Below are 71585 nucleotides of genomic sequence, written 5' to 3' on the forward strand. Positions count from 1 at the left end.
TTGAGCGACACCGCCGCAGCTCCATCACCTTGCCCGGCTGGTCGCCCAGCACCAGGCGTCTCCTCGCTAGCCATTGCTACAGGAGGACAGGTGGCGGTAACAGGTAAGGCACCTGTTCACCCCCAAAGGCGGTAATGGGATACAGGAAAGTCGGTGAAAGAAAAAAAATCTATGGTATCCTCTTTCCAGTTATGTCGACAGTCTGGAGGTAAACAAGGAAAATATTTCCCTCCCCATTCAAAACAGTTCCCAAAATAAGCCTTCGAGTCAACAAAGTATGTTTTGTAGTCCGCGAAAAGCACAGGAGCATGAGGGTTTGATTTCTAGCCGATGACACCGCGACATTGGAGTTGTCACTGCGTTTCCATGCAGAACTCCTCTCCCCCGGTCAGAAACTTGAGGAGGCGAATGAAATAATGCATCAAAAACCGTTCACAAAAATGGACCGGCTTAATAAGATTTGGTTCTAAAGGCAAGTCGCAGAGACCTTGCCCTTCTTCCCCTCTGTCAAAATATAAGAGGCACCTGCGACTTTCATTTCTTCACTAATCCAGCCAGGCTACAGCAGTAGAACTTGCTATTGTCACAGCAGGCTTGACAGGTAGAGTGCTGTCATGAGCAAGAACTCCTAAACGTGGCTCAAGTACCGCAACAGCGCCAGTGGTGCTCGACAAGGGACAGCAGTCATCCACTCGGTCCTTCCCTAAAAACTGCTAGACTTGTTCAAATTTCAGTGTTAACCCACTTACAGCGCTTTCTCTTCCTGATTTACCCCCAGTACAGCTCTTCCCCGCCATGACAGTATTATACCAGTATTCTGCCAGCGGCACAAATGATGACGTCATGTTCGTATGGTAACGAGGAAACCTTTAAAATAAAAGCCAGCATTTCAAAACATTACAATTCAAAATATATTACATTTGAATCAATGGCCACTTTTACTGTGCCAACAAGAAAAGGCAATAGGTAATTTATGAAGAAAAAAAAAGAAAAATATATATAAGACCTACATACACATACAGTAGAGGTAACTTTTATACACGTCTCAGCTAATGTGGGGTGGAAAATACTCAGTAGGGTCTCTAATAACCAAATATGTGTCATTTTTGAAGGGGACTGTGTCACACGGTCTGCTGTTGGCTGAGTATTAACTGAGTATTTGACACACCAAACTTTATCTGAGGCAGGTAGAAAAGTAATCTTTACAAGCCAATATGTATCCCATGTAGAGTCTATAACAGTGTGCTGCATTGGTGGCTATGGAGGGGGTGGAGTGAAAAGCCAGCAGCCGGCTGTGCGACACAGTCCACCGCCAAAGCTAATTATATTTGGTTAGTAGAGATGAAACTGAGTATTTCCCACCACAGTTTATATGAGACAGGTAGTCTCTTCAACCCAAAAGGTACTCGTTGCCTAGCACAAGAGACCAATTTAAGTTTTGCAGACTCTATTGAATAATTCCAATAACATATGTTTGTATTTTATTAAACGTGTATTTCTTTAAATTCAGCCTACACAATAGCTTTCAACATTCCAGTATTTGTTTAAACTTTCTAAATAAATGCATAAATAATACAAGAAAATCAATACATTGGTTGCAATGCTGTGAAAAACAGTTGTACCGCCATAGATTGCAAAAAAATGGATATTCTCAAAGTTTAGCATGTATTAACCGGGGACTCTTATTTACGGGGGGAAAAATCCGCGATCGTGCTGCCAGCATAATATCCTGCTGCTAAGAGAACAGTAATGAGTGGAGCATGCGCAGTAGGCATCGAGTGACTTCGACAGGGTGTCTCAGGCGTTGATATACCTCAATGGTCTCAGGTGTAGCCCAGGTGGATGGCGCTGTGGACTTGTTCATGTTAGGGACAGAGGGGAGGCTCATAATGCAGGAAACGAGCAGGGCTTCACAAACATTGGGTTCCAAAGGAATAGAGTCGAATGTACAATTTCGCCTCATATTGCAGCCGGTTGGACGTCTGAAGGCAAGATGAAGATACTTGCTCGAGTCAGGAGTCATGTACCGCTGTGCACTCAAAGACATACCAGAGATTTTGCATTAAACAAATTGCATATAAAAACTCTTAAGGATTAGGCTGTAATAATGGTTGTCAATGTAATGTTTATTTTCTCCTATAGGCAGACTTTAGGCATTATCTACCCACATTATGCAACCATGTTTACAGTTGTGTAGAAGGGGAAACATTTGTAAACATGTTTATATTATTGCTAAAAAAAATAAAAGTAGACAAAATAATGTCCTGCTGTAAAAAAAATATATAAGTCATATTCACATGAGATATGCAAATTGTGATGCTTCTCTCTACAGTCCATGCAGTGGAACATTGACAGCTGTAATGCAACCGGAGGTGATAGAAACCAGACATTAAAACGATGTGACAGCGATGCTTCTCCTGCCTCTTCCAGTCACTGACCCATGTTGCAAGAAAGGCATTGCACTGTACTTGTGCACGTGACATTAAAACTTGAAACTTGTTTAAGGCGTTTATGAGACCAAATAGATACATTGTCAGATAGGTTTCTATTTCATTTAGCCTACGTATATTGAATAGCCTATGTATGATTGAAATGTAAGCAAAGATCAAATGCAATGTATTTGAACAAAGATCGTTATTGCATCATAAAGATGTGTGTCTCCTCTCATCTCCTAGGAGGCTCTGATACAGGATGACTTCAGTTGCTCAGTGGAATGTGGGATGCCTCCCAGTCCTAGGCTGCATCCTAAATGGCACAGTATTCCCTATTTAGTGCACTACTTTTTACCAGGGCCCATAAGGCTCTCGTCAAAAGGAGTGCACTGTGTGGGGAATAATGTGCCATTTTAGGACACAGTTCTAGTGCTGTTGCCAAGGAGTCAGGCAGCGCCACAATTGTTTTGACCTCACAAGCAGTCCCTCTCCCTGGGGACACTGGGACACAAGGCAGTCACTTGAGTTCCAGCATTAGACAGATGATGCATCCCAAATGGCACCCTGTTCCTTTTAATGTGCGCTACATTTGACCAGAGCCCTATGGGGAATAGGGGCTCTGATCAAAAGAAGTGCACTGTAAAGGGAATAGGGTTACATTTGGGACGTAGCCAAAGTCAAGGTTGGTCTCAGTAGCAGTGACCTGAAATACAAGTGCTTACTACAGTGCAATGCTTTAATTTACATGCAGGCTACGTTGAGTGGGTTCAAGTCAAGACACATTTGCACTGACTTACCTGAGGTAACCTACAAAATGAAAGTCAGAGAGAGTGTTGATATAGTAACTTGTATTTCATAGTGTGCTGTTGAACTGCAACCTTGATGATGTAAATTAAATACACATTTCATTTACATTTTCTTTTCTTGTTTTGTCTTTTGTGTTCCACAACGCATGAATGAATTCAGCTACTCACACAGCTTTGTGCCAAAGTGCTGTCATTTTTTGATTGGATGAACATTCATTATATCCTTCCAAATCAATACCTGAGGGAAATATTTTTTTTTAAATATCCTGAACAAATAAAGGCTTCTAAAACCATACAGTTCGAAAACACATCCTCTTGACTGTTTTCTTTAAGAAATGTATTCTGCGTGAAGCTTGGATTTACTTTGAACCCCCCCATGGGGCAGATTCGATCAGAAAACTAAGCTGAGTGAATGCTGTTGCATTATGATGACAAGAGGGAATTACACATGTCTCTCCAGAGACTACCCACTGGGCACAGATGTCAATTCAAGGTCTATTCCACTTTGGTTCAATGTCATTTTGTTGAAATGACATGGACAGGGCCGGTTTAATACAGGGGTTTACCGGGGCTGAAGCCCCTGGGCCCAGGCCAGTGGGGGGCCCAAGAAGCATATATACAGTATATATTATCATTTTTTGACTGCAACCACAGGAGGATTCAGGAGCCCACTCTCAATGAGTGTAGACAACCTGCTGCTGCTGCTCTACTAATCATCAGAGGGGGGAGGAGAGGAGGTATGGTGCCCACGTGGGTAACTGGGGGTCCCTGCCTTGATTGGGTAACCGATTAATAAAAAACTGCATAATAAATAAATGTGACTGGTCAATTGCGTGAGTCAGGGGCTGGGCCCAAGAGCCAAAAAAACACAATTACGTTTTTTTTAAATCCAACCACAGGAGCCTGCTCTCAATGTTCAAAATACCCCAGAGAGCTGTCACGCCCTGACCTTAGTTATCTTTGTTTTCTTTATTATTTTGGTTAGGTCAGGGTGTGACGAGGGTGGTTTGTTTAGTTTTTTTATTGTCTAGAGGTTTTTGTATGTCTAGGAGTTTTTGTAGTCTAGGTGTTTATATGTCTATGGTTGCCTAGATTGGTTCTCAATCAAAGGCAGCTGTTTATCGTTGTCTCTGATTGGGGACCATATTTAGGTAGCCATATTCCTTGAGTAGTTTGTGGGTTCTTATTCTATGTTTAGGTTCCTGTCTGCACTAGCCATATTTGCTTCAAGGTTAGTTTTGTTAGTTTTGTTAGTTTTGTTAGTTTTGTTAGTTTTGTTAGGTGTTGCATTCGGTTAATAAAAGTAGAATGTACGCTTATCACGCTGCGCCTTGGTCTCCTGTTTATGACGACCGTGACGAGCATAATATAGCCACAGAGGATCAATAGTTTCAAAAAAAATATCGGTGGATGTATCAGTTAAATTGTATCAGAAGTGCATACAGTGTACTGCAAAATAAAGGAAACACCAGCATAAAGTGTATTGGGTCACCACAAGCTGCCAGAACAACTTCAATGCGCCTTGGCATAGATTGTACAAGTGGACATAAACCATGCCAGGAAATTGCACCCCACACACCATAACATTCACTTTGTATCCCTCACTTAAGTGTTTCCTTTATTTTGGCAGTTACCGGTTGCCTACAGTCGGGGAGGCCGCAATTTGACCAGCATGCACGCCAAATATACAGCTTGTTGCATTGTGGCCATAGACATATAATGCATAAAAGGGATTTGGAACCTCTTACCCTGGCAATTTGAGTGTTAAAGTCATGGGTACACTATCATTGGCTGCCAGTCCTGATTTCAATGGAAACTGCCATCTATGGATTATATTCTATGTAGCTGTCGGTTTGCCTTTTGCAAATGTCGAAATACACATTGTGGGAAAAACGTACAGTTTGGAAAGCAACGTTGATTCAACCAGTGTGTGTCCAGTGGGTGAATTTATCCTTGTGATGATGATGATGATGATGATGCCTTTCTGAATAGGAGGCTGATTTTTAGCAGCATGCTACAGAAGGTAGGCAATATGGCAGGCAATCAAGATAACGTTTTTGGAGGTATGTTGTGAGAGAAGAGGTTGCTGCACCTCTCTTGATTTTGGTTGACTTCAACCAGGCGAGAAGGTCAAAACGTTTTCAGTGACAAGAGTAAGAACATTTTCGGCGCCTGTTGATTTCAAAGCCAGATGAGTGGTTCAAAACGTTTTCAGTGACAAGATAAGAACTTACTCCATGTTGGATGGTTGTTGAGCTTTAAAGACCCCCACTTCCATTCTCCTGATCAGGGATTATCCCTGACAAGGAGATGACAGGAATGTTATTAATTCTATTTAAATGAAACTTCACTAGGTGTTACAACATGTCTCTAACATGCATATTCACAGACTCATTTATAAAATGTATATGATTTATGTATACTGTCCATATGAGGGATTTGGCCGAATTAGGCCTCACCAACATTAGGACATATGTTGAACATTAAAGAGTACCTTTCAGATACTGTATACAATCTTAGAAAAATAGTGCTATCTAGAACTCAAAAGGGTTGTTCAGCTGTCCCCATAAGAGAACCCTTTGAAGAACCTTTTTTGGTTCCATGGAGAACTCTTTTGGTTTCCATTAAGAACCCTGTCCACAGAGGGTTCTACATGTGGACAGCCAAAGAACCCTTTTGGAACCCTTTTTTCTAAGAGTGTAGAGACAATGTAGGTCTAGAATGAATGTATGTCAATGTTTACATTGTCACCAGGTTCAGCCCAGCTAGGCATCATCCCTAACCCTGTAGTGACACAGTTGTATCAGTGTCCTAATAACGGGAGGAAGCCAGACACACCTGCATGGAATGTTAACGGTTTCAGATTCAGGTTCAACCTGTTTTCTTCATTAAATATTCACTTGTTGGTTCACTAATACAGCATGTCAGGGCTGACTGTCACGCAGTGTACTTGACTGACTGAATAGTGTAATACAGTGCAGAGTATTGAGTAATATACATGCATATAACATATAGTTTAACATAATAACATGCATATAACATGTAGTTTAACATAATAACATGCATATAACATATAGTTTAACATAATAACATGCATATAACATATAGTTTAACATAATAACATGCATATAACATATAGTTTAACATAATAACATGCATATAACATGTAGTTTAACATAATAACATGCATATAACATATAGTTTAACAGAATAACATGCATATAAGATATACAGTAGTTTAACATAACATGCATAACATGTTGTGAATAGTTAAGTCAGTGTTTTCCAAACTCCAAGGGATGCATGTCTTGTTTTTAAGCCCTAGCACTACACATCTGATTCAAATAATCAACGCATCATTACATTATGATTACTTGAATCAGCTGTGTAGTGCTAGGGCAAAACTATAACATGTATACCCTGGGGTCCCCTGGACCGAGTTTGGAAAACACTAAGTTAAGTCAATATTATATTTATTTTCTGGTGAAGTTATTTAAGTTATTATGGGTCTGCTAATTTCTCCACAGACAGCGACTCTAAGTTGAATTTTGTTAATTTGTGAAAGTGTTGGTGCATCATATTTCACTGCCACAGTAAAAACCAGTGGCTGATCTAATTTATATTTTATACTCAGTTCCATGTTTATGCATATGGACACTGTGTTAACTAACCTCCAGACGAGCTTCAATGCCATACAACTCTCCTTCCGTGGCCTCCAACTGCTCTTAAACGCAAGTAAAACTAAATGCATGCTTTTCACTCGATCACTGCCCGCACCTGTTCGCCCGTCCAGCATCACTACTCTGGACGGCTCTGTTTTAGAATACGTGGACAACTACAAATACCTGGGTGTCTGGTTAGACTGTAAACTCTCCTTCCAGACTCACATTAAGCATCTCCAATCCAAAATTAAATCTAGAATCGGCTTCCTATATCGCAACAAAGCATCCTTCACTCATGCTGCCAAACATACCCTCTTAAAACTGACCATCCTACCGATCCTCGACTTCGGTGATGTCATCTATAAAATAGCCTCCAACACTCTACTCAACAAACTGGATGCAGTCTATCACAGTGCCATCCATTTTGTCACCAAAGCCCCACACACTACCCACCATTGCAACCTGTACGCTCTCGTTGGTTGGCCCTCGCCTCATACTTGTCGCCAAACTCACTGGCTACAGGTTATCTACAAGTCTCTGCTAGGTAAAGCCCCACCTTATCTCAGCTCACTGGTCACCATAGCAGCACCCACTCATAGCACGCGCTCCAGCATGTATATCTCACTGGTCATCCCCAAAGCCAATTCCTTCTTTGGTCGTCTTTCCTTCCAGTTCTCTGCTGCCCATGACTGGAACGAATTGCAAAAATCTCTGAAGCTGGAGACTCACATCTCCCTCACTAGCTTTAAGCACCAGCTGTCAGATCAGTTTACAGATCACTGCACCTGTACATAGCCTATCTGTAAACAGCCCATCTATCTACCTACCTCATCCCCATACTGGTATTTATTTATTTATTTATTTATTTTGCTCCTTTGCACCCAGGTATCTCTACCTGCACATTCATCTTCTGCCGATCTACCATTCCAGTGTTTAATTGCTATATTGTAATTACTTCGCCACCATGGCCTATTTATTTCCTTAACTTACCTCATTTGCACTCACTGTATATAGACTTTTTATTTTCTTTTGTTCTACTGTATTATTGACTGTATGTTTTTTTTATTCCATGTGTAACTCTGTGTTGTTGTATGTGTCGAATTGCTACGCTTTATCTTGGCCAGGTCGCAGTTGCAAATGACAATTTGTTCTCAACTAGCCTACCTGGTTAAATAAAGGTGAAATAAATAAATAAAAACACATTCATTCATTCTGGAACAGAGATTCATATTAATTTAAATCATATATAAATTATATAATATGGTTATGTATTTATTTACAGAATTTCAGAAACACAACACAATATGTGTCAGACTGAATGTCAATCATTCATGTGAGCGTTTGAACTGAGCTAAATGTCAAAGTGGGTGTGTTTAACGTTAATTGTTTATTTGGATCCGCATTAGCTTTTGCAGAAGCAGCAGCTATTGTAGTGGATACAGTAGAATCAGGATAGAAATATCAATATTTGAGCATAACAATACTATATCTTACAATGTAGCAAACACTTCCTGAGTTTATTAAATGTTGTTATAACGTATCAAATAAAGGACTGCGATGTCACGCTAGGCCAGTAGTGAACGACTACGTGCTAGTCTTGGTCTCAACATATCGCGAGTCGCGAGATGTGAGGAATCTCAGCTCTGTCTTTAACACTCGCGATAATTCCTATTTCCTTCTCTTTCACTCCCTGTAGCCAACATGGCAGTCGGCAAGAATAAGAGGCTGACCAAAGGTGGCAAAAAAGGTGCCAAAAAGAAGATGTAAGTAGCGCAATTCATCCATTAAATCACGCAATACACACTATTAAGTTCAGGTTATTGACTTTCAGTTTGAAAATGTGAAAGATGAGGTTGATTTTAACTGGATGCACTCCGACCGGTCACTGTTGCTAATCTGCTAGGCTCACCGCGCATTCAGTATTCATGAGTTTGTGCATAAGCGACACTGAACTGTTATGTAAGAGACTGTCAAAGTCTTAACACAGGCTGCATATCGTGAAGCATTTTATATAAATATGCTGAAATGCACACACAGCCGATGTCGCAAGATTACAGGCGGTTTTAACAAGCTAAGCTACCTAACTAGATCATCCCTGTAACTATGGTGGCTAGCAAGATGGCAGACAGTCATCCATGAACATAACGTGGACAACGTTAGCTAGACGAAGTATTTTCTACGAAATGATGTGGTCAAACAGAATTAAAGTATTGTAGCCAAGCCAGCCAGGGCTACATGTGCGTGGTGCCAACCCTTCAGTCTTTAGCGAGAAAATGATAATTTGTCAGATAAGATAATTTAGCCAGTTAGCTGGGCCTTACATTAGTAACCAGCTAGCTAACGTTATGCTATTACAGTCATGTTTTATTGATTAGCCAGGTGCCTGTTGAATTTACACGTTTGATTGTACTGGAAGTTGAGTTCATACCATTGCCAGAATTTGACAATAAGTTAACGTTAGCCCTTTGGTTGTTTTCGCGTAAACTAGACTGCAACCTTAGTTTCTTTAGCTAGCTACATAGGCCTGTGTCATCAAAACAGATGAACAGAACTGATATTGACCACTCTACTTTCAATTAAAGGGCTTTATTGGCATGGGAAACATGTGTTAACATTGCCAAAGCAAGTGAGGTAGATAATATATAAAGTGAATATATATATATAAGTTAAAATCAATAAAAATTAACAGTAAACATTACATATACAGAAGTTTCAAAACAATAAAGACATTACAAATGTCATATATATATATATATATACACAGTGTTTTAACAACTTTCTCTATCCCCAGTGTCGACCCTTTCTCCAAGAAGGACTGGTATGATGTCAAGGCACCCGCTATGTTCAACATCCGCAACATTGGCAAGACCTTGGTGTCCAGGACTCAGGGAACCAGTAAGTTTGTTTCTCCAACGGATGATGCCGATTAATGAAGCAACACATGGTTCAGTGGTGATGGCTACCAGTATGAAGACTAACATGCAGCAAAATGACTGCAGACAGAGCCACATGGTTATGTGGAATTATAGCACCGTTTGGAAACTAGGGGTTGATTCAAGTGAGGTGACTAAAATGTGAACTCCTGACCTTGTACTGTAACTAGTTAGGTAGGCTAATTCAACTAGCTTTGGGACAACTTTGGGAGTCTGTATATTGGTTGGACTCCCGAGTTGTGCATCGTTCTGGTGGGTGGCGACTGCTAATAACCCTACCGCAGTATAGCAGGCTTCGCCAAAATTGTTTCCGGTCAACAAAAGCATATGGGGCGGCAGGGTAGCCTAGTGGTTAGAGTGATGGACTAGTAACCGAAAGGTTGCAAGTTCAAATTCCCAAGCTGACAAGGTACAAATCTGTCGTTCTGCCCCTGAACAGGCAGTTAACCCACTGTTCCTAGGCCGTCATTGAAAATAAGAATTTGTTCTTAACTGACTTGCCTTGTAAAATAAAGGTAAATATGTATAATCTCTAGGAATTTACCAGACAAAGTGAAATGTCCCGCGCGATCAAATAAACATCAGTATCCAACTTTTGTCCGAACCGCACCATATTTCTGCCAAGTTAGACAGCGGTCTGCCATTAGACCACGCACTTCACGCAAGACTTCCTACCCCAAAATCTACAATTTATTTAATAGCGAGGTACACATTTCACTACGTCTTGGTAAGTGGAGTTCCTAGAGATTACACATGTGCTTTTGTTGACAGGGAGCGTTTTTTTTGTCGAAGCCAACTATGGTGGTAGGGTTTTTATTTTTATTTCACCTTTATTTAACCAGGTAAGCAAGTTGAGAACAAGTTCTCATTTACAATTGCGACCTGGCCAAGATAAAGCAAAGCAGTTCGACACATACAACGACACAGAGTTACACATGGAGTAAAACAAACATACAGTCAATAATACAGTAAAAAAAAATAAAAAAAAGTCTATATACAATGTGAGCAAATGAGGTGAGATAAGGGAGATAAAGGCAAAAAGGCCATGGTGGCAAAGTAAATACAATATAGCAAGTAAAACACTGGAATGGTAGATTTGCAATGGAAGAATGTGCAAAGTAGAATGGGGTGCAAAGGAGCAAAATAAATAAATAAATTAAATACAGTTGGGAAAGAGGTAGTTGTTTGGGCTAAATTATAGGTGGGCTATGTACAGGTGCAGTAATCTGTAAGATGCTCTGACAGTTGGTGCTTAAAGCTAGTGAGGGAGATAAGTGTTTCCAATTTAAGAGATTTTTGTAGTTCGTTCCAGTCATTGGCAGCAGAGAACTGGAAGGAGAGGCGGCCAAAGAAAGAATTGGTTTTGGGGTGACTAGAGAGATATACCTGCTGGAGCGTGTGCTACAGGTGGGAGATGCTATGGTGACCAGCGAGCTGAGATAAGGGGGACTTTACCTAGCAGGGTCTTGTAGATGACATGGAGCCAGTGGGTTTGGCGACGAGTATGAAGCGAGGGCCAGCCAACGAGGCGTACAGGTCGCAATGGTGGGTAGTATATGGGGCTTTGGTGACAAAACGGATAGCACTGTGATAGACTGCATCCAATTTGTTGAGTAGGGTATTGGAGGCTATTTTGTAAATGACATCGCCAAAGTCGAGGATTGGTAGGATGGTCAATTTTACAAGGGTATGTTTGGCAGCATGAGTGAAGGATGCTTTGTTGCGAAATAGGAAGCCAATTCTAGATTTAACTTTGGATTGGAGATGTTTGATATGGGTCTGGAAGGAGAGTTTACAGTCTAACCAGACACCTAAGTATTTGTAGTTGTCCACGTATTCTAAGTCAGAGCCGTCCAGAGTAGTGATGTTGGACAGGCGGGTAGGTGCAGGTAGCGATCGGTTGAAGAGCATGCATTTAGTTTTACTTGTATTTAAGAGCAATTGGAGGCCACGGAAGGAGAGTTGTATGGCATTGAAGCTTGCCTGGAGGGTTGTTAACACAGTGTCCAAAGAAGGGCCGGAAGTATACAGAATGGTGTCGTCTGCGTAGAGGTGGATCAGAGACTCACCAGCAGCAAGAGCGACCTCATTGATGTATACAGAGAAGAGAGTCGGTCCAAGAATTGAACCCTGTGGCACCCCCATAGAGACTGCCAGAGGTCCGGACAGCAGACCCTCCGATTTGACACACTGAACTCTATCAGAGAAGTAGTTGGTGAACCAGGCGAGGCAATCATTTGAGAAACCAAGGCTGTCGAGTCTGCAGATGAGGATGTGGTGGTTGACAGAGTCGAAAGCCTTGGCCAGATCAATGAATACGGCTGCACAGTAATGTTTCTTATCGATGGCTGTTAAGATATCGTTTAGGACCTTGAGCGTGGCTGAGGTGCACCCATGACCAGCTCTGATTATTTTCTTCAACAAGAACGATGCACAACTCTGAGTCCCAACTAATAGTCCTGAAGTTGTCCTTAAACTACCTTTAAATATGGGTTTGTTGGTCAGTAAATGTCCTTTTTTAGTCTTCCCTTTTTAAAGTGGTTTCAACTTGTCGGTCTTGTCTTGGTTTTGTTTGTACCGTACTTAACACAATGGGAATGCATGACGACAAATTGTTTCGGCCCAATGATTGCAACTGACTACTGGTAAAGAGATCTGATGTTCCCGGCCTTGGCCTCCATTCCCCTCACTGCGTCCCACATAAACTAATCTGTTCTACTAGGAATCGCCTCTGATGGTCTGAAGGGACGTGTGTTCGAGGTCAGCCTCGCTGACCTGCAGAATGATGAGGTGGCCTTCCGTAAGTTCAAGCTGATCTCAGAAGACGTGCAGGGCAAGAACTGCCTGACCAACTTCCACGGCATGGACCTGACCCGTGACAAGATGTGCTCCATGGTCAAGAAGTGGCAGGTGAGGAATCCAACAGGTGGATGTAACACACAGCTGGATTTGTGGAGATATTGTGTTTTTGGTGTGTTTATAATTACAGTACAAAATGTATGGAAATTGGTCATCCTGTCATTAAAGGTGCGATAAGCAGGAATCACACCGCCATTTAATTTGCCTAATTTCAGTTTGATAAAACAACCAGTCATTGTTTAGAGAATCGTTAAACCGGTGTAATATTTTCTATAACTAAACATTTTGTGTTTTTAGCTGTTTGAAGCTGGTCTGTAAAAGATGCAAAACTTAAGATCAGGAAGCATACTTCCTTTCATTGAGAATGACAGAGCTATAACTCACATTTGTGTGAAATTGGTCAGGTCGCCCAGAAAGTGTCATTGCAACTTTAAGCTGAAAGGTGCTGCCTTTCCCTCATAGTTTTCTCAGCACACATGGAATGTAAACCACTATTTCAACATTGTATCCTAATACTGCACCACCTTCAAGTGATGTACCATTATGGGTAATCTCAACACTATAAATAACCTCTTCCCTGTAATGTTAATGATCACGTGTTGGGGCCAATGTACCCAAAACTATTCATTGACCTTCATCCTGTCTCCCCGCCAGACCATGATTGAGGCCCATGTGGACGTGAAGACCACCGACGGCTACCTCCTGCGTCTGTTCTGCGTCGGCTTCACCAAGAAGCGCACCAACCAGATCAGGAAGACGTCGTACGCCCAGCACCAGCAGGTCCGTCAGATCAGGAAGAAGATGATGGAGATCATGACCCGTGAGGTCCAGACCAACGACCTGAAGGAAGTCGTCAACAAGCTGTAAGGACGTTCGCCGTTCTGTTGCTGGTTCAATAGAATGTTCTGCACTCTGGGAAGATGTGGTCCATGTGAAATGCAAATTATTTGGCTGTTAGAATAAGCACATTTATTTCAACAAAATTGTTGGCTGTGTCAAACACTTTTCCTGCATTTTTAATTGTGTACAGTTAAGTTTTGATGTCTGAGTAAGTTGAATGGCATTCAATGAAGGCAGCCAGTAATTTAACTAGATCTCTCAGCTGGTCATTTTCAGTTGCCAAGCCAGGTTCCCTCTTACTGATTCACTTTTCCCTTTGTCCTCTAGGATCCCTGACTCCGTTGGCAAGGACATTGAGAAGGCCTGCCAGTCCATCTACCCACTCCACGACGTCTACGTCAGGAAGGTTAAGATGCTGAAGAAGCCCAAGTTTGAGTGTAAGTCACCCTGAACCTCAAACCTATCCTGCCCCTTGAGGCGTTGCAGTCCGACAATGTGTCGAGCCTGTGTCATAAGGGGCGGAGAGTGAAAGGGTTATGTCTACGCCAAGGACCCAGAATGGTGGGTACTTGGGAGTGATCATGGCTCTGACAGATGGCACAATACTAGACAATTGATGGTGTGAAAGGCCTATTCAGGATCTTTGTCAAACTTACCATGCATTAAAAAACAACCAAGGTTATTGAAGGTCACCTTTGACTGAGCTTGGTTTAATCATGACCACTGTCAGGTCCCCTCCCCAGCATCTGGCAGCAGTTCCGTACGACGTAACTGTATCTTAACATATGCCGATATGGCTGCATTCACAGGCAGCCAAATTCTGATCTTTTGGCCAATTAATTGTCAAAAAGATCAGATTTGGATTGTGTAAACACAGCCTAGGATACTACATTATCCAATGTGTCTAACAACCTGTTGAGTTGTACTCTGGTGTTGTGCTTATGTTATTATTCTCTCCTTCCAGTGGGCAAACTGATGGAGCTCCACGGTGAGGGTGGTGGCAGCAGTACAGCCAAGCCCTCTGGCGATGACACTGGGGCTAAGGTAGATAGGGCCGACGGCTACGAGCCCCCCATCCAAGAGACCGTCTAAACGCCTGACCGATTTAATAAAAAAAATGTAAATGATACTCAACTGTTGCTGTCTTCTGTTAATGGGATGGTTGTTTGGTAAGGTATTTTGTAAAGAGCTATTCTTTTTCAGGCATAAATCAAAGCATTTATATCTGGAAAAAGAAAAGCTATGCGAAACTCAACGTGTTGCGCGTAATACCAAATTCTAAAACTGAGGCAGCTTATGGTTTAGAAATTAACATTCACATCTCTGGTGGACATTGCACACTCCCTTATCTTGAGACATCTCTGGCCTTGTTGGACTGCACATTTTAAAGTGGGCTTTGTCCACAAGGTACACCTGTGTAATCAGGTCTTGGCAAAGGAGAAATGCACACTAACGGATTTAAATGTTTTGCAAATGGAACATTTCAGCGCATGGAACCAACAACCTTCAGTGTAGTTTTATACTGTCATGTTACCATGACACTCATGCTCAAATTAAGATTCAAGGGGCTCAATTACATCGTATTGCCATAAGGAGGTAAAATACAAACCCTTCAAAGTATTGTGGTTTACATTACTGTAAAAACAAGCCAACTTCATTAATTGGGTCATTCCTATGGTGCTTTTTCTTTCCTCTGGGAAAAATCTTGGTGTAAAATGGATCCCAAAAGGCCAGGTATCCTTTACCTTAAATCCATAAAATTCCCTTTCAGTAGATGTTTGTTTTGCCATGTCCCCGGGTGTTGTCAATTTCCGAGAAATATAAGCCATAAAATATTTGACCTTTCCACCCCGTCTGTCGTAATTCTCCATTTAAGAAAACCCCTTCCGGAAGTGTCCATTTATTTGGTGGGAAAACAATGGTGCAAAGCTAAATACAATTTCTACCCACCCTGTTAGGCTAATTACCAAAATATAAATGTTTGAGAAGTTGAAATCCTGTTCAAGTGTTAACCAATACACTACCATAATCTTGCTTAATCAGATATGGCTCATTTGATCCACATTTCCACCCTGTGAGGATTATACACCTAAAACAAATTCAATGCCTAAGCATGACCAGTGTTTGTCTGAAAGTAACCTTTTGACACTTTCCTCAACTTTATGAATGACTCAAGAGCATTTACTTCAGAAGTCTTCATTTCATGAACCAGCGGAGCATTTGAGCACAATTGGCTACATACTTGCAGTATTGTAAGAACCACAATTCATAGTTTGAGGAAATATTGTACAACGGCTATATTTAATGTGCAATGGTGTGGTCAACATGTTAAATACTGCATATCTGGATTAGAACAAAGCTGGTAAGGGTTTTGTGGCAGGAACTTAATATGAATACCTGTTACATCCAGCCATTCTCAGATGCATCATCATACAAAGTTATTTCATTACTTTCACAGGTAACACTTTATTTGGATAGTCTGTAGAGCATCAGATGGACTATCAGTAACATTTAAACTAGCCCTAACCTTCACCCTTATCCCAACAGACCTTACCGTATGACCACATACAGATGGACTATCCAAATAAAGTGATCCTTTCACATTTATAAATACTACAAAATGTTGCATTCAAAAAGACACCCAATAACCTTCTCTTGGTGATTGACCGGACAATCTAGTTTCACGCTTCAAAGTGGAGAACTACAGCAGTCCAGTGGGGCAAAAAGGCACTTTGGAATATTCAGGTTCTCATATTTCCATAGTTCAAAAGACATTACTTGTGATGAAACCACAGACACAAAGTAGTTCCCGTAGTGCCCCAGTGTCTTTGTTAAGGGTAGATTACTCATGCCAGCACTTGCATATAATTTTTAGGCACCAACGCTCGCTTCCCCCTCAACTCTCCCAGGAACCACTCATCGTCAATGGACTCCAAGTTGGTGATGATATCCCCCACCTATAGCAAGAGAAAGGAAGGTTATACTATAGGCCTAGTACAAACAGAATGTTAACTCTTTTGTGGTAATTAACTATTGAATGTTGACAGAAATACCTTCAGTGAGAGCTCCTCATCACATTCAGGTGTGAAGTCGAACAGCGCTTCCCCTCTGCTTCCTTCTCCATTAGTCACACTCTGCTGTCTGTCCAACACAGGAGAGTTGCCTGGACAGAGACAAAGTGAATCATCAGTACCTTAAATGTTCTTATAATGAGAGTTTATTCATAGTCAAATGTCCTACTATGCTGCCCTATGAGTAGGCCAGGAATATCTATGTATCAGAGGCGGCTGGTGGGGGCAGCTATAGGAGGATGGGCTCATTTTAAAGACAAATGGAACGGTATCAAACATACAGAAACCATATGTTTGACTCCGTTCCATTCCAGTCTTTACAATGAGCCCATCCTCCTATAGCTCCTCCCACCAGCCTCTGGTATATAGGCCTATTCAAAGTAGGTTTTACGTTGAATGTATCAGTAGTTGTTTTTTGTCATGTGTCAATCATCACCCCGGCAAAGTTATTTGAATTAAACCAAAAGTATTAATATTTTAAGTATAAAAATAAAAAACTCCTAGATTTATATATCAAGCACATAAATTCACCTACCACAAGATGGCGCCATAAGAATGCCCTATTATTACCTGAGCTGGTCTCTACGAAGGCTGTGGGGAAGAATCCTTCTCTACCGTTAAGCCTTCCAGAGCACCACTCGGCGTCTACATGCTGTGTGACCAGGATACGGTCTCCCTGCTGGAAGGACAGTTCCTCTTCTGCCTGGCCTACAAAGTCATACAGAGCCACGGCCCACTCCACTCCTGACGAACCAGACTATAGACAGGGATATGTTAGTGGACACTCATACACAAGCTCTAATCATTAATCATTGGATATACACACAGATGTCATTAGGCTACCCCAGACTACAGCTAAGGCCAAACACCAGACACTGACACACATACACCTATATCGTGAGGTTCGTTTGTGTTATAAAGACTGGTAACAGTACCAGATGAACCATACCTGTATGGGTTTGGCAGCCTCTTGGGTCTTGGTTGAAGAAACCATGCCTGAGAAATGCAGTAGCGATATTCAGATAGAAAGCATATTGTGTTGACAGTTGCTGAACATAAAACTGAATGGGGAATGAGTGTGTGGGCGTACACTAGTACACTGCTAGAGCCAGTGAGAAGTATATGCAGCATACAGAGTGAGCTGTAGCGTATTAATAACAAGGTCTTAGTACAGGGGCTTACACAGAGCTCCTGACTTAAACATAAACATGTTGCACAGATTCCATACATTCCGCAGAGGGAAGTATCAGCCTACACATTACGAGAGAGATGGAGGCTGTTCACTGTAGACTAGTTCTAGAGAAACCTTTTGTACTGGTGGACAAACCGCAGTAGGGGTACAGGATACAGCTAAAATCCCCGTGCCAAGAATAAAGATTTCACTGTGTTTGTGGCCTGGCCACCTTTGACCTTACACTATGACCTCAGATACAGTATGCCGGAAAGACATGAACTTCCGTGGGAAAATTCCAATGTCTCCAATTCTCCGATTATGTTTACAATGTCAAGATAGGGACACACATCTCAAGCCGAAGTTCCTCAATGATTTAAAGGACCAGTCTGTGATATGTCATTTAATATATTCTATTTCAAGTTAAGAAGTGGGCCTTGAATTAAAAGTCCTACCAGGTAGTGCCATCTTGGTGGGGAATGATTGCTGTCGTTGTGGTTGTGGCAGAGGAGGAAGATCTTCTATGATATCCACAAAGTTGATGGGGAAGATTCCAGTGTGGGCCCCTATCTGTCCCCTCGCCCACTCCTCTTCCATGTACTCCTTTAGCTGAATCACGTCTCCCTCAGAAAAGGTTAGCTCGTCACTCTGCTCACCCTCGAAGTCGAACCGCGCCACACACCTTGGTCCACTGACTGTTGCAGGGGGGGGTCTTGCCTTCTTTGCGTTGGTCGGTGTTGGTGCATTTGACTAAATAGAGAAAAAATCATAATCAAAACACATTAAATAGCTGGACTCATTTGTATACATCATATAGAGCACTTTATGGGCTGGTTTCTCACACAAAATACTTTGAATAGAGACTATTTATTGAACAGTTTTTTTGTCCAGGAGTAGGCTTAATCTGAGTCTAGGAAACCAGCCCTATCTCTATAGCTGAAACATTGACTGAAGTCTTACCATAACTTTGACATAGCTGACAGGGAAGAAGCCAGAGGAGCCTCTACAGGAGCCGCGGTACCACTCACTGTCCACCTGCTCCACATTGGTCACCACATCCCCCTCCCTCAGACCCAGCTCCCCTGGACCCTCTGGATAGGATACAACACATGTCATTCAAATCCTACTGCTGACACCAACTGACAACACAAACTCTAACATGAACTCTACTTTGTGGATATCAATTACTGAGGGAAAAACAGAACTAAGAAATAAAAACATGCCAGACATATTGCAAATTATTTGAGGTGATTCAAATCTGTAACCACTTTTTTTGTGAGCCTTGTCTAGATTCTAAAAGTTACTTTACTTGGCGTGAACATGTTTGGGGGAACTCAAAACAGCTGTAAAAGCATGCCAGCCATATTGGAATTTATTTGACATGATTAAAATCTAATAAATAACTTAGAATTTTGTACGGTGTACAGTCCAATAGCCAATGTGTTTGTTAGTATAGGACATAGGAGACCTGTTAGGTTGTGTTGTGGTGGCCAGTGTGCCAGAGTAGGTACTGTTCTGTACCTGGGGTGAAGTCATGGAGGACCTGCACCTGCAGACCACTGCTGTCTCTACGAGTCCCAACTGTGCTGACACCCTGTAAGAAGAGAAAACACATCCAGGTATATCTTGAATTTACAGAAATACGTACAAAAGAGGGATTTAGAGACTAAACTAAAAAAATACTCCAAGTTCACAATGAAAGTTCTTATGTGGCTACAAATAAATAAAAACCAATTGTTGCTAGATAGGCTAATCAAACTAAATATGGGGTAGCCAAACAAAATAAGGGGTAGCCAAACAAAATAAGGGGTAGCCAAACAAAATAAGGGGTAGCCAAACAAAATAAGGGGTAGCCAAACAAAATAAGATGTAGCCAAGTTGCCTGGAAAGTAAGCGGGCAGACATATTTTGATTGACAGCTCATTGTAAATGGTTGAAGACATTACTTGTGACAGAGATGGTTTAGTTGGGGCACTGGAGAGAGGAGTGATGACTTTCATGTGAGACTTCTGGACTCGGCCCCGGATGTCTCCCACTTGACATTCAAAGGTCTTGTGGTCGAGCTGCTCGATTAGCAGCAGCAACTCATTTTTCTGTGGGAGAAAATCAAGAAGCATTTGATATTCTACTAAATTGTCTTTTCCTTAAAGAAAAAAATTATTACAAAACAGTAAGGTGAAATAAGTAAATCCATAAAACTTGTGATCAAATCAGGTTTAAATACAGTAGTCATTAACATTTTCTCATATCATGTTCTTGTTGTTGCTAGGAGCAACAACAACACATGCAGACGGTGATTTACCTGGAATGAGAGTTCCCCTGTGTCTCTCCCACTGTAGTCAAACTCTGCTATCCCGTGGGGAAGTCCAAGCTAGACAAACACACATGACAAAGAAAACATTCAGAAAACATACACAGGCTTACTATGTGACACTTGCCACAACTACAGTACACAACAGTTCCACTGAAATCCACCATGGGTCTGCCTTGGGGGCAGCAACAGAGCAGGCTGCCTCAGGGGCAGCAACAGAGCAGGCTGCCTCGGGGGCTGCAGCAGAGCGGGGTGGGAACTCTAAGCTCTCACCGTGTATTGGTTGTAGAGACGATGGCCAGGGTTGGGCCTGGGGGGAAGCACAGGTCCCTTCTTGGGCTTCTGAGCCTGGGGCTGCTTGGGTGATGGAGCTGCTGATGAAGCTGGTGCTCTACGGGAGGAGAGGGATTGACGTGGACCATTTATCCGGGGCGGGGGTGGCCTTCCTGGGCCTACTTTTGCTGGAGGTGGGCGAGGAGGGAGGACCTTAGCTCCACCAGGCCTGGAAGAGATCAACAGCAGTATGAAGTTAATTAAAGCCATGTGTCTAGGACTGTATCTAATATGTTATCAATGGATCTTTACCCCTCTTTATCCCCTAAAATGACCCACGATGTGATGTTACTGACCGAGGAGGGAGGCCCGGTATGGGCTCAGAATCAAAGGACTCCTACAGTTCAAATCAACAGAAAAAAGGTTGTTACTATTATGTTCAAGGAAGCAACGTGGCAGTCTAGAAACAGATGTGAATTGATGACAACCAGGGTACTTCTCTAATCTCTCCCAGATCACATTTAACACCACATGGGATTGAATGACCTCCCCTGAACAAAACAGACTTCCTACGCCTACTACCTTTGCAGCGCTCAGTAACTAGCAACCAATGACTGCTCAAATGTGCCCTTCCTTAGCCACTGCTAACAGCAAGATGTATAGTACTAGTCAGTCATTGTTCACACTACACTGGCCCCTTTGTGTGGACTGCGGTTGAGAATCACAGGTGGAGGTGAATGTTGGCGGTGGCCAGGTAAAAGCCTGGTTTGTCAGGCTAGTTTAGCACTGCTTCTGACAGGGCTGGTTTTCAAGCCAACATGAATGAACTGACTAGATAATCGTGAGTGACGCTGAAGAAAAATACAAAGTAGCACTTTGACTTGCCTTTTTATGTCCATTTAGCTAAGCCTTCTTGCTGCACAAAAGCCCAGTTATGTCATAGCCAAGCCGGGCCGGGAGCTATTGACTGGCTCTGGCTTCCCCAGAGAGAATGCAGTATCACGGTGGTGTGGAGGAAGAACTATGTCAGTAATCTCTTGTATTTCCTGTTTTCTAGTAGTAGAAGAGAAGCTAGGTAGCCTACTGTAGATCAATAGTGCTTCTGTTGGAGAAGTATATGGGGAAGGAAGGTGGTAGCACTTACCTGGAAGGGGAAGCGGGTTGAGATGCTTTGTTTACGGGTCACGGAGGATGGCAGTGACCCTACAGGCTTCTGTGCAGGGAGAGGAGGGTTGTCCAAAGTCCCATCGAACACTGAGAGAGAAAACAGTCAATGTTTTAGACGACACACTGTACTGTAAACTGTACAAACCATACAGTCAACTCTTAATCCATGCAAAGGTTTGGGACATTTGTATTTTTGCACTAATTCAATGGCTTTGTGTTGCCATGAATAAACGCTCTGAGATGGAACATGAACATACTCAAACTACGTGTCGAAGTAAATAAAGTATTGAAATTCGGATTAACTGACTCACTTATCAGGAGTCGACTGTACACACTCACTAAGACACCAAAGCACAGACACACATTCAAACATCCACACCTAGTTTGTTTGAGGAAATGGCTCGCCAGCAAAATAAATCAACAGCATCTAATCCATCATTGGGTTATGTCAAAATGTTTTATCTTGGGTAGACCCAGATGGAGATCAGAGGGCCTTTATATAAGGTCATACATATGTGGATATGGAGCCACTAACTCACGACTCAGAGAGTAGAGCAGGAGGACTAGACTCACGGTTTCCTTTACTGGGCACTCTAATGGTGGTGGGTCTTCTGGTTACAGTCTGTCTGCTGAAGGAGCCGCCGCCGCCCACATCACTACACACAGGGTTCACTGGGATATAGTCTGGAGAGAGACAGAGACAGCCAGTGTTGACTCCTCAATTTTTGTCAACATATAGGTCCTGCATTAAGACTATATGACAAATTCTAAGCATTGTTTAAAATCTTTAATGCCAATCTGGACCCTCTCTTTCTAAAATGATCCGCCGCAATTGTTGCCACCCCTATTACTAGCCTGTTCAACCTCTCTTTCGTATCGTCTGAGATCCCTAAAGATTGGAAAGCTGCCGCGGTCATCCCCCTCTTCAAAGGGGGAGACACTCTAGACCCAAACTGTTATAGACCTATATCCATTCTTCTAAAATTTTCGAAAGCCAAGCAAACAGATTACCGACCATTTCGAATCCCACCGTACCTTCTCCACTACGCAATCTGGTTTCCGAGCTGGTCATGGGTACACCTCAGCCACACTCAATGTCCTAAACGATATCATAACTGCCATCGATAAAAGACAGTACTGTGCAGCAGTCTTCATCGACCTGACCAAGGCTTTCGACTCTGTCAATCACCGCATTCTTATCAGCAGACTCAACAGCCTTGGTGTCTCGCCTGGTTCACCAACTACTTCTCAGATCGAGTTCAGTGTGTCAAATCGGAGGGCCTGTTGTCCGGACCTCTGGCAGTCTCTATGGGGGTGCCACAGGGTTCAATTCTCGGGCCGACTCTTTTCTCTGTACATATCAATGATGTCGCTCTTGCTGCTGGTGATTCTCTGATCCACCTCTACGCAGACGACACCATTCTGTATACTTCTGGCCCTACTTTGGACACTGTGTTAACAAACCTCCAGACGAGCTTCAATGCCATACAACACTCCTTCCGTGGCCTCCAGCTGCTCTTAAATGCTAGTAAAACTAAATGCATGCTTTTCAACCGATCGCTGAGTAGCTTCACTACTCTGGACGATTCTGACTTAGAATATGTGGACAACTACAAATACCTAGGTGTCTGGTTAGACTGTGAACACTCCTTTCATCTCCAACCCAAAATTATATCTAGAATCGACTTCCTATTTCGGAAACAAAGCCTTCTTCACTCATGCTGCTAAACATACCCTCGTAAAACTGACTATCCTACCGATCCTGGACTTCGGCGATGTCATTTACAAAATAGCTTCCAACACTACACTCAGCAAATTTGATGTAGTCAATCACAGTGCCATCCGTTTTGTTACCAAAGCCTCATACTACCCACCACTGTGACCTGTATGCTCTCGTTGGCTGGCCCTCGCTTCATATTCGTCGCCAAACCCACTGGCTCCAGGTCATCTATAAGTCTCTGCTAGGTAAAGCCCTGCCTTATCTCAGCTCACTGGTCACCATAGCAACACCCACCCGTAGCACACACTCCAGCAGGTATATTTCACTGGTCATCCCCAAAACCAACTCCTACTTTGGCCGTCTTTCCTTCCAGTTCTCCGCTGCCAATGACTGGAACGAATTGCAAAATTCACTGAAGCTGGAGACTTATATCTCCCTCACTAACTTTAAGCATCAGCTGTCAGAGCAGCTTACCGATCACTGCACCTGTACACAGCCCATCTGTAAATAGCCCACCCAACTACCTCATCCCCATATTGTTATTTATTTTTGCTCTTTGCACCCCAGTATCTCCACTTGCACATCACCATCTGCACATCTATCACTCCCGTGTTAATGCTAAATTGTAGTTATTTTGCCTCTATGGCCTATTTATTGCCTTACCTTCCTAATCTTACTACATTTGCACACACTGTACATAGATTTTTCTATTGTGTTATTGACTGTACATTTGTTTATCCCATGTGTAACTCTGTGTTGTTGTTTTTGTCGCACTGCTTCGCTTTATCTTGGCCAGGTTGCAGTTGTAAATGAGAACTTGTTCTCAACTGGCCTACCTGGTTAAATAAAAGTTAAATAAAAAAATATATTTAAAGAACTGCAGGTTAGTGACGTTTTTTGAAAAGTAGTGTCGATAAAGAGGTTATAAATTAGCTTATATGTGTTTTAACTATACTTAGAACTAAGTTGACCAGTTAAGTCAGTGGTGACATGCATGCTGCTGTACTTACTCGTGGGGTTGTCCATGTATTCATTCACTGCCTCTGTTGTGGCTGAGTTGTGGTTGTTGAGGTTGAGGCCCAGCGGCTCCTTGCGAGGCTTCTCTGGAGAGATAGGAGGTACCAACCTGGGTTCATCCTCCTCTTGGGGGAAAAGGTTCTTGGCTCTGGCCGCTATGGAGAGCCGCGATCGGGAAAGGATGGCTGTCTTGGCGGGGGGTGGAGCCTCTGGTTCTGGTTCTTTTGGTTCTGGGACTATACTGGGTTTTCTGTGGAGCATGGGTCTGGGTGCTGGGGTTGGGATGGAAGGAATAAAGGGAGTGGAGAAAATGGAGATTGCCCCCTGGTAGTTATTGCCATTACTAGGCTTCTTGATTGAGGGCTTGGGGGCAAGTGCTGGGGCTGGCTTGGCTGAAATCACAGGGGGTTTGAGGTGCGTGTTTCTGGGTAGAGGCTCTGGTTGTTTGAACTCTGGTTCCCCATCGCCCTCCTGGCTCTCAAAGGCCTGGATCCGGGCCCGGATGTTACGTTGGCTGTGAAGGGCGGCCATGTCACCGTTCTCGTCACCTTCCTCGCTTTGGTCGCTCCCGTCAGTTGGCGTCTGATTGTCACTAGCGTCACTAGTGTTCTGGTCGCATTGGTCCACGGGACAAAACACATCTAATAGTTCCTGTAGGTACTTCCCCGAGGGAGGAGCCTCGACTGCTGTGTCATCTACAGAGCTGGAACCACTGTCACTGACCCTGACCAGAGTCTGAACTTTGACCTCCTCTGTGATTGTCTGTTTGCAGGATTTGGAACGAGGAAGCGGGATGGGACGTTCAGTGGCTACTGGGATTGTAGGTTCTAAGAACGTAGTGATAGTGCTGGGTTCGGAAGGTTTTATTGGCCCATCCAATTGTACGGAGACAGATGGAGAAAGAGACTGGGTGTTTGGGATTGCACAGCTGGAATCTCTAGGGCTGGGTTGGGCTGCGGCTGACTTGGGGTCAGTTTGGTTCTTAGTGTTAGTAGTGTCTACTTGGAGAAGACCAGAATCAGATACAGCTGTTGCTGTGGTAGAGTCACTTTGTAAAGGCTTGGGTAAGTATGGCCTTGGAGGCTTTTTTGGCTTTATTTTCACTGAGAAGGAAGAGATTATAAACAATACATTTAGCCTATACTCACACCACTTAGATGTATAAAAAAAACTAATGAAAACTTTGACTAAAAAGTGACGTTACATTGTTTTAGTCATGGTAATACAAAGATATGATATTTGCCAACTATAGAGTTTTCGTGACGTTGTCAGCTAACCCATCTGTAATCATCACTCTCATTCTCACCTGTAGACTGTCTCTTCTCGATTGGCTGTGAGGATGCAGTGCCTTCTGGGCCAGCGGTGGTGTCGTCCTCCACAGGGTCGGTCTGCGTGGCGATGGTCGTGGATCTCCGGGGGGCGGCGGTCGGCGTGACAATGGCCTCCTGGGTCTTCTCCTTGATCACCTGGTCATAAGATGGCGGTGGCTAAGACACGAGAGAGAAGGCACACACACACACACGTTGACCAAGCAAATGTGTAGCGGTGTGATTATTATAACTTGTATTCTACATGCAAGCTTGCTACCGTCCTACATTGACGTCCTTTAGTAGCACAACATGCAGAACCTGCCGTGCTCGTTTCACTGCCAAATTTTATGTTTGCTTTGAAAGTAGTTCATCATCTCAAACATTACACTGAAAACTGTGAAAGACACAGGAACATGGTAAGGTTAAATTGGTAAAAGTTCAAATCCATGCAGAACACACCCAAACTGTGAACAGGCCAAGAACACACACCCTGCTGTCTCCCCTAGTATTAGAGGCTGATGTTAGTTAAATAAACAGTACCTGGGTATCTGATTGGATGCTCCCTCCCCAGATGGGTTGTGAGGGAGGCGGGGCTGCCGTAAGTCCCCCAGAAGCCCCTGGAAAACAGCCGTTGGCAGCGAGCGGCTCGGCTGACAGGATGGTGATCTCTGGACGTCTGAAAGACAAACAAGTCCATTACGCACAATACAGTAGACTGCCTCAACCAAACCTGACATGCAACGGACTGTTGACACTTGTCTTATGTTGACAGAAAGCCTTATGTAGCCATCGTTTGTCATAAATCGTTATATAGTTTTTTGAGCACCATATGTGTTTTTGTTAATATGCCATTTTATAGACCATATTACTTTCTTTAATGGTTATTCACCAGTTGAGTCGAGGACTGTAAGTCAACATTAATATCAGTATGTTTCAAATGAAAAATGTGTATTGCACTGTAGAGCACAAGTTCTTTGCCACGGTGCACTTTACCTTGAAGCATTTGGGGTTTGATTTTTGGAATAATGAGAGTCGAACTGTATTCAATCAGAGAGCTACAGACAGACCATGGATTATGAAACTCCTCTGTTTACTTTACCTTCTGTCTCTGGTCTGTTCACTTTGGGTGCTGGTTCTCGCTGTGGGAGAAAATTATAGGAAATTCATCTCTTTCAATCTGATATGTAATGAATTGAACGAGACATTAAAAAAAAAATACTTGGGAGATTCAATCCTGTACAATAGCTATATACCAGAGGAGGCTGGTGGGAGGAGCTCTAGGAGGATGGGCTCATTGGAATGGAATATATGGAGCAGGGTCAAACACATCAATGTATGGAAACCACGTTTGACTCCGTTCCATTCTAGCCATTATAATGAGCCCATCCTCCTATAGTTCCTCCCACCAGCCTCCTCTGCTATAGCCAGACTTTAAATCACGCTAGGTACATTATAAAAGTATGAGAATATACCAAATAATGGACAAACTCCACAATGAGAAACTCACTTCGCTTGATGGCAGCTCGTATTGAGGACAGAGGTCCTTGGCTGGAAGAGAGAAGAGTTACCATTGAGGAGAGGAGAGTTTGACTGGACAATAAGATATCTTACATTTATACAACCTGAGAAAGCAAAGTATAATGCTGACAACAGTCAAACTCCACCGGACTACGACACTGGACAGACAGTGCTAATTATCCACAAGCCAACCTGCCACTCCTGACATTTGAAAACATTTAAATTGTCATCCATAGGTATCCTAGGCTTCATATATGATAAATTAAAAGTGATAATATATACCCTTTTACCTCTTAAAAGCCCTGAATAAGTGCAGAGTAACACCAAAGGATGATAACAACAGGGTTGAACCTCTTTAGCTGCAGTGGTCCTCTCTGCACTGCAGTTGCCACTGGGACGGCCACATCCTCTATCTCACTCTATCATCAACTCCAATCCACACAACACAGCTACCGCTGCATACTGCAACCGAAAGAAGAGCCTACCTCCGGTACATGCGCCTGTTATACGCCAGTAATCAGAGTGAGAATGGGACAAGTACCAGAGACGCAGGCACAAGAAAGAGGACAATCATTAAAAAGCACGCCCTTTGAAGAGTTCAACCCCGCTTGCAACTTTCCACAATCCCTCTCCAGAAAACCCTTAAAAACGCAGCACTTCTGCAATATAACCACCCCTGTTGATCTGTATTCCCAGGTCTGATCTGACTTCCTGAGTAGTGGTGTGTTGGAGCTGACACCGCACCCCTCCCAGGTTGTGCCAGAATATGTTCCCAGAAGGGCCAACTACATAGTCTCAGCAGGAACGGGGTTGTGTTCATTAGGGCACACAATGGAATATGTTGAAAAAAAAAATTTGCGACAGAAAACGAAGATGTCTTATCGGACAATTCCAGGTGATCCCTCCGGGTTTCTGTTTGCATATGGTGCTTAATGAACAGGATCCAGACCAGACCCCCATAGGCCCAGCACCTTCAACACATCCTGCTCATTAACTGAACTGGAGATGTGATGTAAACCATCTGGAGAGGAAGACAGCAACACCCCCCCCCCCCCCCCCTGCACTACGTGGATAATTAGGACTATTAGCTAAGACCATAAACAAATAGAACAATAGAGGTTAAACGTCCAATAGTTGATCGTTGATGTTTGCTGTACTTTAACAGAGGAGGCTGGTGGGAGGAGCTATAGAAGGACGAACTCATTGTAATGGCTGGAATGGAATAAATTGACGTATCAAACATCTGGAAACCGTTTCACTCCGTTCTATTTATTCCATTCCAGCAGTTACAATGAGCCCTTCCTCCTATAGCTCCTCCCACCAGCCTCCTTCTGTGTCAATACCCTGGATTGGAAGACATTGAAAAGGTGCTGAGTTTTAAAGAGTTATCTAGGTAGGGTATACCATGTTGTGAAAGAAAGGTTACAGGGTTGGAGTCAGTTTACTGAACTGAAATGGAATTGACCCTAACCCTGGACGGTAACCAACTTGGCTCTGGGGGCGTCAACAACTGAGTCAGTGTGGCTTGGTCCCCCATTCAAAAAGCTCTGACCTTCGGACACAGTGGACACAGTGTCCAACCGTCCGTCAAAGAGGATGGATCAGTGCATTGTTTGCTACCCTGCACCATTCACAACTCTCCCCCTAGCAGAGCTGCCTGTTAAAGAGACAGTGTTCTGGCCACTGCAGTCCTGACAGAGCCGTGGAGCAACAGAGGTGGCTAGGTAGAGCTGGACCCAGTGTTTATACTGGACCGTGCAACATTATCACAGTATTAACACGTTTCCTTCTCTGTATTGAGCAAGACAGACACATTGAAAAGGCTCAATATGTAATTCAATGATATGGATAACTTACCTGGAATGAAGAGCCTCAGACTTATTGCTCTCTGTTCGATCTGAAAAGAAAAGTAACCAGCGTTTTCTTTTTAACGGTCACATTTGAAAGATCAATTTCTAACTAAGAAAATACCCTCATTTTGTACACAAACAAAGCAAGCTGCAGGTACAACGACACAGGACAAGTGAACAAAATAACTATGGGCTTTGCATACCTTCTTGCCGTTCAAAAACTTGAACTACATTCAGCTGGCTCGACATTCTAGTCTGTTCTTGATCAACCAGTTACAAAGAATGACATGCAAATAGCAAAAGCATTAAAAAAAAACATTTCTAAACACAAATAATTGTTTTGTTAATGCTCTCGTCTTTATTTCATCAAGCCAGACATTATCTCTGAACCATGATCTATATAGCTACAATCTCAAAGAAAATCATATGTAAATAGGGGACCATGAGCAATATGTATGGAAAGAATGGCTCTCCCTCATTCACACATTCAATGGCTTATTCTGGATGCCTGACATTTCAGGGTCACGTCTAGATGGGATACAGCTTTTGTCAAATTGACGTTAAAAAGTGGAATTATTTAGCATTTTAGCTAACCCTAACCCTTTCTCAACCTTAACTTAGTTCCCCTAACATTACTATGTTAATGTCCTAACCTGCTGTGCAGGTTCTCCTAAACCTGCTATGAAAAATGTTGACAAAAGCCTTGTAGACAAACCACATTTCAGATGGAGTGAGCATTCACCCAGGACATGCTGTACAGGTGTCATAACTTGTCATAAATGTGTCATGTCTTATTTCCATATATGAAATCTTCACAAAAGATACTGAACAGATATCATTCGAATTTTATGTCGTCAGATTTAAGATATGTTAACTGTATGTATTTGAGATTCTGATCAATGGCTAGATATTCATCTTGTAATTCTCCAAAGCGTGTATGATTGAGGCCTAATATCACAGTACCACTATACCGTAGCCAACCCTTTTTTTTTGTCTGTGGGATCAATTCAAAGCAAATCAAATTTGATTGGTCACATACACATATATTAACAGATGTTATTATGGGTGTAGTGAAATGCTTGTGATCCTAGCTCCAACAGCACAGTAATACCTAACAATACACAACAATAACAAAAAAACAAAATACTGCAAAATTGCTTAGGAGCTAGAAGCAGAGCTGCCATGTCTGTCGGCTCCATCAGTGATCACAGGTTCAAAGTCATACAATACACTTTAATTACCTGTATTATTTATTTCCTTCACTTTCAACCAGTGACCAGGTTTTCAGACTCAAACAATAGATGTTGATCTGACTGAGTGCCACGACTGGAGCTCTCTGAGGAGGTGGACTGACTAGTGGTCCACAGAGCACAGCAGCTAAGCAAACATTTACATTCATTTGACTATACTACAGTATATGAGTGTATGAGGCCTTGGCGCCATAGGAACTAAAATAAATCAGACAAGTAGGTCATATGAGGATATTAGAATCCCTTTGTGTTAAAAATCATGCATTAGGCCATCTTAATATTTTGATGCTCCTTTTTGTTAGCATCCTGCAAAGGACCTGACGCCATCGCCTCGTTCTCTTACAACCAGTATAATACTGTTACAATGTCTAACACCACACTTGCCATCTGCTATATGCTACTGCCTCAAACGTATGTTACGGACTCTACTGAAAGCTACTTTGAGGAAAAATGTACTTTCTATGCCTGTGCTATGTGGCTGTCCCACCTAGCTATCTGAAGATGAACACACAAACTGTAAGTCGCTCTGGAAAGGGGTGTCTGCTAAACGACTCAAATGGAAATGTAACATTTTACCTCACTATGAAACAAACAAAAAAGGTTTAAGGAAGTAACAGTAACAATCCTCAGAGACATTTTCACACATTTATTTGCACTTTGGTCTGTGAGAGATTGTCAAATGTAACTGAGGCAGGTAAACAAAGACAGAATGGAGAGAGGTTTTCCACGAGGAAATCGTTTGACATTTACATACCGGTAGATACAATGCCATATATACACTGGTCAAAGGCAAGTGCAATGGAACAATGAATAGGATTCAATATCTAGTGGATTTTCAATATTCAACATGGAATACAGGGCAATCCCTGATGAAAGTATTGTCTATAACCTACTGTGAATTGTACTGACAACATAATCTCACCGCGAAACATATCAACAAGAGATGCTCCTACCTGTTAACGTTTTAAACACATTTCACAAATGTCCCCCAAAATGGTGTGAATTATGTCCTTCATGTCCCTCCCTACTTTTCCATGCTGTGTGTTGCTGTGTAAAGAAACAAACTCCATGACCACGAACGACAACAGAGAAAGGGAGGGGTCTCTCTCTCTCCCTACTGGCTGGTGTGTTGACTTGGCCAATGTGATCAAATGGAATGTGGCCATTCAGGAAGTACCACTCTACTGTCACTCTCCTGCTCTACTGAAAAGGTTCGATGGAACACTACAAACAAAATGACCCTCTGCTCTGATCTTTAAAAGGCACAGTTCACACAAAATACAAATATGCCAGGATTTCTTCTGGCGTTGCTTGTTACCAACTGAACTTGGTCATTGAGTGCATATTTATGTTATTATAGGGGTTGTTCTGGGTTTGTTCCAGCCCAAAACCTGAGTTTATCTAACAGAATCAAATCAACATGTCTTCCTCTGTCAGAGAGAGCACAATAATGTGTGTCTTTCTGTCCGTCTTCCCTATTGGCAGGGTGTTAATGGTGGGCACACCCATTCTGACGCTACATCTCTGTTGGCCAGATCCTTGTATTTCCCTATTGTAGCACCACTCCCTGCTCTGGAAACATGCATAGCTCTATTATTTGGTCATCGGTCTACGTTAGTGTTAGGAAGTAGGCTACATATTAAAAACCTTGGCATACTGTGGGACTATGTTTTGCTGGATTAGAAGGTGGAGTCAACTGTTACTCTATTCCAATCCATCATAGATTAGTACATCCGGACACAGTGCCACATCATTTTAGTAATTTAGCAGACGTTCTTATCCAAAGCGACTTACAGTAGTGAGTACATACTTTTTCATACTCGTCCGCCTGTGGGAGTCGAACCCACAACCCTGGTGTTGCAAGCGCCATTCTCTACCAACTGAGCCATAACATATCCTCTTTTCTAGAAGTGCGACCATTATGAAACACACTTTCACTTTTTTATTTTAGATAAGATATAGCTGTGGAAACCAGGCAGAAAAGCACTCCATCCATAGAAGTACTTTCATTAGATACTTATTATTGCTGGCTTAGTGAAGAGGCTCAACCCTCTTTCTCGGAGTGGTGGGAGAGAGACATTTGCCAGGTCATGGACTCCTCCTTCAGAGGGCTTTTAGTAGTAAATATCCCATGACAGGTTATGGACAAAGACACAATAAATGAATAAATAAAAATATAAGATTAATAGCCTATTGAATATTAAATAAATATCATTAACACCAAAAAGAAGCAACAAAACAAGAGAGGATGCAAAACATCTAACTCATTAAAGAGAAAAGAAACAAAGATATGGTTTTAAAGCTGATTTGCTTGCTAAAAGACACGCTACAATAATAACCATTGAAGGGAACCCATACAGAAACACCACAAAACAACTCACTATGACACATGCTAACATCACTCAGAACTGGGGCAGCCCTCTGTAAAGAACAAGTGGTAAGAGGGAGTGTAGAAAAAAGCCCCCCTCTTAATATGCAAGCTAGGCCCAAGACTTCAAACCAACCAGAGGTCAGAAGTAAGGTTACATCCCATGGAGGGAGGGGCTAGGCTATGAAGGCACAGCAGTGTGGAGACAAGGAGCTAGTTCCCATCCCTAGTCAGTCCATAAAGAAGCATCTTCCTCTATATCCCGACCCCGGTAACATGGCATGTTCAGGAATGTGATCTCTTATATTCTGGGTTTATTTATACAGCGCAGGAATCTCTGAGTCTTCCCAGAACCCCATAAGACTTCCAGGGGTTTTCATATCCTTGGATCCTACTTCCCACACAGGCAGAACAGACACGGATGTCCCCAGAATCAAAGTATTCCCTATACTTTCTCAAAGGGGAGTGTTTCAAATTATTTAGGGTGGGCTGGGGGTTAACGGCTGGGTAAGTGGCAGACGGGTTGATGGGTGAACGCAGCAGCTGCACATTAACCGTGTCCAATCGAGAGCCATTGTGGGTCCATTTTGAGAGATGTTCTGTAGGAAGTCAAACCCGTGGACCAGACAGGTCAGTTGGACTAGCCAGTAGAAATAAGGAACCAAGTCAATATTGTGTGTCAATTATTGAACATCTATTTATTATGTTAATCAATGATAAACTATCTGGCAGAAATACATTTGTTTAAATTATATTAATTTAGCAGACGCTCTCATGCAGAGTGATATACAGTAGTGAGTGTATACACTTTCATACTTGTTTTGCACACAACCAACCCCCCCCCCCCTCCCCCATGTGAAGCCCTATGAAGACAGGTCAGTTGGACTAGCCAGTAGAAATATATAGTGTCAATTATTGAACATCAATTTATCATTATTATTTTTAAGCAATGATAAACTATCTGACAGAAAGAGTGAAGCATTCTGGGTGATATTGAAATACCAGCTTTTGTGCACTGCACATCTATTTTCTCTCTTGAGGCTCTACAGTACATTAATATGTACATCTCATTTGCTACAAGGGAAACAGGCTCCACATTAATATTTGAGAGCCTTTTCATCACACAAAAGAAAATAGTTATTTCACAGCTGCCATTAGGCTGCCTCCATGTGGAGTCAAATTGATAAGTTATGAATTTGTCGACGTCGAGTGGGGAAGCGAATATTTTACAACGGGACGAGTCAATTAAAATCTAATATGCCTTTTTGGAAATAGTCAGTTTAATTGCAAAATACTAATGATGGTTGGATTTGTATTAAGTGATAAGCCTCAGCTAAGGGAGACACAATTCTTCAAAGGAAGACAAAATATGAATTTCTCCTTCTCCATATTTCTACAGCCACCCGAGGGTGAGAGAGACAGAGATGAGGGGGTCTAAGTTATACACACACACACACTGCTTGATATAATAAACAGTCAAAGTGGAACAGATATGTCTACGACGACTATAAAAGCATAACATTGTGAATGTGGAGCGCTCTATCCTTGCATGAAAAACAGACATGATCATGTCACCTATGAATAACACGGTGTCAGGAGCTGATTCTTAACATGACTCAAGTCAAGACATGATTAGGTGATGTCAAAGAGGAGTCATCCATGGATGTTAGGGGGAGATGACAGTCTAACGGAGATCTTGCTCAACGCAAGGAGATTAAACTTTGGCCAATTGAAAATGCCAATGAAGAACAGTATGCACAACGTAATCATCAATGATAACATATGGCACCATACGGTGCATGGCATATGAGTCATATGAGATAATGTATATTACTCTTAAAAAGTGACAAGCATATACTGTACACTGAAGCCTTAATTGGCTATTCTCAGCTTGTGACTTCATATGATATAGCCTAGCTAGCCTACACACATGTGCAGTAGAGTTGGCAGTTGGCACCATTATCAAGTTACAAGACAACAGTTCCTGTTCGCCTGCCCCATCACTCTCTACACAGTCAACCCACCTGCCCATAGGATCAGCCTGATCTCCCCATACAGACAGATGCAGTTAACCCAGGCCTGAACTAACACATTGGGCATGGAGGCTTGTGTTGGGTGGGGTGGGGTGTGGTGTGTCTTTACTGGGAAGTCAGGTGTTTGCTCAACAGGTGTTGCTGCTTAATTCTCCCCTAACTACACTACGAAGGTCTAACCATTCTATGAGTCCAAACACATTGTTAGATTGGAAATTGCTCGGCATAGAACCAGAATTCAAAGGCGAGGGAAAGTTCAATATACCAACAGCCATTGAAATGTAAAATAGTAAACCAAACGCAATGACTAAAATCAAATCAAACTTTATTTGCCACGTGCGCCGAATACCCGGGACGGCAGGGTAGCCTGGTGGTTAGAGCGTTGGACCAGTAAACGGAAGGTTGCAAGTTCAAACCCCGAGCTGACAAGGTACAAATCTGTCGTTCTGCCCCTGAACAGGCAGTTAACCCACTGTTCCTAGGCCGTCATTGAAAATAAGAATTTGTTCTTAACTGACTTGCCTAGTTAAATAGAGGTAAAATAAAAATAAAATAATAATTTAAAAAACTTACAAGCCCTTAACCAACAGTGCAGTTAAAGAAGAAGAAAATATTTACCAAGTAGACTAACACAATAAGAATAACGAGGCTATATACAGGAGGCACCGGTACCAAGTCAGTGTGCAGGGGTACAGGCTAGTTGGTGGGGGCGAAGTGACCATGCATAGGTAACAAACAAACAGTGAGTAGTAGCAGTGTACAAGGGGGGGTGATTTTTATGAATTATTCAGCAGCCTAATGGGTTGGGGGTAGAGGCTGTTGAGGAGCCTTTTGGTCCTAGACTTGGCGCTCCGTGTGGTAGCAGAAAAAACAGTCTACAACTTGGGTGACTGGAGTCTCTGACAATTTTATGGGCATTCCTCTGACACCGCCTATTATGTAGGTCCTGGATGGCAGGAAGCTTGGCTCCAGTGATGTACTGGGCCGTACGCACTACCCTCTGTAGCGCCTTACGGTCAGATGCCGAGCAGTTACCATACCAGGCGGTGATGCAACCGGTCAGGATGCTCCTGATGGTGCAGCAGTAGAACCTTGAGGATCTGTGGACCCATGCCAAATCTTTTCAGTCTCTTGAGGGAGAAAAGCTTTTGTCGTGCCCTCTTCACGACTGTCTTGGTGTGTTTGGACCATGATAGGTCGTGGGTGATGTGGACACCAAGAAACTTGAACCTCTCGACCCGCTCTACTACAGCCCCATCGATGTTAATGGGGGCCTATACGGCCCGCCTTTTCCTGTAGTCCACGATCAGCTCCTTTCTCTTGCGCCCATTGACGGAGAGGTTGTTGTCCTGGCACCACACTGCCAGTTCTTTGACCTCCTCCCTATAGGCCGCCTCATCATTGTCGGTGATCAGGCCTACCAATGTTGTGTCGATAAGCAAACTTAATGATGGTGTTGGAGTCGTGTTTGGCCACGCAGCCGTGGGTGAACAGGGAATACAGGAGGGGACTAAGTACACACCACTGAGGGGCCCCAGTGTTAAGGATCAGCCTTGGCAGACGTGTTGTTGCCAACTCTTACAACCTGGGGGCGGCCCATCAGGAAGTCCAGGATAAAGCCTATAGACATGTATTCATTTACAACCCTTTATCTACATGAAGATTGTGTGGCATAAGAGATATGAATATGAATACATTTTAGAAGTGATTTCACCAGGAAATAAAATGACAAAAGCAAAAATATACAGAACCAAAATGAACAGGATCAACTTGTCTGCCAAGTGCCAGTGGTTTTCCAGATGCATTTCCAGCAACACAGTTAGCACCAAATGACACAGCTTGTCTGGCATGAGATGAGTAATATTTTAAGTGTCGGGACATGTACAATTTGTTGTGTCATCCTTCCTGTCTGGCTGACAGAGTTTCAGGGTTTTCCAGACCATTTCCGTGTGGTTGTAGCACTGTTTACTGACCGCTGTATCTGATACACACAGGTAGTTGCTACCAGCTGCTGTATAAAAGTATCCTTTCACTGAATGATGCAGTGAGAGCATTGTGTCAACCATAGCAGCTAGATACTGTAATGGTGCAGAACAGAACTAGGGTTTGTTTCTATATAGCACTAGAAACTGATTTGTTGCTAGAAGGCATGAGAGAAGTGAGAGAGCAAGGGTTTTCAAACTTGGGTTTGCGTACTATTATTATTATTTTTTAAATATATAGATACTTTTTGAATTTTTTTTATGTGAACAATTATTATTTTAGGAAAATCGCTAGCTGCAACAGAATACAATCGTTGATACCATTGTATGTCTCTGCACCAAATATGAAGGAAGTTAAAGGTAGTTTTACGAGCCAACGCTAACTAGTGTTAGTGCAATGACTGGAAGTCAACAAGAACAGTTAGCATGCTAGCTATTCTTGTTGATTGGACTCTACCATCTGAAGTAGTAATTTTCAGATAAACTGTTTTTCTCAGTGTCAACTTAAAAGATCGAAACCAGATAGAAAGCAGGCAGAAAATATATTTTAGAACTAACAATCAAATAAAAGCTAGATAGTCAGGGAGAATATAATATTTAAAACTGGGCATTCAGGGCACATGCCCATTGATTTTGTTATAATGTTTGAGCAGAGGAACACAGCATTAGCCATGGCAAAATGCATAGAATTTCTGGAATTTAGCTTCAAAACTGCAACAAAAAAGATCTCAGCTCAATGGAATTGAACAATTTGTAGAATTGCATAACATTTGCTTCACAACAACAATAAGTTATATTAATTACATTTTCAGCTAAATTGTATAATTTCCTACACACTTTACCATGTTTCATGATGGAACACCGTTCCAAGTTGTCATGTTCATGGGTTAAAAGGTAAAAGTCCACGTTTTGAAATTATATTGCCCTAACGTGTCAAACACATGTAGCCTACTTCAGGAGACGCTGTATCAAAATTACATGAGGTTGACCTTCACGATAGATTGTTGACAAGTGGACATACCTGTTGCTTGATTTCGGTTCCGTATATCCCTCAACTCCTCCGCCTCCTCTTCTCTTCTGGCTTCAGCCATACGAGATAAGAACACTGCGGCGCCTGGTAATTTCCGGCAAATTAGAACCGTGTCATTAAAATAACTATTGACTGAGGTGGGAAATTAATTTGCCTTGTAAACAGTCTCGGCTGGTGCGTAAAGTTGGGTCTTTATGAGTTGAGCAAACCCGAATTAGGCCTACCCCGGCCACAGAGTATAACGTTTTACAACTGTGTTTGTGTTAATGTAATTTTGTAGAATATGAGGGGTAGTTAGGCTATAGCTCCCTACCTTGTCCGCACCGACGGTAGCCCGACCCGAATGTCAACAACAGGCACTGAATTGTCTGGCAAAAGTGGTATCACAAATGGAGATGTGTGCCCCGGAATTGAGAACCGTGGAGTTGACAGACCGCAACAAAAGTTTCTCTCCTCACCACATTGTCTGAGTAAAACCACTGCGACCCGAACACAAAGAATTGTAGCCTAACGGAGTGAGTGGTCACAGTGTTCTCTTGTGCGTATTGGGGAAAATGTTATCCATTAAAAAAAAATTAAACAACATCCAAAGCACAGCTATTCGCCCATAGATACCCAGACGGCCGCCCATAGTGATGATGCTAGTTCACCTGTCATTCAATACATGTTACGGCTTGCAGAGACAGGCAGGAGCTGTTGAAGCACATACAAATGAAAAGGCAGCATACTACTTTACATATTAGCCTACTAACTGGGTTGAGTTGTGTAAAAACAAATGTAGTTATTTAAGCTAAAAGTAATGATTAAATATACAAATGTATATTTTTCTCTTCAAGGTAATCTGAATTCCATACTGTATGAACTCTTCCCTCCCAACCTGTTGCACCACCAGTGTGTGACTCGCACCCGACTCCGGTGAAGACAAGACAGTCTCCCACTTGGTCTCCTTGGGTCATGGTAGTTCCACAGGTATTATCTTGTTAGACAAAGAACAGTTAGCCAGTAAAGACCACTCATTTACAGCAGAATGGTCTGACTCACCACCACCAGCCCCTGTGACCGTTTGTTTGACGATGATAGTTTGGTTTGAGTCATGAGTAAAAACATAAAGACTTGTATATCTATTGTGAAGCATAGACAAAAAAAGCACATACATTTAATTATATCTCTATTACAGTATAGCCTACCATTGTATCTAGGAAATCAAATGGCTGAGGTAGTATTTTGAATCCTATTTTGGGTGTTTCTCATCTATGAATTAATCCCCAAGTTTGATATTTGAATATTGGCACACAGTCCAAACACATATGTTCTCTACAGCATAGAGACAGAGAAATACCACGGTGACTGTCTGAAAGATTCATAGTAAACTGAGCAATTTCTCAGGAGATGTACTTCAAATTATAAGCACTAGATGTCCCTATCTACCTTGTTTATTTCTACTAGCCAGCACCTGGCACAGTCCAAATCAAATGTTGTCACATGCTTCTTAAACAACAGGTGTAGACTAACAGGAAAATGCCTACTACAGCCCTTCCCAACAATGCAGAGAGAAAGAAAATGGAGAAATAATAAACGGAATAATAAATACACAATGAGTTGCTTGTTTACAAAGGTATCAGGTAACCATAAAGTTCAGGATAGACAGTATTTTTATGTAGTAGAAATGATACATGTGTGCATATACTTTTCACAATACACAATGTGCAAATAAACATATTCTACAATGTCAATTCCTCATCCGCTATGAGAAGTCTACTTAGTCTGCCATGACCAAGAACCCAGGTTTACCTCGTTTTTACAACAGAGACTAATAACACGGCGAATAGCTGCTCCAACTCGGGCCCTGTAACGAGAATGGCAGCTGGCACAGAGCTCCTTAGAACAGGTGACACTGTTAACAGTCCTGTTCAGTCATGGTTGTTGATCTCCTAACGGGATTTGGGTGGACACAGTTGTCTATGTTTGTATGGTTTTACATTGCCATTCAATTATTATTGTTTAGGATGGAACAGCCTAGTCCTTTGATCATCTGGGCTGGGCAGGATAAAAAGAGGTGTTGAAATACAGGGCTAAAATCCTTGTTTTGTATAGAAAACAATTGTGTGAAGGGCAATCATTTACAGTGCATTGACTTCTCACACTGCTCTCACATTCACAAACTAGTGATGAGTCGTTCGTGAAACGAGTCGGCTCTAAGAGCTCTTGTAGCTCTTGTAGGTGAATGTTGGGAGCCGGCTCGCATATCAGAAGAGCCAAATCTATTTATAATGATTTATTTTTTAATTAAGATATGAATAATCAAAATATTTAAATTAATAGAATTAACTCATTCAAATAACAAAAAAAATGATAAAATAATATAGGCCTAAATGCTCAAGCGCACACATATTCGCTCTGACTGTCTGCTCAGACTAACAGCCTCACCTGTTGTTCCTGTCAATCAGACATGCAGTGTCAACCAATGAACCAAAGATGCGTGAGGGAGGGCCGAGCCAACTCACTCACAGTCACACACTTAGCAGCGGAGGAGAGAGAGGAAGGACAGCTGTGAAAACAACAGCTGGAAAATTAGTCGGAAGCACATTTGGATGCATTTGAATAATGTAGACAACGTTAGAGCACAGTGTAGAATTTGCCAAAACAAAATCTCATATAAGCCGGTTCTATGCACAACCTACACCGGCATATGCGAACTGTGCACCCAACTGTGAAGCTAGCTGTAGTGGAGCTTCGAGAAACTAGCGGGCCTGCTAGTGATAGTGGTGGAGCCAGCACCTCCACACGTGGAGATGTATCCACTCTGTCAAGTAGGCCTACTTCGCGACTCATAGCAACACACTCTTCTATGGACCAGTTTATGCCAAAGTCTATGTCTGTAGCAAAACAAGGACAAATTGATATTGCATTGGCTAAAATGATTGCCACTGATTTCCAGCCATTTTCGATCGTGGAGGACAGAGGTTTTAGAAATTATAGCAATAGTCTAAATCCAATGTACATAATTCCAAGCAGGAAAACCCTTTCAAAATCACTTATTCCACAACGGTACGAGATTACACAGGCTTCAGTATGGGAAAGAGTCCAAAAAGCTACTGCAGTTTCCCTTACCACTGACTGCTGGACATCAAGGGTAACCACTCCTTAAATGTCGGTTACATGTGACTTCATTGAAGATTTTTTGATGATTAGCTGTCTTCTGGACTGCTTTGTGTTCAGCGACAGACACACCTCAGAGAACTTGGCAGAGGAACTGTTGAGAGTGGCCAGAGAATTGCAAGTAGATGGAAAAGTGTTTCTTTGTGTTAGCGACAATGCAGCTAACTTAACCAAAGCCATGAACATTTTTAAATGGACCCATCACCCATGTCTTGCCCACACAATCAACCTGATTGTAAGAGATGCTATGAAGGTGATGAAGCCCACTGTGGACAAAGTGAAAGCAGCTGTGGAATACTTCCACAGGAGCACAGTGGGCTCTGAAAAATGAAAGTCTACACAATGCCAGATTGGGATGCCTGAGCTGAGGCCTAAACAAGACTGCACTACAAGGTGGAATTCAACATGATATATGTTGAAGCGGTTTCTTGAGTCAAAGGATGCCATCTCAGCTTCCAGTATTTATGTTGCAGTAGTTTATGTGTTGGGTGGCTAGGGTCAGTCTTTTATATCTGGAGTATTTCTGTAGTCTTATCCGGTATCCTGTGTGAATTTAAGTATGCTCTCTCTAATTCTCTATTTCTTTCTTTCTCTCTCTCAGAGGACCTGAGCCCTAGGACCATGCTTCAGGACTAACTGGCACGATAACTCCTTGCTGTCCCCAGTCCACCTGGCCGTGCTGCTGCTCCAGTTTCAACTGTTCTGCCTATGGATCCCTGACCTGTTCACAGGACGTGCTACCTGTCCCAGACCTGCTGTTTTCAACTCTCTAGAGACAGCAGGAGTGGTAGATATACTCTAAATGATCGGCTATGAAAAGCCAACTGACATTTACTCCTGAGGTGCTGACTTGTTGCACCCTCGACAACTACTGTGATTATTATTATTTGACCCTGCTGGTCATCTATGAACATTTGAACATCTTGGCCATGTTCTGTTATAATCTCAACTCGGCACAGCCAGAAGAGGACTGGCCACCCTTCATAGCCTTGTTCCTCTCCAGGTTTCTTCCTAGGTTTTGGCCTTTCTAGGGAGTTTTTTCTAGCCACCGTGCTTCTACACCTGCATTGCTTGCTGTTTGGGGTTTTAGGCTGGGTTTCTGTACAGCACTTTGATATATCAGCTGATGTAAGAAGGGCTTTATAAATACATTTGATTTGTTCATCTCTACCCTGGCCATTGTCAATGCACCTGTTGATGCTCTGACCTAAGAGGAATGGGAGGTGGTGGAGGAGGTGTGCAGAGTCCTGGAACCCTTTGAGCAGGTCACTGTGGAGATCAGTGGAGAGGTACAGTAAGCAGTTATTATTTAATCCAGTATTATATATGTATATGAGCAGTAGATGAGAATGTAGTATCAGTACACAAAACATGAACCTAAACTAATAAGTTACTGTTCTCTCTTTTCAGCTATGTGACAGCCTCAAAAATGATACTCCCGTGTAAGGGTCTGCAGTGAATCACAGCCAGTCGCCAGAGAGAAGCAAATGTAAGCACAGGACATGTGACAGAGTTGATGGACACCCTATGTTCATTAATGGACAGAAAGTTCCACAGAATGGAATATAATCACGTGCTATTAGAAACCTTTGCACTTGACCCCAGGTTTAAGAAGTTAGCCTTCAGTGATGCCAGAGCGATTTATGAGGCTCTTCAAAGAATAACCTCAGCAGCAGGGAGGGACAGCCCCAGCAGTCAGCTGGCTCAGGCACCAGGAAGAAGAGGGATCAGATGGAGCAGATGCACCAGCAGTAGTGCCATAAAAGTCTGCTGTTTGGATGCTGTTTGATGAGAGAGCAACTGGGGATGCAGCACGAAGGAATCTCTCAGCAGATTCCATAATTGAGGTCTGATCCTATTTGGAAGAGCCCCTCCTCTGAGCTGGTGGTAGAACAAGGCTTCCTAAAGTCATGACAGGGAGACTCTGCATAGTGGTCACGTCCGTTCCCTCTGAGAGGGTCTTCTCGAAAATGAGACAAATCATTACTGATAGAAGAAACCACATCAGCTACTCGTAAGTGAGGCATCTTGCATTTCCGAATGCAAATCTCTCATAAAAGCAAAATATGGTCAGCATTGCTGTTGGTTATAACATGACAATAAAGAAGAGAGAGAAAAGAGGGACCAGTTTAATGTTTTAAGTGAGATGCTGCAGTTTTGCACATTGTTATTTATTTTTCTTTGATTTGGTGCAATATTCTATTATTATGTTGTTCAGATTGTATTCGTTTTGAATGGTTAGATTTATATGCACTTTGCATTGCTTGCTGTTTGGGGTTTTAGGCTGGGTTTCTGTACAGCACTTTGAGATATCAGCTGATGTACGAAGGGCTATATAAATACATTTGATTTGATATGACTTTATTTATATACATTAAAAAGTTATACTTTATGTTAAAATGTTTAATAGCATTCTTTTTCATAACAAACCAATGCATTTTTAAATACATTGTGGTTAAGGTAGAGTATGATTTCCTTTAATCATTTAATTCGAATTGTTTGAACACCAATCATAGTCAAACTATCGCAAACTGTTTGACTTGAAAAAATAGAAAACATATTTTTTTTTAAAGAGCCGTTTGGCAGCCAAAAGAGCCTGCTCTTTTCAGTGAGCTGAGCCGAACGAGCCGGCTCACTGAAAGGAGCCGGAATGCCGATCATCATCACAAACTGCTGTGGGCACAAAGAGGGAGGAGCCTAAAGCTTAGTGTGCTCGCGACGCTCACCTATGTATACTACCTACAGTAAGCAGACTGACTGGTTGGCGACCTTGTTAGCTAAGTAGCTTATATCTTTACTTTTCTAATAGAATGCGACATTAAACCAGGGAAATTGAAAAACGTTCTGCTGGAGAATTAGTGATTTTCGAGAGGGTTATGTACATTTGTGTTGGAAAGACGCTCATAGGAAAGTAGGGTAAAAGGTTGATTTTGCTCCGCATCTTGAAGCTGTGCGGTGTTGTTACACGAAGTCGGCTAAGTTACTTGCACTTCTGAGACTCAGCCTACGGTATGATATTTCAGTTGGTCTTACTACATATAAATAGACTACAACTAATGTATTGTTTGTAAATTATGGATTTTTACGAAGTAAATAACTTGGCAAGACATTGTTAATGTATTTTGCTGCTTGTCAAGTGACCGGGACTGTCTGACTCTGTCAAGGCATAATGTGACACGTTTACATGTCGGTTGTTATCATGGGGTTGTCTTTTTATAAACATGTATATCAGAGAGACTTGTCATCTGTCCTGGGCGCACTTTTAAACTTGTTCTGAGAAATATCTGTCTATACAGCTTGATTCTTGCAAATGCCTGGACACAATCTGTCACCTTTCATTCACCTTTATTGTGCCTCACGTGACATTTTGCAAAAGTTTATTGCTGATATTTACATTTAAGTCATTTAGCAGACGCTCTTATCCAGAGCGACTTACAAATTGGTGCATTCACCTTAGGAAGGTAGATAGTTAGGTAGGTACGTAGGAAGGTAGATAGTTAGGTACGTAGGTAGGAAGGTAGATAGTTAGGTACGTAGGTAGGAAGGTAGATAGTTAGGTACGTAGGTAGGAAGGTAGATAGTTAGGTACGTAGGTAGGAAGGTAGATAGTTAGGTACGTAGGTAGGAAGGTAGATAGTTAGGTACGTAGGTAGGAAGGTAGATAGTTAGGTACGTAGGTAGGAAGGTAGATAGTTAGGTACGTAGGTAGGAAGGTAGATAGTTAGGTACGTAGGTAGGAAGGTAGATAGGTAGATAGGTAGGAAGGTAGATAGGTAGGAAGGTAGATAGGTAGGAAGGTAGATAGGTAGGAAGGTAGGAAGGTAGATAGGTAGGTAGGTAGGAAGGTAGATAGGTAGGTAGGTAGGAAGGTAGGTAGGTAGGAAGGTAGATAGGAAGGTAGGTACGTAGGTAGATAGGTAGGTGCGTAGTTAGGTAGGTACGTAGGTAGATAGGTAGGTGCGTAGTTAGGTAGGTACGTAGATAGGTATGTAGGTATGTAGGTAGGTAGGTACGTACGTAGGTAGGTAGGTACGTACGTAGGTAGGTAGGTAGGTAGGTAGGTAGATACGTAGGTAGGTAGCTAGGTACATAGGTAGGGAAAACATGTCCATGTCTCCAAACTGTCTGTCCTTCTCCAAAGGAAGTGTCCATTTGGACGTCAGTCTGACCAGAGACAGACAGGTTGTCTTCTCCTCGTTGGGAGGGACATACAGGACATGAGGATCTCTTGGCCGTCTACCGTGTTGTCACCATTCATCCCACAGTTCGGCGTTTCTTAAATTAGGATTTCCACCACTTCTGCTGCTGAGTCTGAACTTCTGGAGCTCTGGTGTGTGTTGGGTGGTGCCAGGAAGTGCTCGGAGGCAGGTGTTAATGCTGTGGGGCCCAGACGAATGTGTTTAATCAGACCCACGAACATAAAGTACATTTGGCATCTACTGTAACATAATTCATAATTATTTGTAGCCTTTCTGCTATTCGTTCTGCAGAGGTTAACAGATATGTGACACACACACACTCTTCCAACTTCAGCAAACTTGGTAAACAAAACATGGTAGTATGAAGGGTATTTTTGAAAGGAGTTTTGGACCGGACTGGTACCCTTATCATCTTTCTGTGATGAAGAGGTCAGGGTATTGGGTTACTACCTCATGGGATCACATTCAAACAGTCACCCATCAATGTTTCATGGTTGGCCATATTTTATTTACAGTCTGGTTGGGTGTGGACCGTTCTTTATACCTCAATGGTGTGGACTATACAGGGATTGTTTTACATCAAAGTTGTTATAGGAAAATCAGTGTTAATACAAATTTGACGCAAAAACCCTACTCTGTATAATCAAACTCAGTCAAAACTGTTTGCTATATGCAGTGTATTTGCAGTGAACTTTTTCGAGAAAAGTTGAATTCTGCTTTGGTGATTTCAAACTGTCAGCACACTCACTGTGGAAGTTGGGTTGGCAGTTGGCTCTAGAAAATGCACACAGAGGGCAAAGCTTTTTGAAGTCCTTTAATTTACTCCTGGGAACTCTCATTGGATGTTACAGACAATGTTTAATTCTAGCACGCTGACTAAATTGATCTGATTTTCTGCTCAGGTGTCGTTTCTGTATAATAGTAGGAAGAGTTGATACCAGGCTCAGTTGTCCTGATTAGTGTAAATATGAGGGTTGATGTCATGAAAGTACAGTATGTGCTGAATAACTATGCTAATCTGAATTGTGGACTTGTTGTAATTGGGATTTTACAGTATGTACAGGAGTGTCTATTTGTGTACTTGTGTTTACATTTGCGTGCATTTTCCATGTGGATTTCCAGGCCAATGAGAATGGCAGTCTGTTCCTTGACCAGTGGAAGCTGGTGGGAGGAACTGTGGGAGGACGGGCTCATTGTAATTGCTGGAATGGAATAAATGGAATGCTATCAAACAGATCAAACATGTGGAAACCACGTTTGACTCTGTTCCAATTATTCCATTCCAGCCATTACAATGAGCCCATCCTCCTATAGCTCCTCACACCAGCCTCCCCTGCACTTGACACACACCTCGCCTTCATATGGCCTTTCCAGAATTCTAGTTTACCCTCTTACTGACCTAGTAGTACACAGCTTTAAGATGCTCTGCCTCGTGATCATTAACCACACAGACTAGTGAGGTCATATCGCACAAGCCTCATTGCTCCAACTGAGGCACCTTGCATTGAGGGCTGTGATATAGGGCCTATACCTAACGTAAACAAATAATTAATAGCACTATGTCAACATAGCAGGGGACTGAGACTTTATATAGCAAGATATTGGCTTTGTAACACGTGAAGGCACTGGAAAAGTAAGGAGTTTTTCTGCTAAGTAACCACATGTGTGTGTGATCAGGTCAAGTGAGGAGGCAATGTGAAGGGTTGTCCCTTTTAAATCTCTGACATGCATGTCAATGGAGCATTACACAGGCCGGCTGGTTTAGTTTCACATAGTGGAATGTCTGGTTTGACCACTTCAGTCTACAGTGAGACCTGTAGGGCTAACCCAAGCTATTCATGTAAGAGCAGAGTGTAGTCTGGACTCTACGGTAACTTGTTTTACAAGGCGCACGCGTGTGCCTAAGTTGAAAAATGTAGGTGCACACATTTAAGATTAAGATTAAGAAAAAAAAAAAAGAATTAAGATTATTTGTGATATTAAAGCCAGAACCTTACATTTTTATCTGCTCACTGGTGCTCCTAAATAAACAATTCCGGGTCGCACAGCAAAACATTTAGGCGCATATGCGAGTAAAATGCTCTCACTGTAGAGCCCTGGTAGTGGTGAGATTAGTGACTTATCATCGCAGGTTAGTTCATCTGTGAATGGCATGAGATCGCAGTACACATACACACACACTAAACAAAGTTATACCCTATGGATTACATGGTTGAAGATAAGACTTAATTCAATAGGAGTTGGATAGGACAGAGTATCATGTAACACAGTTTACCCAGGGCACTGCGATATGAATATAATCGTGTACTCATCAACTCCCATTGGCTATTTCTAACACATGGTGCAACACTTCATAAGCTATGTGTGTGTCAGTGAACAGTTGGTGTTCTCTCTACGTCATGGATGGTTGTCAATCAGAAGGCACAAGCAGCTGAGAGTGCCGCTAACTAGTGATCCTTGAGCTTGAGGTCCTTCCGATTATCTTGACAGGCTGTTGTTAACGTTGCAGAATGTGCTGCTTTTTCAACAAGCACAGAGGGCATGCTCGGTTAAGTTTGTTTTGAAAAACTTCTCTCTCTGACTAGGCCAGGGAACAAAGTGACCAACCATGCAGGGCAGCATGAGGTAGCATAAACCCAGGCCACCGTGTAACTGGAACAGGGAAGAAACAGGTGTCTGGGACAGCCACCATGCCAACAGCGGTGGCTGTGATGACTCACCGGCCCACCAACCAAGCTGTCTCCCTTTCTCCCAGTTTTTCACACTGGCCATGGACTCAGCCCAGCTCAGGCTCAGCATTGTCCCGTGTTTGGGATTACACCCCCCCCCCTTACCTCCCTGTCTACCCTCCCTGCCCCCTCTTGCGACCCCAGTGAGGGGTCAGTGAGAACAAGGGAGCCGTATAGAGAGGGCCACTTGCTGGAGTTGTTAACATAGTCTTAACCTAATCTGCTGGGGATGACTGACTGTCGCCCATACCTCTGAACCTTAACTCAACTGTTATGTAACTTTTTGAACTGAAAGTCTCCACTAAGTAACTATATTATCTATTGTTGATTGAACTGAAAATATCTACTAAGTAAAGGGAAAGGGGGATACCTAGTAAGTTTCACAACTGAATGCATTCAACCAAAATGTGTCTTCCGCATTTAACCCAACCCCTATCAATCAGAGAGGTGGAGGGGGCAGCCACGTCATCGGTGCCCTGGGAGCAGTTGTTGTTGGGGGTTAACTGCTTTGCTTAAGGGCAGAACGGCAGATTTTTCCACCTTGACGACTCAGGGATTCGAACCAGCGATCTTTCGGTTAAGTACCTCTTATTGTCTACTGTTGATTACCACTTATTGAGAAGTATGAAGAAGCTGTCAAGCTTCTTAGTGTCTTTGTCTCGTATTTGACATGGCATGTTCCTTAAAGGTAGATTTTATTTAATTTTTTCCTTCTCACGTAACTACAGTCACGTTTACTTATACCTGTTTACTTTTTTCTTGAATGTGCTTCTCTTTGACTAAGCTGAGACACCGTAGCTTGTTTTTGTCTCAGGATACATCACAAATTGCAGGACCTCCAACAACCTTAAATTACCTCCAATTAGTGGTCGACCGATTCTAATTTTTCGATGCCGATTATTGGAGGACCAAAAAAAAAGCTGATGCCGATTAATCGGACGATTTTTATTTGTTTATTTGTAATAATGACAATTACAACAATACAGGCACTTTAGTATTGCCAGTGTAACAGTATAGCTTCTGTCCCTCTCCTCGCTCGCTCCTACCTGGGCTCGAACCAGGAACACATCGACAACAGCCACCCTCGAAGCAGCGTTACCCGTCAACCCACAACCACTCCAAGTCTCAGAGCGAGTGACGTTTGAAACGCTATTAGCGCGCACCCCGCTAACTAGCTAGCCATTTCACATCGGTTACACCAGCCTAATCTCGGGAGTTGATAGGCTTGAAGTCATAAAAAGCGCAATGCTTGAAGCACAACGAAGAGCTGCTGGCAAAACGCACGAAAGTGCTGTTTGAATGAATGCTTACGAGCCTGCCTGTGCCCACCATCGCTCAGTCAGACTGCTCTATCAAATATCAAATCATAGACTTAATTATAACATAATAACACACACAAATACGAGCCTTAGGTCGTTATTATTGTCGAATCCGGAAACTATAATCTCGAAAACAAGACGTTTATTCTTTCAATGAAATACGGAACCGTTCCGTATTTTATCTAACGGGTGGCATCCATAAGTCTAAATATTCCTGTTACATTGCACAACCTTCAATGTTATGTCATAATTACGTAAAATTCTGGCAAATTAGGCGGCCCAAACTGTTATATATACACTGACTCTGCGTGCAATGAACGCAAGAGAAGTGACACAATTTCACATGGTTAATATTGCCTGCTAACCTGTATTTCTTTTAGCTAAATATGCAGGTTTAAAAAATATATACTTCTGTGTATTGCTTTTAAGAAAGGCATTGATGTTTATGGTTAGGTACACATTGGAGCAAGGACAGTCCTTTTTCGCGAATACGCAAAATCAACATTGATTATATGCAACGCAGGACACGCTAGATAACTACACATGGTTGATAATATTACTAGTTTAACTAGTGATTATGATTGATTGTTTTTTGTAAGTTAAGTTTAATGCTAGCTAGCAATTTACCTTGGCTTACTGCATTCGCGTAACAGGCAGGCTCCTCGTGGAGTGCAATGTAATCAGGTGGTTAGAGTGTTGGACTAGTTAACTGTAAGGTTTCAGGTTTGAATCCCCGAGCTAACAAGGTAAAAAATATGTCGTTCTGCCCCTGAACAAGGCAGTTAACCCACCGTTCCTAGGCCGTCATTGAAAATAAGAATGTGTTCTTAACTGACTTGCCTGGTTAAATAAAGATGTAAAAACAAATTGGCCAAATCGGTGTCCAAAAAACCTGATTTCCGATTGATATGAAAACTTGAAATTGGCCCTAATTAATCGGCCGTTCCGATTTTAATCGGTCTACCTCCAATGACCTAAACTAAGCATACTCACCGTCAGTGGATGTTGCTGAGGGGAGAACGGCTCTTAATAATGTCTGGAATGGAGTGATTGCAATGGTATCAAGCCCATGAAAACCATGTTTTTGATACCATTCCATTTACTCCATTCCAGCAATTATTATGAGCCTTTCTCCCCTCAGTAGCCTCCACTGCTCTCCATCTATAGAACAGCATGGTGTCTAGTGGGGAGACTGACTGGAGAGGGAAGATTCATATCTTAAAACTACGGCAGTTTAAAAAACAGGCGCAACAGCAGTAGTAGTGTGCCTGTTGAGTCCAAACCAATGGAGCCTATTATCTCCTCTGATCTGGTTAATGACATGATGAGAGCGTGGCGAGGCCTAGCGCTTTTCATCCTTTCTGAGAAGGGCCCTACCAACATCACAGCCATGCTATGCTATTCATCCCTTCTGAGAAGGGCTCTACCAAACATCACAGCCATGCTATGCTATTCATCCCCCTTCATCAGACATGAAGGATTCATCCCTCTGACCAACATCATCAGCCATGCTATGCTATTCATCCCTTCTGAGAAGGGCTCTACCAACATCAGACATGCTATGCTATTCATCCCTTCTGAGAAGGGCTCTACCAACATCAGACATGAGAAGGGCTCTACCAACATCACAGACATGCTATGCTATTCATCCCTTCTGAGAATTCATCCCTTCTGAGAAGGGCTCTACCAACATCACAGCCATGCTATGCTATTCATCCCTTCTGAGAAGGGCTCTACCAACATCACAGACATGCTATGCTATTCATCCCTTCTGAGAAGGGCTCTACCAACATCACAGACATGCTATGCTATTCATCCCTTCTGAGAAGGGCTCTACCAACATCACAGACATGCTATGCTATTCATCCCTTCTGAGAAGGGCTCTACCAACATCACAGACATGCTCTACCAACATCACATGCTATTCATCCCTTCTGAGAAGGGCTCTACCAACATCACAGCCATGCTATGCTATTCATCCCTTCTGAGAAGGGCTCTACCAACATCACAGCCATGCTATGAGAAGGGCTATTCATCCCTTCTGAGAAGGGCTCTACCAACATCACAGCCATGCTATGCTATTCATCCCTTCTGAGAAGGGCTCTACCAACATCACAGCCATGCTATGCTATTCATCCCTTCTGAGAAGGGCTCTACCAACATCACAGCCATGCTATGCTATTCATCCCTTCTGAGAAGGGCTCTACCAACATCACAGCCATGCTATGCTATTCATCCCTTCTGAGAAGGGCTCTACCAACATCACAGACATGCTATGCTATTCATCCCTTCTGAGAAGGGCTCTACTAACATCATAGCCATGCTATGCTATTCATCCCTTCTGAGAAGGGCTCTACCAACATCACAGCCATGCTATGCTATTCATCCCTTCTGAGAAGGGCTCTACCAACATCAGACATGCTATGCTATTCATCCCCCTTCTGAGACAGGCTATTCATCCCTTCTGAGAAGGGCTCTACCAACATCACAGCCATGCTATGCTATTCATCCCTTCTGAGAACCAACATCACAGCCATGCTATTCATCCCTTCTATCACAGCTATTCATCCCTTCTGAAAGGGCTCTACCAACATCACAGACATGCTATGCTATTCATCCCTTCTGAGAAGGGCTCTACCAACATCACAGCCATGCTATGCTATTCATTCCTTCGGAGAAGGGCTCTACCAACATCACAGACATGCTATGCTATTCATCCCTTCTGAGAAGGGCTCTACCAACATCATAGCCATGCTATGCTATTCATCCCTTCTGAGAAGGGCTCTACCAACATCACAGCCATGCTATGCTATTCATCCCTTCTGAGAAGGGCTCTACCAACATCACAGCCATGCTATGCTATTCATCCCTTCTGAGAAGGGCTCTACCAACATCACAGCCATGCTATGCTATTCATCCCTTCTGAGAAGGGCTCTACCAACATCACAGCCATGCTATGCTATTCCTCCCTTCTGAGAAGGGCCCTACCAACATCACAGCCATGAGAAGGGCTACCAACATCACAGCCATGCTATGCTATTCATCCCTTCTGAGAAGGGCTCTACCAACATCACAGCCATGCTATGCTATTCATCCCTTCTGAGAAGGGCCCTACCAACATCACAGCCATGCTATGCTATTCATCCCTTCTGAGAAGGGCTCTACTAACATCACAGCCATGCTATACTATTCATTGCTGCATCTCTGCTGTTACCAGACTTGTATTTACTATTGCTAATGCTGCACAATTTAAATATTTGCCATCTATTCTACTGAGCCATTTACTTTATGGTCGTATTCTTATCTTTTATTATTTCTTGTTGCGTTGTCGAGAAGGAACCTGACAGTAAGTGTTTCATTGGACAGAGTAGTGTATACAATGTGTATCCTTTACATAATCTCCTTTCATTTATCTCTCCACCACGCCATCCCTCTATCCCCCCGCCGTCTCGCCTTCATGCAAACACTCACCCCTTTCATCTCCTGTTGGCGCGGCAGCATGCAAACAAGGTAGAGAGGAAGCAGCAGCAGAGATCTGGATTGATGTTCCCACACTAAACCCATTGAGAATAGGTCAGGGGTTTATCCATGTTGCCATCAGATCTACCTACTCCCCTCCTGACTCCTGGCCTTTGTTGTTTACAGCTACATGGGGATGGCGTATGTGGAAAAGTATGTGGAAGTTCTGCTGTGGTACTGTTCTACTGAAAGTACACACACAGTATTGTTTAACTAACATTGTGGGGACAAACAATTTATAAACATTCAAATCCTATATCCCTAACCTCTAACCTTAACCCAAAAACCTAATCTTAACACTAACTAACTAATTCTACCTTGACCCTAAACTTCCTAGAAATAGCATTTGACCTTGTGGGGATTTTTTATTTTTTTCACCTTTATTTAACCAGGTAGGCAAGTTGAGAACAAGTTCTCATTTACAATTGCGACCTGGCCAAGATAAAGCAAAGCAGTTCGACACATACAACGACACAGAGTTACACATGGAGTAAAACAAACATACAGTCAATAATACAGTATAAACAAGTCTATATACGATGTGAGCAAATGAGGTGAGATAAGGGAGATAAAGGCAAAAAAAGGCCATGGTGGCGAAGTAAATACAATATAGCAAGTAAAACACTGGAATGGTAGATTTGCAATGGAAGAATGTGCAAAGTAGAATGGGGTGCAAAGGAGCAAAATAAATAAATAAATTAAATACAGTAGGGAAAGAGGTAGTTGTTTGGGCTAAATTATAGGTGGGCTATGTACAGCTGCAGTAATCTGTGAGCTGCTCTGACAGTTGGTGCTTAAAGCTAGTGAGGGAGATAAGTGTTTCCAGTTTCAGAGATTTTTGTAGTTCGTTCCAGTCATTGGCAGCAGAGAACTGGAAGGAGAGGCGGCCAAAGAAAGAATTGGTTTTGGGGGTGACTAGAGAGATATACCTGCTGGAGCGTGTGCTACAGGTGGGTACTGCTATGGTGACCAGCGAGCTGAGATAAGGGGGGACTTTACCTAGCAGGGTCTTGTAGATGACATGGAGCCAGTGGGTTTGGCGACGAATATGAAGCGAGGGCCAGCCAACGAGAGCGTACAGGTCGCAATGGTAGGTAGTATATGGGGCTTTGGTGACAAAACGTATTGCACTGTGATAGACTGCATCCAATTTGTTGAGTAGGGTATTGGAGGCTATTTTGTAAATGACATTGCCAAAGTCGAGGATTGGTAGGATGGTCAGTTTTACAAGGGTATGTTTGGCAGCATGAGTGAAGGATGCTTTGTTGCGAAATAGGAAGCCAATTCTAGATTTAACTTTGGATTGGAGATGTTTGATATGGGTCTGGAAGGAGTGTTTACAGTCTAACCAGACACCTAAGTATTTGTAGTTGTCCACGTATTCTAAGTCAGAGCCGTCCAGAGTAGTGATGTTGGACAGGCGGGTAGGTGTAGGTAGCGATCGGTTGAAGAGCATGCATTTAGTTTTACTTGTATTTAAGAGCAATTGGAGGCCACGGAAGGAGAGTTGTATGGCATTGAAGCTTGCCTGGAGGGTTGTTAACCTGTTGCCTCTACTTGGGACGCTTGCGTCCCAACTAGAGCTCTGGAAATGCAAATGCGCTACGCTAAATGCTAATAGTATTAGTTAAAACTCAAAAGTTCATTAAAATACACATGCAGGGTATCAAATTAAAGCTACACTCGTTGTGAATCCAGGCAACAAGTCCGATTTTTAAAATGCTTTTCGGCGACAGCATGAGAAGCTATTATCTGATAGCATGCACCAATACACTACAACAGAAAAGCACAGCAGGGGACGTAAACAAAATAATTAGCATTTCGGCGTTACACAAACCGCACAATAAAATAGAAAACAGTCATTACCTTTCACCATCTTCTTTGTTGGCATTCCTAGATGTCCCATAAACACTATTGGGTCTTTATTTCGATTAAATCGGGCCATATAAAGCCAAGATATCGTTATATGTAGACTGTGTGATAAACGAAAAAAACAGCGATTTCACAACGTAACGTCATTTTTTAAAATTCAAAAAGTAGACGATAAACTTTCACAAAACACTTCGAAATACGTTTGTAATGCTACTTTAGGTATTAGTAAACGTTAATAAGCGATAAAAATCATCCGTAGGCGATGTAAATATCATTAGCTGTCGTCTTGGAAAAAATTTCAGGAGAGAGCTCTTCCGGAATGATCTGGGCGGAGACCGGAGGTAAGCGGTGCCCCTCTTTCGGTTCAACCAAGAATCAAAGATGATTAAATTCACAAGACTCTAGACAACATGGGGATGCTGTGGGAGTTGAATGCTCGGTCTTATCTAATTCGGCTCACTGTTAACAATTGCTGGAAGTGGCGCAAGGATATTTATTTCCATTTTCTGTGATCAGGTTTTCCTGCGCTTTCCGATGTAACGCACGTTATGTAATAGCCACAGTCGTGATTTAACCAGTTTTAAAAACGTCCAAGGGTTTCCTATCCACACATTCTAACCATATGAACGTACTATATTCCTGGCATGAGTAGCAGGGCGCTGAAATGTTGCGCGATTTTTAACAAAATGTTCAAAAAAGTAGAGGGTCGACTGAAGAGGTTAACACAGTGTCCAAAGAAGGGCCGGAAGTATACAGAATGGTGTCGTCTGCGTAGAGGTGGATCAGAGACTCGCCAGCAGCAAGAGCGACCTCATTGATGTATACAGAGAAGAGAGTCGGTCCAAGAATTGAACCCATTGGCACCCCCATAGAGACTGCCAGAGGTCCGGACAGCAGACCCTCCGATTTGACACACTGAACTCTATCAGAGAAGTAGTTGGTGAACCAGGCAAGGCAATCATTTGAGAAACCAAGACTGTCGAGTATGCCGATGAGGATGTGGTGATTGACAGCGTCGAAAGCCTTGGCCAGATCAATGAATACGGCTGCACAGTAATGTTTCTTATCGATGGCGGTTAAGATATCGTTTAGGACCTTGAGCGTGGCTGAGGTGCACCCATGACCAGCTCTGAAACCAGATTGCATAGCAGAGAAGGTATGGTGAGATTCGAAATAGTCGGTAATCTGTTTGTTGACTTGGCTTTCGAAGACCTTAGAAAGGCATGGTAGGATAGATATAGGTCTGTAGCAGTTTGGGTCAAGAGTGTCCCCCCCCTTTGAAGAGGGGGATGACCGCAGCTGCTTTCCAATCTTTGGGAATCTCAGATGACATGAAAGAGAGGTTGAACAGGCTAGTAATAGGGGTGGCAACAATTTCGGCAGATCATTTTAGAAAGAAAGTGTCCAGATTGTCTAGCCCGGCTGATTTGTAGGGGTCCAGATTTTGCAGCTCTTTCAGAACATCAGCTGAACGGATTTGGGAGAAGGAGAAATGGGGAAGGCTTGGGCGAGTTGCTGTGGGGGGTGCAGTGCTGTTGACCGGGGTAGGAGTAGCCAGGTGGAAAGCATGGCCAGCCGTAGAAAAATGCTTATTTGAAATTCTCAATTATGGTGGATTCATCAGTGGTGACAGTGTTTCCTATCTCCAGTGCAGTGGGCAGCTGGGAGGAGGTGTTCTTATTCTCCATGGACTTTACAGTGTCCCAGAACGTTTTTGAGTTGGTGTTGCAGGAAGCAAATTTCTGCTTGAAAAAGCTTGCCTTGGCTTTTCTAACTGCCTGTGTATAATGGTTGCTAGCTTCCCTGAACAGCTGCATATCACGGGGGCTGTTCGATGCTAATGCAGAACGCCATAGGATGTTTTTGTGTTGGTTAAGGGCAGTCAGGTCTGGGGAGAACCAAGGGCTATATCTGTTCCTGGTTCTAAATTTCTTGAATGGGGCATGTTTATTTAAGATGGTTACGAAGGCATTTTAAAAAAAATATCCAGGCATCCTCTACTGACGGGATGAGATCAATATCCTTCCAGGATACCCCGGCCAGGTCGATTAGAAAGGCCTGCTCGCTGAAGTGTTTCAGGGAGCGTTTGACAGTGATTAGTGGAGGTCGTTTGACCGCTGACCCATTACGGATGCAGGCAATGAGGCAGTGATCGCTGAGATCTTTGTTGAAGACAGCAGAGGTGTATTTAGAGGGCAAGTTGGTTAGGATGATATCTATGAGGGGTGCCCGTGTTTAAGGCTTTGGGGAGGTACCTGGTAGGTTCATTGATAATTTGTGTGAGATTGAGGGCATCAAGTTTAGATTGTAGGATGGCTGGGGTGTTAAGCATGTTCCAGTTTAGGTCGCCTAGCAGCACGAGCTCTGAAGATAGATGGGGGGCAATCAGTTCACATATGGTGTCCAGAGCACAGCTGGGGGCAGAGGGTGGTCTATAGCAGGCGGCAACGGTGAGAGACTTGTTTTTAGAGAGGTGGATTTTTAAAAGTAGAAGTTCAAATTGTTTGGGTACAGACCTGGATAATAGGAGAGAACTCTGCAGGCTATCTTTGCAGTAGATTGCAACACCGCCCCCTTTGGCAGTTCTATCTTGTCTGAAAATGTTGTAGTCTGGGATTCAAATTTCAGAATTTTTGGTGGTGTTCCTAAGCCAGGATTCAGACACAGCTAGAACATCTGGGTTGGCAGAGTGTGCTAAAGCAGTGAATAGAACAAACTTAGGGAGGAGGCTTCTAATGTTAACATGCATGAAACCAAGGCTATTACGGTTACAGCAGTCGTCAAACGAGAGCGCCTGGGGAATAGGAGTGGAGCTAGGCACTGCAGGGCCTGGATTCACCTCTACATCGCCAGAGGAACAGAGGAGGAGTAGAATAAGGGTAACGTCTGGAACAGAGAGTAAAAGGAGGTTTCTGGGGGCGATAAAATAGCATCAAGGTATAATGTACAGACAAAGGTATGGTAGGATGTGAATACAGTGGAGGTAAACCTAGGTATTGAGTGATGAAGAGAGAGATTGTCTCTAGAAACATCATTGAAACCAGGAGATGTCATTGCATGTGTGGGTGGTGAAACTAATAGGTTGGATAAGGTATAGTGAGCAGGACTAGAGGCTCTACAGTGAAATAAGCGAATAAACACTAACCAGAACAGCAATGGACAAGGCATATTGACATTAAGGAGAGGCATGCTTAGTCGAGTGAGTAGAGAGGTTGGTTGTGGGTCACGGCGACCCCACAAGTATAGTTACACACACACACACACACACACATACTCCAAAAATCACTTCACACACTCCCTGGATCACTGACAAGCTAACCTGCACTTGAAGGCTGTATTTTGTACCATTGTCTCCTGTGTTGTCTACTACTCACCTGTCTCAGTATTATTGAACCATTCAAACTAGCCTTATCTCACTGTAGCAGGCTGTGCAGCTCTCTGTATCCCTGTCTCAGAGTCTCATGGAAGTCATTATTACGCAGTGGCTCAAGGGATTGTTTTAGCCACTCTAAATGCAGGCAGCATGTTGCTGTGCCATTATGTGCTGTTCCTAATGCTGTGGGAAAGAGAACGCTGGGTGTGTCAGCCTGGGTATGCATTTTATAATATGTGTTGATCCTCTGAGGTGTTTGGCTCTAATCCATTCAGCTTGTTGACCCCCCCAGGCCTCCTCCCTCCCTAGCAGGTAATGAGGAGGTGATCTGATGTGTTTGAACATGTTAATCAACCTCCTCCACTGAGCTCAGAGGTGGGAACACTGACTGAACGCAGCACGTGTTGAGCACCTACCTCAGCCAACCTACACCTCAGCCTATAACCTTCAGTTGGTGTTTAACACAGAATCACAGTCCTATCTGATAAGGCCCTTTATGGCTTTTACCCTGTTGTATTAGGTTGTTAATGGGCACAGCTGTTGAATCCCTTCATGTTGATGTTTCATTTCAGAAATACGACTGACTGTTGATGAGAGTAAGTAAGTTGCCTCAGAATGATGTGTTGATTGGTACTCTGTTTTAATGTAGCCAACACAGATGGGCTTCAGAGAAATGTATATTTGTGATGTTATGAGCGTTCCTAGTCTGAATGCAGTAGGCCTAACTGTTTCATAGAGACTAACTGTAGTGCGGACAGTGGTCAACGTCCCCTCGGCTACAGGAGAACGGACGCCTAGATGACACTGGATGGTGTCCTCCTATTATAAATGTCTGTGTTGTTCATTGGAGAAGGGGACAGATAGACTATATATAGCCAGGCTCTCCCTCTTTGGCCCCAGTTGTGGCCCACCTGTAAATATTTCAAAAAGGTACCGTCACTTTAATGGCCACTGTAAATGTCCTCTGTCTATCACCCATTGGTCTATCACTGGTGGGAGAACAGAGAGGAGGGCCAATGTCAGAGCTTCATCGTCCTGGCCAGACCCTATTGTTGGTCCATTTGTCCTGGACCAGGCCCTGCCATTTGTCCTGGACCAGGCCCTGCCATTTGTCCTGGACTAGGCCCTGCCATTGGTCCATTAGTCCTAGACCAGGCCCTGCCATTGGTCCATTAGTCCTAGACCAGGCCCTGCCACTGACCAGGACATCATTATAGGCTCTGTCTGAAGAGGACAGTCGCTCTTCCTGATAGAGCTTAATGATCTCACATCAGTCACAAAGTCCAGATGCACAGGCTATGGGAGTGTGGTGGACTAATGTATTGGTTGGTGGTTCAGTCGACAGTATTGAAAAATGCCATGCATACATTTAACTAATTTAAGAAGCAGACACTCGACTACTAATTAATATTGTGAAAAAGAGTTCTCATTGCTTGGTGGGTGTAACAATATGTGTACCTAGAATTCATTAGATTTAAATGTCTGGCCTCAGAGGTAGGAATCACGCACAGCAACATGTTCAGAAAGAGTTAAAAAAAAGCCAGTGTACTGCAAGTTAGGACAGCCTTGTGAGTTCTACTGTAGGTGTGGCTAGCTGGCTTTTCAACTATCTATCATGACCTCGCCCTAGTGTGTGAAACACCTGCCGAGAGGGAGACGCCTTTTACATCTCACAGCTTTAGAAACCGGAGCCACTCTGTCAGAATACACACACATTGATGATGCTTACAAAACCTCTGTCCTTAGGCAAACATTCTATCCTGTCATCGGTGGCTCTGCCTGTGTTATCTCCTGTGAAAAAGTCTCAAGGCTCTTCATCTTTTGTTACCTGTGAAGCCTCTCTCCCTCCCAGCCCATCCAATTCATTGAATAACACGTTCAAAAGATGACGTAACAAGATAGACCTCACTTCACTTTATATAGCTTTATCTCAATGTATTTACCTTGGCAGTTAGCTAGGTCTCTCTACCTAACTCTGACTAGGACTTGTTGCTTTGTGTATAGTCAACCAGTAACCAATTTTACAAAGACCCATGACACAGTGTGAAGAAAATGGTCTCTTCATCTGGTAGAATTCAGTGTTGAACTTCAGTTCAAACCATTCTAGTTTCAGGGCCTTCAGTTATTCTTCTCTCTGTGTAGAAATCGTATTGTTTAGAAGCTACCTCTCCTAATTCCCTGTATACAGACTGATGAGCCCAATACTTCTGCTGTAATCTGGAGAATATTATTTTAGCAGCAAGGGGACCTGGTAGAGATGCCAGCCACGGCCATTTTGGGGACGCTGTGTGGTGTAGACGTACATGGCATGCACTGGTTGAATAGGGATGTAGGCTACTGTGGTACTACAGTGTCTTTTGTACTTGGCTACTTTCATTACTCAGGAGACACTTATACACATTCAGTGACTGTTATAGCATAGGCCTATGTCATAGCATTGTTATGTCAGGAGGACATAAGCAAATGTCAATGCAGTGATGTTTCTAAACCCAAGGCGAAATTAACACAATGTTGACAGAGAACACTCAGCAGGTCACTGTCCTCTAATCTAACAGGTTCTTAGAATGAATTTAACAGTATCATGGGGAATGTGGTGTTGATCTCTCTCTCTCTCTCTCTCTCTCTCTCTCTCTCTCTCTCTCTCTCTCTCTCTCTGTCTCTCTGTCTCTCTGTCTCTCTCTGTCTCTGTCTGTCCCTCACTTTATTTCTCTCTCTCTCTGTCTGTCTGTCCCTCACTTTATTTCTCTCTGTCTCTCTCGCTCTCTCATTCTCTCCATCTCTCTTTCCCTTTCCCCCTGCGCTTCCTTAGCAAAATCAATATGGTGGAATGCTGCTATATTTAATTTATCATCAGTCTAGTTTGACTGTGGTGGTATGGCTTTAAAACACTGCTACAGTTGGCCTATTTCTTCCTCTCAATTATCCATGTTCCTTATCTCTACTAGGCTTCAAAGCAGGTTTGATGTTCTCCTGGTGTTGCTGTTCCGTATTCCCTCACTCACACAAAGCTCTCTGAGGAGTTAACCTCCACCCCAAGGGGAAATCATCTCACCCTGTATACTCTGACCCAAACCCTTCAGAAATAACATCTGGTCATGAATGGCAGAAACCATGGTTAGAGGATGAGGCTAGGTCTGTGGGCGAGAGGGGGATGGAACTAGATTCGATAGTGCTGCTTGGTAACGGATGTGTTTTGAAACGGTGGAAGCTCCTGTAGTGGATTCATGTCCTCTGTGTGCCAGTAGGAGTGGGTAATGAGCAAGAGCAGTGTGGAGGTTTCTCTTTCCTTTGTACTTGTGAGAGTGGGGATGGAGAAAGATAATGACAGAATGAGATCATCATCATCACTTGCAGTTGTCATCATTCAGTTTCATCACCATCTAGGCTACATCGTAATCTTTCATCAGTGACTCAGGTCTCTGATCCCAACAGGGGTTCTTCACTGTGCCCGATCACAGCAGGAGGTCTGTTCCATTTCACCTCCTTTTGGAATAAATGAGCCACAAGTAGTGTGTTACTACATATGTCCTCATGATCAATGAGACTATTGATTCATTATTGATCCAGATTAGTCACCGGCTCGCTCCAAAACAGAAAAAAAAACTACTGAATGTTTACAGCGCTCACTGCTTAAAGCAGCATGCCTCTTCTTCCCTTTTCAACTCTGTTCAAGTGCCTCCAAAGTGTGTGTGTGTGTGTGTGTGTCTGGCTGAGGTTCGCAACAGGGGTCCTTAGTCAACACTCCTGTTTTCAAATGGAGATGCTGATTTCAAGACTTCTTCAGAGCTTTTCTGTTTATCCAGTCTCTGGCGTTTGGGGCTATGGAGACGCGCACACACACACACACTTTTCTGGAGTCACATGCTCTCCCAGAAACATTATAAATTGAGTTGATTACACAGGCATTAAAAATAATAAAGCTGACTACATTCATTGTGTGAAAGCAAAGCACCATCTCCCTGGTGCTCCTCTTTATAGAAGTGGTGCCCCATCTCCTTGGTGCACCTCTTTATAGAAGTGGTGCCCCATCTCCCTGGTGCTCCTCTTTATAGAAGTGGTGCCCCATCTCCCTGGTGCTCCTCTTTATAGAAGTGGTTGCCCATCTCCCTGGTGCTCCTCTTTATAGAAGTGGTTGCCCATCTCCTTGGTGCTACTCTTTATAGAAGTGGTGCCCCATCTCCTTGCTGCTCCTCTTTATAGAAATGGTGCCCAATCTCCCTGGTGCTGCTCTTTATAGAAGTGGTGACCCATCTCCCTGGTGCTGCTCTTTATAGAAGTGGTGACCCATCTCCCTGGTGCTCCTCTTTATAGAAGTGGTGACCCATCTCCCTGGTGCTCCTCTTTATAGAAGTGGTGACCCATCTCCCTGGTGCTCCTCTTTATAGAAGTGGTGCCCCATCTCCCTGGTGCTCCTCTTTATAGAAGTGGTGACCCATGTCCCTGGTGCTGCTCTTTATAGAAGTGGTGCCCCATCTCCTTGCTGCTCCTCTTTATAGAAGTGGTGCCCCATCTCCCTGGTGCTCCTCTTTATAGAAGTGGTGACCCATCTCCCTGGTGCTGCTCTTTATAGAAGTGGTGCACCATCTCCTTGGTGCTACTCTTTATAGAAGTGGTGCCCCATCTCCTTGCTGCTCCTCTTTATAGAAGTGGTGCCCCATCTCCCTGGTGCTCCTCTTTATAGAAGTGGTGCCCCACCCCATTGGTGCTCCTCTTTATAGAAGTGGTGACCCATCTCCCTGGTGCTCCTCTTTATAGAAGTGGTGCCCCATCTCCCTGGTGCTCCTCTTTATAGAAGTGGTGCCCCATCTCCTGGTGCTCCTCTTTATAGAAGTGGTGCCCCATCTCCCTGGTGCTACTCTTTATAGAAGTGGTGCCCTATTTTGAGACTTGACAGTATGTTGCTGGGCTCTATTTTGAGCAAGTGGAGCATCTCCTCTCCAGGCAATATAGTAGTATCCTCAATATGTCTTCCAACTGCAGTGCACTATGCAGTTAGGTTACAGTAGGTGAGTGTGTGTAATTTAGGTCATATTTTCCTCATAGAAAGGAAGTACTGAGGGGAGTAGCTACATTTCTGTCTCCAGTGTCTCAGATTAGTTACTAGTTGTTGGTGTTTTCGGTAACTGGTGTGGAGTCTGTAGTCATACATTTTTGACCCCTAATTTCCTGGGATTATAATTGGTTTTTTAGAAAGATTCAGTGTCAATCCCAGCATAATTTAATTTTAAAATGTAGCTTCCTATAACAGGAATGAAAAACAAATTTAGGATGGGTTAAAGCTCATTGCTCATCACTGACTGACTCTATTTTCGAGCCGTGGCACACTGTAGAGTTACCTCTTAATGTACTGGGACTGGGAGGATGTACATTTTTTTTAAATGGAACCGTTATGCAACTAGGCAGTTAGGAACAATTTACAACGATGGCCTACACCGGCCAAACCCGGACAACGCAGGGTCACCCTATGTGTGCCACCCTATGGGACTCTGAACGACAGCCGGTTGTGATGCAGCCTGGATATAATATGCAGGAGTGTTAAGCTACAAACAGTACTGAGCTATACAGGGACATATTAGCCCAGTAGTGAAGTTTAAAAGGCACTCAGTCATACTCCAACCATATTAAGAAGAAACCAAGATGGCCAAGATACAAACAGAATCTTCAGTTTGATTCTAGGACACAGTAGTTGCCAGTGCATTGTTGTCTGAGTCCAGGTTAGGTAGGTTAACCACTATAAAAGTACAACGCTAATCTACCACCAGGCCTGTTTTGACCCCATGAGGTTGAGGACACAGACTCTGAGGTAATGTGTCTGTCTGTGGAAGGAGAGGACGTATTACTGTGGCATTAAGACCGAGCAGAGACGCAGCCAACTGGAGGAACCCAACAGACTGCTACTACTGTCTCTCTCTACCCTATAATTGGGGGTCATGCATCTGGCTGGGACACTAAGCAGAGGACTGTAATAGTATCTCCCACTGTCTCCAGTATGTTGTGTTTTTAAAACAGACCCAATGAGAAGAGTGCTTGTTATAGGAAGGAGCTGAGCTTTGGGAATGTGGTATTTGGTGAGTTGTTTGTGTCCAGTTATGGGTCTTGTTGGTAGCAGTGCAGCACTATAGTGGGGCTTTTTAGTGTGAAACTAAGAACTTGTAACAAATCTGTACCTGAGAGTTTTAGTGCTTTATGGCTTCTCTATATGGGTTGAGTAGTGTGTGAGAGTGAATGGAGGTGTGGATTCCTTTAGAGCACACCCCCTCTCCTCCTTTCCCCTCCCCTCTCCTCTCTGTTTGCGTTGACCCAGCTGGACCTGGACCCCCACTTCCCCTCCATGGGTGGAGCAGGTCCCTGGAGGAACTACAGCCACAGCCTGGGCAGTGGGGGGCTGACACAGACACACACACACACACACTGAGCTCCGGCTGTGGTTATTGTTTACAATACATCATGCCGATATGATCTTCAGGGAAACATTTAGGAGTTGTCGCTACAGAGTAAGTCAACTTGGACATGACTGGTGGTTGTCGGTGGGGTTGAGAATGCCTAGAATGTTTTAGCTTATGTTTTGTTTGACGTGTGTGGACTTCAGTGATCTGACCTCCCTCTAAGAGTGTGGTCAGTGGTTACATCGTAGAAGTAAAGTCTTTCTGCGCGCTGTAATATGTTGTGACAGGTTTCCCGTGGTGCCTCAGTGTGACAGTGTCAGAGGTCATAGCATGTAGGGGAGGAGAGGGGGACTCATGGTTGACCAGAGACCCCAATTATATCACAACTCTAATTGGAGTGAACAGTAGCATGATTATTCAACAAATGATGATGACATTTATTATGTTCTTTCAGAAGATGTTAGTTTGTAGTTTGGCACTGTTGTCTCCATGATTGTTTAGTGTGGATGTGGCGGGGGTCGTTGGATTACTCTCTTTCTCTCTCTCTCTCTCGCTCTCTTTCTCTCTCTCTCTCTCTCTTGCCTCTCTCTCTCTCTCTCTCTCTCTCTCTTCTCTCTCTCTCTCTCTTGTCTCTCTCTCTCTTGCCTCTCTCTCTCTCTTGCCTCTCTCTCTCTCTCTCTCTCTCTCTCTCTCTCTCTCTCTCTCTCTCTCTCTCTCTCTCTTCTCTCTCTCTCTCTCTTGCTCTCTCTCTCTCTCTCTCTCTTGCCTCTCTCTCTCTCTTGCCTCTCTCTTGCCTCTCTCTCTCTCTCTTGCCTCTCTCCCTCTCTCTTGCCTCTCTCTCTCTCTTGCCTCTCTCCCTCTCTCTTGCCTCTCTCCCTCTCTCTTGCCTCTCTCTCTCTCTCTTGCCTCTCTCTCTCTCTCTCTTGCCTCTTCTCTCTTCTTGCCTCTCTCTCTTGCCTCTCTCTTGTCTCTCTCTTGCTCTCTCTCTCTCTCTCTCTTCTCTCTCTCTCTCTCTCTCTTGCCTCTCTCTCTCTCTCTTGCCTCTCTCTCTCTCTTGCTCTCTCTCTCTCTCTCTTGCCCCCCCTCTCCTGCCCCCTCCCTCTCCTCTCTCTCTCTCTTGCCTCTCTCTCTCTTGCCTCTCTCTCTCTTGCCTCTCTCTCTCTACAGTCAGTGGTGTTCTGAGTCTCTTACTCACATCGTCCAGTCACTTCCTCACATAGCTCTAGTCTCCAGTCATTCCACTGCTCCGTACCACATTACCAGGAACTCCACTCAGTCACACTGTCTGGCAGTGCTGCTCTCAAACCTCCTCTGGTGTGTCAAAGTTAGACTTCCCTCTCTCTCTATCTCCACAGGACTGGGTGTGTCTGGATGTAAAGAGGGGACATTCTGTGTCGTCGATACAAGACGAGCAACCATGGTGAAACAGAGGTAGGAATCTCAGCGATTTCTGTCCTGGGTGACCCTGCCTCATGCATTCCTATAAGGCACGTTCCCTGTGTTAACTAAAAACAGATGTGTTTAGCTTTAGCATGAGTGTTTCAATTTCTCTCTGTGGTGCCAAGCTCTGTGGCTGGTTGTTGAGTCTCTCCTCTTCAAGTGGGTCGAAACCATTCAAAAGAAAGTTTGACTTGGCCGTGATTGGTTGAGATTCCGTTTGAGGGGCAGCCTTTCTGATCTCTAATTGGTCATTGTGGTCTGACAGTCTGCAGCTGCTTCTGCTTCCAGCAGGAGGGTTACAGTTGAACTCCTGCAGTGCATGGCTGCAATTAATGTGTTGTTATTGTACACTGTATGAAGCAGACGTCTTCAATAGAAGACATTGTCCTAAAATGTTGTTTACTGACCTGGTTGATTATATGCCAGTACCTAGCAACGGCTAACTAGGTATTGTGCGTTTGTTTGCATTGTTGTCAGGTTGAGTCGGTAGCCCAGTTTATATTTTTTATTTACTGTCTAGTTAGTCTGTTATCAAAGTCTTCAAAGTGTGATCTGTTGACATGGATATAATCTGAACATCAGTTGTTCTCAGAATTATGCCCATTCGATGTGGGCACTTGGCCAATGACATCACATAGCACTAGACTCTAGAATGAAAAGCATCTGATTCTCAGAACCACCATAGTCTCCGTTCACTGTCCCCGGAGGAGCGGAAACATGCGATTCTAGGAAGATAATAGAATCCAAATATCCTCCGTCCTGAGTTCTAGTCCTATTTATAACTGACCTGAGCAGGGACTGGGGCGGGGAGGGAGATGGCCTGTTGCACTACACCATGTTAGCAGATAGCCAAGCTTTTGTTTGCAGCAATGGTCCTCTTTCCTGTACAATCACCTCCTTTACAAGGGAAGCAACAAATAACCCTGGCTTGCACCTATTGTTATCTGACTGTCACAGTAACATAATTAAGTTAGCAATGCCTCTGTGCATTGCAAAGTCCATCGGTGCTGGTATAAGCATAGAGAATGTATTTGTGTTTTATTTCAATCTGTGGGGATACAGGTCTAAGTGTGTAGCAGGTAAACGCTAAGGCTGGAACAGTTCTGCAGTGTCTTGACAGACAAGTTATATTTAGTACATTTAATCATTATTTTGGTTCCCGACTGACGAGCAGTGTGAGAAACGAACACCTGACCTCACTCTCTAGATATGTGAGGGACATATTTTCACAGGCGCTTCTGGACAGAGCTAGAATCAACATAACATTAGGCTACAGACAAAGTCGACATATTTTACATACCAAAACAGTTCCGACCATTCATGGAAAGAATAGTGTTTTATTAGTTCTCGCGGGCCCACTAGCTGGTAATAAACACTCTATTGTCATGCATCATAATCTCTTCTGGTGTCACAAGATGAGTGAGTGGCTGATGAAAGTGGTGTCACTGGGACCTTATGGAATTCACTGTGCATTGTAGCCTACTAGCGAGGCGTTACGTCTGTAACTCTGTGGTCCTCTGTAGTTCAGTTGCTAGAGCATGGAGCTTGCAATGCCAGCATAGTGGGTTCAATTCCCGGGACCGCCCATACTTACAAATGTCGCTTTGGAAAAAAGCGTCTGCTAAATGACTTATATTATTACAAAGCCATCACCACTTTTCCCTGGGTAAGCATTTTGGCAGGCACTTGTCGAGCTGAGGAATAGAGGGCATGGTTTGTGCCACCGGCTGAGTGTCTCCCCCTCTCGCTCTCTCTCTCTTTTCCCTCTATGCCTAGCTGCTGTGAATCCAGGGGAGAGGGGGAGAGAAGACCGTGTTGCAGGCTGCTGCAGTGTTTGTTTTTTTTGGCCAGTGGTCAACTGTACAGCATGTCCCAATCAATCACCCTGAATCTGTCCTATGGCTACAGTAGTCTTAATCTGTCCTGTGCTAACAGTAGTCTTAATCTGTCAGCTACTACTACAGTATGCCATAGTATGTATTGTTATAGGTTTGAACAATGACAAATTACTGATTCACCATCTGCATGTACAGGATGATGACATTATGTTTTCTGTGTTCTGCAGATCCCCAGTGTTCCCTCATCCCCCTGTGCAAGTGGTCTCAGCCGGTCTCCAGTGAGGACTCTCCCCCTCTACCCCTTTCCGTCCTGTGTAATGGTTTAACCCACATGAGATTTGGTCACCATGATGATGGCCTCCATGGTTGCCAACGGAAACAGGGATGGCAGACAGGGGGAGGCCCTGGTCCTGAATGGGGTGGACCCAGAGACCTGCATGATCGTGTTTAAGAACCACTGGGCACAGGTGAACAAAACCACAATTCTGTCTTGTAACCCTAGTTATAACTTCAGCTCAAAACCCTCATTTAACTTGTATAGCTCAATCTCGTAGAACCCAGAACCTAACTCAAACCCTCAGAACACTAAATGCATATAATTGTAGCCCAATCAGACTTTTATCTCCCTCACCAACTTCAAACATCTGCTATCTGAGCAGCTAACCGATCGCTGCAGCTGTACATAGTCTATTGGTAAATAGCCCACCCATTTTCACCTACCTCATCCCCATACTGTTTTATTTATTTACTTTTCTGCTCTTTTGCACACCAATATCTCTACCTGTACATGACCATCTGATCATTTATCACTCCAGTGTTAATCTGCAAAATTGTAATTATTCGCCTACCTCATGCCTTTTGCACACATTGTATATAGACTCCCCCCTTTTTTTTCTTTCTACTGTGTTATTGACTTGTTAATTGTTTACTCCATGTGTAACTCTGTGTTGTCTGTTCACACTGCTATGCTTTATCTTGGCCAGGTCGCAGTTGCAAATGAGAACTTGTTCTCAACTAGCCTACCTGGTTAAATAAAGGTGAAATAAAAAATAAATTTTTTAAAAAAAATCACTTTAACCCAGAAGCTCTTCCTCAAACTCTTAAAACACAAACTCTTATAATTGGAACCATAACTCCAAACCCCACTGCAGAACCTATAACACAAACATTTCCTAAATCCTACAACCTAAACTTCTACAATCCCGCCCATGAACGTGAACCCTCTCGGGCCCAGACCTCATCGTGGTAACTGAACGGCTACAGAATGTAACTGAAATAATGACTGTCTACTGGCTCCTCCCTTCTCTATTCAGCCTCGGTTCACCCCAGTGGGAGGGAGTTGGCAGGAGTCTCCACCCCTCTCAGCTACAGAGAATAGAATACAGTAAGGCCTGGAAACACAAACATAATTTACTATAAAATGGGGTTGGAGCTCACGTTGCTGGACAGAACGGTAACAACACAGTAAAAACACAACCAAGAGGCCTGGAATTATGTTCAATCTGTTTCATTTTTGTGTATCATTCTCAGCATTTATCATTTTTATTTTTTAACCTTTTATTTAACTAGGCAAGTCGGTTCAGAATTACGGCCTACCCCGGCCAAACCCTAACCAGGATGACGCTGGGCCAAATGTGCGCCGCTCTATGGGATAATATAAATGTTAGGTCTGTGAAGTGCACTGTTAAGGGTTTCAACAGAATCATATTCTGAAATTTAGGACATTTCTAGAGCTTGGACACTCTCTGCAGGCAGGTTGGCACTACAATACGGCTCCAGCTGAGTCTTAATTGCTACATTTTGGCTAATTAATAGCGTGATAGGAGTGTTATTGTGTTTGGGTCTTAGCAGGCTGGGCTTTTCCAGGAATTCTAAGTAGGCACCCCCTGGGACCCTGTATTGAGGTAAACTGTTGACATTTCAGAAAAATGGGTAGACTTTCATTGACAGTCAATGGCTTCAGCCTTATCTCTCCCTCTCCAGACCCCTGTGAAATCACTGTCCTTTTGTTAGGATGTCTGAGAGAGCTGAATGTTATCCAGTCAGTGTAGTGGGTTGCCCAGGACAGGATGATATGTTCTGGGCAACAGTTTGTTTCATCTCACTATGGTTCTATACAGATACCAGTACACAAAGGGAACTATATTGATTTATCTCTATGTACCAGTACATGTTATCCATTATCCTGACGGCTCCATGCCTCCACCTCCATGTATTACTAGTCAGTCCAGTCAGTGGTTAGAAAAGGCCACTTGATCATCTATAGTCCTACTGTGTTACCCAGCTATGTCCTCAAAGCTATTTGTTACACCAGAAATACCCAACAGAATTGTAGACAGACTTGAGTGAAGGAAGTGGCAACTTTAATATGACACCCATCACTACTCTTCCTTCCCTCTCTTCACTCATCCTGTGCGGTTACCGCGCTATCATGCCTGGATCAATCAGTCACCTGGGGGCTCTGTCTCAGTCAGCCAGTCTGGCTCTCCCTCTGCTCTGCTCTCAGTGGACTTCCCATCGCCATGGTAGCAGGGCCTGGTGGGGACAGTGAGCTCTCATTGTTGTGACTCTATGAATGGTTCCTCCCATGTCTGGGTTGTGTTCATTAAAGGAATGTTTTAAAACTTAGTGAAACAGGGAGGTACTACCTGAACCTTTCCAATGAGAATACAGATTTGAGTTTTTCCCAGGCAACAGAACTTTTTTCATGCATTGTGGGCTACTGAACACAGTCCTGTATTCATTAGTGAGGCTTATGTAGGGAGGTCCTACTAGAGAGGGACTGACTATCTACACACTAAGTCACAAACATATAGAGGACAAAACGGCCGTATACACTTTCATATCAAGCTGATTTACCATCAATATATTGATATTATGTGCATGTCACTGTCAGCGTTCATTTTGTTTATGGTTCACTTTCAATATAAATGCGATGTCACTTGATTTGTGGTTGTCCATTTACATTTCAGTACAGAATTCCGCAGGCAACAGTGGAATTGGAATATCACAAACTCAATTTATACACAATTGTAACTGCCTGGGCTTGAGATATTATATTGACATGACTCAGGCAAATGTAATCCTCGTAAAATCACAAACGATGCATCAGCTTTCCCCAATTTATTTCCCGTAGGACTTGAGTATTCTCTCTCAGATCTTCCTCTTGTAATAGAGACTGTTGTGTTCATCTAGATCAATAAAGACGGCAGCAGGCTGTCCGATGACTATTATTAACTGTCACTTATGAGTCCTCACGAGAGAATATTACCAACATAACAAACCAACATGTTTCAGTCAATCTAATTTATCCTGAACATCATTGTAAGCACTTTGGCAGAGTCTGAGAGAGTTTGTCTTATACTCTGGTGAACACGCAATGAAATAACTTGCTCATTTGATTTCAACTGTTACGATTTGCTAGTTGATTTATTTAACCTTGCTCTATCGAGGTTATCGAATAAACTTCAAGTTGACCAAAGAAAATATTCAGTTCACTGCGAGAACTAATCTTATTTGATCTTCTTCCTTGTAAAATGAAGGTGAAATTACCACAGATATACAGGTACTATATTCATTTCTATGGACATAACCCTGTACCTTCCCCGTTGTCCCTTCAGGTGGTAAAGATCCTGGAGAAGCATGATCCTCTCCGCAGCAACACCAGCAGCAACATGGCTGCCCTTGGTGTCATCGGCCTCTCCAGCGGCGGCCCCATGCGTTTCGGCGGGCCCATCCCGGGGGACGAGGCCAGCGCGGTGCAGAACTACGTGGAACATATTCTGTTCCTGCTCATGGAGGAGGACGCCGGCCAGGCGGGAGCCATGGGACCCATCCTGGAGTTTGTGGTGATGGAGAACGTCATGGAGAGGCTCTTCCTGTGGAGCCTGAGGCGACAGTTTACTGATGATATGAAACTGGAGCAGCTTAAGGTAGGTGTAGAGGTTAGAGACTGTGGTCGGTAACTAGAGGGTTGGGGGTTGAATCCCTGGTCTGACAGAGAAATCTGTCATGATTTGAGGAGGGTGTCTCGGGGGGTTGGGATAAAGGAAAAAGACATGTCAGTGACAACTGACAATAAAGTAATCTTCTTCTTCTAAGATGTACGAGATGATTGTGGGCCAGGCGCGGCAGCCCTTACTGCACCA

The 71585-nt window shown here is 43.2% G+C and overlaps 4 protein-coding genes and 2 non-coding genes across 8 annotated transcripts in view; 4 read left to right on the plus strand and 2 right to left on the minus strand.

The window, feature by feature from the left end:
- LOC115124987 (lipopolysaccharide-responsive and beige-like anchor protein) overlaps positions 1 to 811 on the minus strand; it is a 295611-nt gene extending 294800 nt beyond the window's left edge. Inside the window, exon 1 of the mRNA XM_065003331.1 lies at positions 1 to 811. This exon is cut by the window's left edge and continues 109 nt beyond it. Coding sequence (XP_064859403.1) covers positions 1 to 74 — 74 coding nt within the window. The 5' untranslated portion in view covers positions 75 to 811.
- Positions 812 to 8554: 7743 nt separating this feature from the next.
- Positions 8555 to 14661, plus strand: rps3a (ribosomal protein S3A). The gene is made up of 6 exons (XM_029687093.2): positions 8555 to 8663; positions 9692 to 9795; positions 12556 to 12743; positions 13347 to 13555; positions 13860 to 13969; positions 14497 to 14661. Exons 1-6 carry the CDS (start codon positions 8602 to 8604, stop codon positions 14622 to 14624), a joined length of 801 nt encoding a protein of 266 aa, XP_029542953.1. The 5' UTR covers positions 8555 to 8601; the 3' UTR covers positions 14625 to 14661.
- LOC115146800 (small nucleolar RNA SNORD73) lies at positions 12430 to 12496 on the plus strand. The gene has a single exon (XR_003866225.1). It is a non-coding gene; the product is annotated as a small nucleolar RNA SNORD73 (small nucleolar RNA).
- Positions 13997 to 14127, plus strand: LOC115146797 (small nucleolar RNA SNORA17). Its single transcript, XR_003866222.2, has one exon. It is a non-coding gene; the product is annotated as a small nucleolar RNA SNORA17 (small nucleolar RNA).
- LOC115145598 (SH3 domain-containing protein 19-like) lies at positions 14497 to 38217 on the minus strand. Of its 2 annotated transcripts, XM_029687092.2 has the most exons (21): positions 37917 to 38217; positions 37595 to 37687; positions 28948 to 28987; positions 27080 to 27120; positions 26672 to 26711; positions 26113 to 26248; positions 25569 to 25749; positions 24256 to 25365; positions 22099 to 22209; positions 21503 to 21612; positions 20715 to 20755; positions 20359 to 20587; positions 20077 to 20145; positions 19721 to 19867; positions 19296 to 19368; positions 18735 to 18865; positions 18230 to 18524; positions 17553 to 17599; positions 17174 to 17360; positions 16586 to 16695; positions 14497 to 16489 (listed from the first exon to the last, which is right to left on the minus strand). In XM_029687092.2, the coding sequence occupies exons 2-21, from the start codon at positions 37662 to 37664 to the stop codon at positions 16379 to 16381; spliced, it is 3279 nt and encodes a 1092-aa protein (XP_029542952.1). In that variant the 5' UTR covers positions 37665 to 37687; positions 37917 to 38217; the 3' UTR covers positions 14497 to 16378. The 2 variants fall into 2 exon arrangements, with proteins under 2 accessions (XP_029542952.1, XP_064859986.1); XM_065003914.1 differs by having other exon boundaries at positions 37595 to 38217.
- Positions 38218 to 43465: 5248 nt separating this feature from the next.
- Positions 43466 to 71585, plus strand: part of LOC115145600 (FHF complex subunit HOOK-interacting protein 1A-like) — a 49428-nt gene continuing 21308 nt past the window's right edge. The window contains exons 1-5 of one of the 2 annotated variants that reach the window (XM_029687094.2): positions 43466 to 43771; positions 65515 to 65590; positions 67665 to 67904; positions 71058 to 71369; positions 71539 to 71585. The exon at positions 71539 to 71585 is cut by the window's right edge and continues 153 nt beyond it. In XM_029687094.2, coding sequence (XP_029542954.2) covers positions 67785 to 67904; positions 71058 to 71369; positions 71539 to 71585 — 479 coding nt within the window. In that variant the 5' untranslated portion in view covers positions 43466 to 43771; positions 65515 to 65590; positions 67665 to 67784. The remainder of the gene's footprint in view (positions 43772 to 65514; positions 65591 to 67664; positions 67905 to 71057; positions 71370 to 71538) is intronic. The other variant, XM_065003916.1, reaches the window with a different exon arrangement.

The sequence above is a fragment of the Oncorhynchus nerka genome, linkage group LG18 (assembly GCF_034236695.1).
Source record: "Oncorhynchus nerka isolate Pitt River linkage group LG18, Oner_Uvic_2.0, whole genome shotgun sequence".
Taxonomy (NCBI): Eukaryota; Metazoa; Chordata; class Actinopteri; order Salmoniformes; family Salmonidae; genus Oncorhynchus; species Oncorhynchus nerka.

Bases quoted from the DNA above. Each gene is read 5' to 3' on its own strand.
- rps3a (XM_029687093.2), top strand. From the start codon at position 8,602: ATGGCAGTCGGCAAGAATAAGAGGCTGACCAAAGGTGGCAAAAAAGGT. The intron at 8,664-9,691 runs GTAAGTAGCGCA...CTCTATCCCCAG, and splicing joins AAAGGTGCCAAAAAGAAGAT to TGTCGACCCTTTCTCCAAGA. The intron at 13,970-14,496 runs GTAAGTCACCCT...CTCTCCTTCCAG, and splicing joins GAAGAAGCCCAAGTTTGAGT to TGGGCAAACTGATGGAGCTC.
- LOC115145598 (XM_029687092.2), bottom strand. From the start codon at position 37,664: ATGGCTGAAGCCAGAAGAGAAGAGGAGGCGGAGGAGTTGAGGGATATA. The intron at 19,868-20,076 runs GTAAATCACCGT...TTTCTCCCACAG, and splicing joins CAGGGGAACTCTCATTCCAG to AAAAATGAGTTGCTGCTGCT. The intron at 18,525-18,734 runs GTAAGACTTCAG...TTCTCTATTTAG, and splicing joins TCAGCTATGTCAAAGTTATG to TCAAATGCACCAACACCGAC.